This window comes from Saccopteryx bilineata, chromosome 6 (genome assembly GCF_036850765.1).
Source record: "Saccopteryx bilineata isolate mSacBil1 chromosome 6, mSacBil1_pri_phased_curated, whole genome shotgun sequence".
NCBI classification, from domain to species: Eukaryota; Metazoa; Chordata; class Mammalia; order Chiroptera; family Emballonuridae; genus Saccopteryx; species Saccopteryx bilineata.
This window is the reverse complement of record NC_089495.1, coordinates 39,586,731-39,658,819: the sequence shown is the minus strand read 5'-3', so window position 1 is coordinate 39,658,819 and position 72,089 is coordinate 39,586,731. Positions and strand designations below refer to the sequence as shown.

Sequence of the window (72,089 nt, the reverse complement as noted above, 5' to 3'; positions counted from 1 at the left end):
TTTTCTTACATGCTTGTTTTCCACCAACCTGCCCACACTGATTAGACTTAGTCATTCAAACAGGAATGATGTCCTTGTCATATAGCAGGTTCAAATTAAGTACTTGTTGAACAGCTAATTGACTACGTACGAGGCAGAAGGGAGAAGGAAGAGGCTGTGAAGAGTGGAGAGAATGTAAAGAAGAAGAGGAAAAAGGAGCTCTGATTGGTTAATGCTCTAATGTGGAAATAAGGATATATATATATATATATGCAAAACCAGGGCCACTGTTGGTTGGTGAGGACAGAGGAGGTGAAGAGAGAAAGCATGTGCAGCATCCTTGTCATATAACAGGTTTGAATTAACTTCAGAGACAGAAATAACAGAAAATCAAAGAAACTCAAATTGAAATTAGACATTAGAAATTTGACCCTGGGGTGTCATCTGCAACCCAAGGTCAGGAAAGTCTTTGACCTCAGGATCACCTAGGATCCAGGAATTTGAAATCTGTCAAGCTTTCCATGGCTGATCTATTGACTGCTTCAGGATGACTGTGGATAGAAAGGCAAGTGAAACCATCGAGGAGGATGGTTGGGAGAACAGACAGAAGTGAGGGGCTAACAGATACCTTGTCTGATGTACAAGTTCAAGAGGAGTACCTATCGTCACGTGATACTACAATCTAAACTACAGACCCTCAATGACAGACAACAAAAACCCTTAAATTTGCTCTCTGAGGGTTTTGCTTTGAGTTTGTGAGTGAGTGGGTGACTTCTCATCTACACTGGGCTCTCCTATGTGTTTGGGACAACCGGACTGACTAGTGTCTGCTCCGTGTGGTCTCCTGTCAGCCAGCAGACTAGCTTAGGCTTGCTTCATGGTGAAGGCAGGATTCCAGGAAAGCAAGCAAAAGCTGCAAGTCTTCTGAGGACTGGATTTGGGACTGGTACCTGTCACTTCCTCCACATCCTATTGGCCACAGCAAGTCACAGCCCAGACAGACTTTATTTCTTGATGAGAGGAACATCAGAGTAACATCCCAAGGGACTGGACACAGGGCAGGTTTAGAGGAGGCAGTAGGTAGGACCATTTTTGCTATCAGTTTACTATAGGAAGCTTAAGGGAGAAGAAGGGAATAAAGAAGATTGGTTGAGTGGCCAGGAAGGGGACTTTGCAGTTTAAAGTCTTGGCGATGGATCACTTTCAACTCCTGGTAAGGCCTGATGAGCAAATCTTGAAGTTGCTAGTTGATACTATATTCTGTCATGCAGAATGGCATTTAGTGAATTGGAAAAGAAATCTTCAGCATTTATTATGATTTATTTTAATGCTTGTGACCTATTATAAAATTAATGAACTTTAGGAAGGGCTTGTGTTTGAAACCTGATAAGTGAAAAGTATAGATATTTGCTGAATGAGTCTAATTTTATGATCCATGAGATGATTCACTTAAAAAAAAGTGAGGTTCAGAAAGGTAATACAATTTGCTCAATGTCACACAGGAGAAGAATGTTTTTCTAGTCTTTCTCATCTCCTTTGCAGTTTGTTAATCCATTTTTTTGTAAGTGATAGAAAAAAGAAAATAGTTGAAGTCACAGTAATATTAAGTCACATCATAATTTTTATTTAACCCATCTCCTCCAAGAGGTATTGTGGCTAATGTGATGCATTATATGGTATGGAATAGATTATCCTATCATATAAGAAACTAGATTCTATTCCAATTACTTGACAACATGTCTTAGGAAATCAAATCCTAGAATGTTTTTTAATTATTTTATTTTATACCCTACTTATTTCAGCCTCAGAATTTTCCATGAGTTAATTCCAAATTTATTCAAAAAGAGCTTTTATAAAAGAGGATCCTTGTATTTATGGATTTAAACCATAAATTTTCAGTGTTTCCCTTTATCAAGAAGCAAGTGAGGATTTCATCCCCAAATTGCATGATGGCCCTTTGCTAAGAACAGCCCCAAAACACAGAGGAATGAAGCTGTAGAAGATAGTCCAGAAAAAAAAGGAAGTATCTTGAAGATAAGGCTTCAGCATGAGCATGTGTCATGGAAAAAAACTGGTGAACAAGTAATTTGACTAGAAGCAGCAGCAGCAGAAGTGATCAGCAAGTAATAGCTCAGGAAGGTAAACTGAAATTGGATTTGTGAGCATAACATTATAAGGAAAAACCTGGGATCCTATTCATCCCATCAGGAATCCTATTCTTATGAACTGATTACATAAATGCATATATTGGTTGTTGTATTTAAAACTTTTGTGCCTGTGTGAATATTCATATATATATATGTATGTATTTTTAATTCAAATAAATGGGTAAATATTAATTTCTAATAATAACTGGACCATCCTTTTCTCATTTTCCATTTTCAATTTCTCCCATAGCTCCCAAACATTTAAAGGTAAATTAATATATTGATTATATAGATCTATACTAGTATGGATGGGTGTAACAAATGGTCAGCCATTGCCAACCATGGAAAGGAGTTGTTGGATTCTGCTTCAAGTGTGCTGGGAAGTGACCTGATCTGATTTCTGTGGCAGACATCTCACTCAGTTGTACGGAGAATGGAATGGAATGAGGGGAGGATTGCAACATGGAAGATTATTTAGGAGGCTGTTGTGTAGCCCAAGCAAGAAATAATTATGACATGAACTATGATGGGAGGTGATGAGAGGGTTGAATTAAGGGCAGGGTGTACTTTTAAAGTGAAGACATTGCACTTTGCTAAAGGGTTAAATGAGGGGTATGAGACGGAGAGAAGACACCAAGATGGTTCTTAGCTTCTTGGCCTGCGTGTTTGATGGACAGTGGTGCTATTCACTGAAGTGAGGAAGACTGCTTGGTGGGATGGGCTGTGTTAAATTAAGAGGTCTTTTTTGATCATGTTAATTTCAGGGCATGTGTTAGACATGCAGGTGGAGATGTTTAGTAGATTTGAGTCATTGGCATATGGATGGTAGTTGGGGCCATATGTTTTTGTGAGATCGCCATTCAAACTTCATGTTTTTGGAGGGAGATGATAATGAAGAAGATAGAATATTTGGCAAAAATAGTTGAATGGGGGATTCAGGAGAAAGAGCAGGTCTAGGCAAGAATATGATTTGCTTTTTTGTAGTGCACTCTTTTGAGTTGTTCAGCTGGGAGTTAAGTAAAGTTGAGACTCATGGAAGTTAGAGTTGAGGACTGAATGTAGGAAAGGATATAGAGTTGGGAACTGAAGAAACGAAGGCATATGAGAGCATCCGGGAAGGATGTCAAATGAGGTGAGCAATGGGACAGTTAAGAACACTGATTCATAGGACAGGAAGAAGAAAATGTGCTAATGAGAGAAGTCATGTCACACAAACTCTAATCAAGAGGGAGTCTATTTCTCATGTGTGAGTTAGCATTATTGTCCCTTCTTACTAAGCATGGAAATTCTGGCCACCAAGCAGAACAAAGATAAGCAAAAGGGATCTTGATTTAGTAATTACTCCTAAGGTATTTCTAGGTAAATATGCAGAAAAGGCAAAGGAAAGTCATACCCTGACCACAATGGAGTAGGAGCAGCAGAGAGAGGAAGGAAAGAAACTCCTATCATGAGTTTGCCTAACTTCCCATCCTTAATTCCCTTCTCCAAAAAGGAACTCTTGCATGGTCCTCTGTGACACGTGGGTGACATAGGAGATGCTTCGGGGAAAGACAGCTACTGATTGTGCATGTTTCTTGTCCTGTTTTCATAGCGGTTTTGCAGAGATCTTTCTCAGTGCATGGTATCATTGGTGGCATAAATGATTCATGCCAGGAGGATCCAGACTCCCCGGCAGGGCCAAAGCCCTCAGTACTGCAGTCTCAGAGGAGAAATGCTCAGATAACTGGTGACAGTTCCCTTAGTACCATGTCATGAGTTGATCCCCCATTGCGTTCTGGTTCATTAGCCCTGGTTATTGTGACAATTGGGGAAGTCAGATTTTGAGGAAGAGTGGAAAAATGTGGAGAACTCTTAACTTTTAAGAGTTAGCTCCTCTTTTCAATACGCATATCCCACTCACTCTACGCCTCGCGTTATGTACCTTTGATATCCAAAGTGTGACCCCCAGACCTGCAGCAGCAGCAGCAGCAGCAGCTGGGCGCCTTTCAGACATGCAGAGTGTCAGGCTCCACCCCAGACCTATGGGATCAGAATTGGCATTTAATATCTTCGTGCACATTGATGTTTGAGAAGCACTATTATATATTATTAAATGACAACTTACTTAGGTTTTTCCAAAGAAAAACATTCAAAGAAACTACACAGACTCATTACCTCTCAGTACAGGGCTCTCTTGAGTTATTTTAGGTGTGAATCGAAGAAGCAAGGCAAAACAATGAAGATTGCTGACATCCATCTTAGTGGCTGATATGGCCTTAAAACCTACTTGGGACAGTACTCTCCCACCTCTCACTCGTTTAAGGGTCCCCTTGTGTATAGCCACTATTTTGCAGACCCAGCAGAGGTCTAAGAGATCTCCCCGCTCTCAGTGGCTGATGAGCATGGAATCGAGTGATGTTGCCCTTTTGTCCAAGTCATGCAGGACATGGACCCAGGCTCTGAGTTTCTATCCCAGACCCTTTGATACTGTAGTTACCTGCAGTCTCCATGTGCCAGAGATTGAGAGGAGAAAACTCTTATCATTTTTACCATTTACTAGTATGGAGTGCTCAACTTACGACCACGATTGGTTCCGACAGACCAGTTGTAACACGATTTGGTCGTTAGTTGAGTAGGCTATATGTACAGTACTGTGAAATGATGTTATAAAAATCTTTAAGTCATATTTTATCATAATTTTCTTTCATTATTGTTATATATCATAATTTCCTTTGTTCATTTTATGCCATTTGTTGATCATCTCTACACCATTTTGTTTCTTATTTTTACATTCATCAGGTTTAAGTAAAACACTGAATTACCAGTACAACTGGTTTAATATTTGCAAAGACAATTTCCTCTTGGTAGACATCTTGGGAGGGGTTTGATGAAAAATATCCAAGACACAAAACACAAATTGCTGTACCGAGTCTGGGATAACAGTTGAAATGGTGCACGTGGAGATGGTAGTGCTGCCGGAAGCTGGTCCACACTGTCCTATGCCCAGCTGGGCAATGCTTGTGCTGCCAGATGTGGAGCAGGCATGGCTAGCATTTGTGGTCGTAAAGTCGAATGGTTGTAAGTTGCATAGGTTGTAAGTCGATCAATACCTGTATATGTTTTAGTTCAACCACTTCCACATACTAGTCACAAGTGGGGACTTTACAAATGTCTTAGTCCACGGGCTGTTATAACACAATTATGGTAAACTGGGTGACTAAGAAACAGCAGAAATTGGCCCTGGCCGGTTGGCTCAATGGATATAGCGTTGGCCCGACATATGGCTGTCCCAGGTTTGATCCCCAGTCAGGGCACACATGAAAAGTGACCATCTGCTTCTCTCTCTCTTCCTCTCAGCCAGGGGCTCAACTGATTCGAGCATTGGCCTTAGGCACTGAGGATAGCTCAGCTGATTCGAGCACTGGCTCCAGACAGGTTTTGACAGGTGTATCCTGGTCAGGGTGCATGTGGGAGCCTGTCTCACTGTCTCCCCTCCTCTCACTTAAAACAAACAAACAAACAAACAAACAAACAAACTCCAAAAACCTATTGCTCACAGTTCTGAAGGCTGAAAGTCCAAGGTCAGGATGCCAGCATGGTGAGAGCCTTCCTCTGGTTGCAGGCAGCTGATTTCTCCTTGTATTCTCAGATGGTGGAAGGGGCAAGGGAGTTTCCTTCAGCCTCTTTTATAAGGAGACTAACCCCCTTCATGATCTAATCACCTTCCAAAGGTCCAACTCCCGATACCACCCATCATCTCGGGGTTTCAACAAATGAAGCTTGTGGAGACACAAACATTCAGTCTATCAACAAATAAAGATTAGAAATTATTTTATAGAAGACGACAAAAACTATTGCAATATATATTTTAAATTTACTTACATGTGCACCTTTGTGTAGTTCAGGATTTAAAAACCTCACCTTCCTACCCCATCTTGAATACAAAAAAAAATAATTAAAAGTTTTATTTTCTTCCCCGAGATAATAGTTTACAAAGCAGCATAATGAAACTCTAGAACAACAGAAAGGATGAGGACGTATGAAACCCCCTTTCCACTGAACTTATTCTAGAGCAGGGGTCGGGTACCTATGGCTCGCGAGCCAATGTGGCTCTTTTGATGGCTGCATCTGGCTCGCAGACAAATCTTTAATAATAAAAAATAATAATGTTAAAAATATAAAACATTCTCATGTATTACAATCCATTCATTTCCTACCGCTCATGTTCATGGTTGCAGGTGGCTGAAGCCAATCACAGCTGTCCTCTGGGACAATACCAAATTTTTATTGGATAATGCTAATGTACACGGTTATATGGCTCTCATGGAATTACATTTTAAAATATGTGGCGTTCTTGGCTCACTCAGCCAAAAAGGTTCCCGACCCCTGTTCTAGAGCAATCAAATGAAATTGCCCATCAGCCTTTACAATATGCCAACCATCTGGCCTCTGCATCCTTCCTGAGTCACCAGGTAAATAGCTACAGGTTGCTGTAAGCACTAGGCTTCCTGCACAGGCTGTCTTGATCTGCCGTTCATTGCCCTTAGGTGTAGATATTTACTTCCCGGGTTGAGCATATTTTCAGCCACACCTGGATGCCTCCAGGTAATTAGGAGAAAACTTTTAGTGGCAGGGAAACAACATAGCTTTGAATAATTGGAATGTGGGAAGTATGTGCAGGGGAAAGTTAAGTGGGAGGGAGGGGGTTACTTACCCCCTTAGAATGGAGCAACTTTGCTTCCTATTTGGAAAAGTGTGCAATTGGAAGTAGGTATACATGTTAAAAGGCTCTCGTGACTGCATCCTGCTGTATTTAATTAGGCTTCTAGAGGATGCCAGAAGGGAACTCCATTGCCAGTGACTCCAGAATTCAGCAGAAATCTGGAGGACACACCCAGGGGGCTGCTGTCTTGCAAACGTGGTGTGAAACCAAGGCAGAGTGGGGGGTAAGGGAGAGCATGATTAAACTAGACACGGAGGTACAGTCATCCCCCCCCCCCCCATCCACGGCTTTGTTTTCTGTGGTTTCGGTTACCCACAGTCAACCATGCTCTAAAAGTACTAACCGGATATTTCCAGAAGTAAACAATTCATAAGTTTTAATTTGTGAGTCTTTCTGAGAATATGAGGAAATCTTGTGCCCTCCTGCTCTGTCTTGCCTGAGACATGAATGACCCTTTGTCTAGCATATCCATGCTACCCTACCCATTAGCCACTTAGTTAGTAGTCATCTCAGTTATCAGATTGACTGTCATGTATCACATGGCTTATGTTCAAATAACCCTTGTTTACTTAATAATTGCCCCAAAGTGCAAGAGTAAGGATGTTGGCAATTTGGTTATGCCAAAGAGAGCAGTAAAGAGTAAGTGGAAAAGTAAGTCCAGTACAATAAGATATTTTGAGAGGAAGAGAGAGAGACCACATTCACATAACTTTTATTGCACTATATTGTTATAATTGTTCTATTTTAATATTAGCTATTATTGTTAATCTTTTACTGTGTCTAATTTATAAATTACACTTCATCATAAGTGTGTATGTACAGGAAACAACATGGTACACACAGGGTTCGGTACTATCTGCGTTTCAGACCTCCCCTGTTGGTCTTGGACTACATTCCTTGAGAATAAGGGAGACTATGGTATTATTTTATTTATTTATTTATTTTTATTTTATTTTATTTATTCATTTTTTTTAGAGAGGAGAGCGAGAAGGGGGGAGGAGCGGAAAGCATCAACTCCCATATGTGCCTTGACCAGGCAAGCCCAGGGTTTCAAACCGGCAACCTCAGCATTTCCAGGTCAACGCTTTATCCACTGTGCCACCACAGGTCAGGCTATGGTATTATTTTAATTTTGTATTTCCACGATCCAAATTAGACCCCTTCCCTTCAAATGGAGTCTTCAAAAGTCAGCTGGCTAACTTTTAGTAGCCACAGAGGAGATGATGAGGAAGGGAACACACAGGGCTCTGTGAAGTACCACACACTGGCCTTGATGTTCACGGGCCTCTGTGCACTTATGGGCGCAGTGGTGCTGCCCTTGGAGGGAGGGCTGGCCCTGGCTACTGGCCCGATGTCTTCGGTTCAGGCCAAGCAGATGAAAGCAGGAAATGATGACTGCAGGCCAAGAGCTTAATGTTTTCAAAAAATGGACCGGAGGGAAGGAGGGCGAGTTTGCTTTGAGAGCAATAAACAAAATCCTGGCTGCTGGCCAGGGAGGACAGCCTGACATCCAGCAGATCCTCGAAAGCTCAGGCCACTGATGGGGCCTCCTCAGGGCTGGGAAGGGGGCGGCAGCCAGGGCTGCAGGGCTGGGGGCAGCAGGCACCCCCTCCTTCTCAAGCCTCCATGGAGTGGACACGGCAGAAAGGATGAGCCAGGACGGTTTCAGTGCTTGGGAATAAACCCAACCTAGGCTAGGCTTTCTTAAAAGCAGCAGGATGGAGGAGCAGAGCCAGGCGGCATCGTCCCGAGCTCTTGCTAGCAGGTGCTCCTGGCTGGCCGCGGAGCTAGTTCATGTAAAGGCAGAGTTTCCATTACCATCCAGGCCATGGCTATGGGGTTCTTTATGAGGACCTGGCTTTGTCCTTTCCAGAGGCTTTCCTCTGTCTGTTGTAAATCATCCGAGAGATGTGTAAATCACATCTATGAGAATAAAGGAGCTTGGCAAAGACAGACTCTGGTGTTCGTCTATTGTAAAGTCCTGTCCTCTTGCTTTTTAGGGGAAACCTGCTCACCCACAACCAGCATGACAGTTATAAACCAAATCTCTAATCTCACAAAGTCCCGTGGGCATGACGGTTCCTGGGCACCCTGGCATCTTGTACGGTGCAGTGAGGCGTCATGTAAAGACTCATCAGGAGTGATGGCTCTTTTCAAAAACCTAATATCTGGTTATTTTAACAGAATATGCCAATTTGCCCTCCTCATCATATCAGTAGATACCCATCATCGTGTGAAAACAGGGACCACGACTTTTGTGTTTTGCTTTCTTTTAGACAGCATGCACATTTAAAAGCAGACATTCCTGATAATGACAATAACTAAGATCTGAGGTACCAATAATTATCCCAGTGGATAAAGAAAAGCTGGAGCCTAGTAATTTTTGATTACACTGATTCATAAAATTATCGGAAAAGCGGGGTGGTGGATTCATTAGCATCAAGACCTTGTTAGCATCGGGCCCAACTCATTTTAACTGGATTTCATCCAAGGCCTCCATGTGATTAGCTAGCTATGAAATAGCACATGTGTTATCCTGCAGCAGAGACCAGCCTGGTCACCGCAGGACACTTGGGCCAAAGACAACAGCTTATCAGTACCTGCCCACGTGCCACGGCCGTGCACACTGGCCCTGAGAACCTTGGCTCCTACACACTGCCCTTTAGCATATCCATATAAAGAGGGTCATTACACTGTCAGCTGTGGTCTCTGCAGCAGCCTCAGGTCTCTAAGGAAATCAAGTACTTTGTTGGAACAGCAGAGCTAAGGCAGTTTCCCCAGCAGAAACCTGGTTCCCAGCACTTTACTATTGCCTGAAACCTCACTTACAGCCCTTCCGATATGTGTAGACATCACACGTTCCCTCTGCTAGAATACACACAGTTTATGCTAATGTCCAGCCTACATATGTCCTGCCCTTTCTCATGGAATATATTTGCCCCCCAAATGAATAACCCTTCAAAGCCAAGGGAAGTTTCTGTTTGTCTCTTTAATGCGGTCCTTCCTTTCAGTTCACCCATTCTCTGTAATAGGCACTAAAGCAAAGCTAGTAATAGTCATATTTAAATGGTACAACTTTGATAGATTATTTTCATAATTAAATGTCATTTAAACATGAGAGTTAAAGAGTGCAGTGTAAAGAGTAGAATGGCACAGGAGAAACTAAGTCTTTGGCCCCCCCTTGTTTTTCCAGTTGGTCAAGTATGATCCTGCCCCAGGGCCTTTTTACATGCTGGTCCCTACCCTAGGCCTTTGATGCTCTTCTGAATATCTAAGGAGAAGGCCCAACAGCAGGGCTCTGCTCAAGTTCTAGACCTTCTTGGAGAAGCCTTCTCTGACCACCTCTACACAAAATAGTGCTCATGCCATTCACCCTGGCTCTAGCTTTCTCTATGTTATTTCCTGTTTGACTTCTCTTCATCTCATATTTTATATTTCTTTACTTGTTTATCACCAGAAGGACATTGAGTGAGTGTAGGGTCTAAGGTTTCTTTACCATGCTATCTCCAGTGCCCAGAAGAGAACCAGACATGGAGGAGGAATACAAACATTTGTTGAAGAATGAATAATAGAGAATAAGTGTTTAAATATGTGTTTCAAATATGCAGGCATATGTTATGACTTGCCTTGTCAATTACCTGAAGGCAATCATCTTCCCAGTTAGACAGGGATAGTTGTGCTTTTTTGTGTCTTCTGAGGAGGGGGATAGCCCGAGAGAATTTTCTGCAAGGCCTCGCATTTCCTGCCACAAATGAATGTTAAGTGAACTTTCTTGTTCACTCTGGGCAGCTGAGTGAGGGACCAGAGCTAAGAAACATCCTACCGCAATTGAGGTTCATGTATAATCATAGTCAATTTAAATTTGTACTTTTCCCTGGGAAAGCTAAGGTGTTGTCACGATATAAGGTTATGCAATTTTTAATAGACAGTTCCATGTGTCTATTTCCTATTCAACATTGCCTAGGTCAAAGTAAGTGCACATTAGTTAAACCACCACCCTGCTATGTTGAATGCTTTCAGCACTCGTCTGCAAGCCCCCGGCCTTCAGACTAAATCCTTCCTTCAGCACAGAGTCATGCCATTTTTAAATCCCTTGAAAGAAAAAGAAACCTAATAAAAGATAGATATTTTTAAAATCAAAGCACGTGAATAAGTTAACACAAAAGCAGCAGCTGCTTGTAAAATCAGAGCGATATACGTGGTATGTCAGAGGTTGCTTTTGCATACCCAATTGTCATTCCCTGTCCTCCTGAGACTAAGAGTCTCATTGAGTTTTGTAGTGCAATGTTCCCAGTTCAAGTCTGTTTCATAGCTCCTGTTGCATCTTTTATATGTGTCTAAAGTCCAGCCTATAAAAGTTGAGCAGAAGCTTCATTTATAAAGTATCTGACTAGGGCCCTGGCCGGTTTGGCTCAGCAGTAGAGCGTTGGCCCAGTGTGTGGATGTCCTAGGTTTGATTCCTGGTCAAGACACACAGGAGGAGCAACCATCTGCTTCTCTACCCCTCCCGCTCCTTTTTCTCTCACTCTCTTTCTCCCTCTCTCTTCCCCTCCAGTAGCCATGGCTCTATTGGTTCAAGCACCGTGGCCACAGGAACTGAGGATGGGAGCCTCTACCTTGGTTGCAAGCATGGCCCCAGAAGAGGGTGGTGGGGGTGGATCATGATCCAGGTGCATGCAGGAGTCTCTCTCTGTCTCCCCTCCTCTCACTTGGAAAATAAATAAATAAATAAATAAATAAATAAATAAATAAATAATAAAAAATATATTAGCCGACTAATCCAGAAAGGGCATCGTTTTGTGTTGCTTTCCATTCATCTTTTTTTGTTGGTAAAGTAAATGTAATGGCCGGGGTGGCAGGAACCACCGTGGACCATGAAGCAAACCTGAAGACAAAAGCTGTGCACTGAGGATGGCAAAGCTAGATGACAGAGGAGATCTCGGTCCTGGGAAACCGGATGGGGGCACCATACCCACCTTGGAATGGCCACATTTGCTCTACTGTTGTCTGAGAGAATAAATCTTTATATGTTTAAGCCACTGTTGTTTTGGCTTTCTATTATATGTAGCTAAATTTAATTTCCATACATGTTAGGCATTGGGGGAGCATTGAGATTCAGTATCGGTCACTAACTATGATTTAGAGAATGTATTTTAACTCCCTGACTAATGTTATGTCTTCATAAAGCCAATAAACAAGGTAAAGATTGAGAAATAATGTAAGTATACATTATAATCATTAAATGCAACAATCTCAGAAGGGTACTATTCTAGTAATTTATAAGACAGATGCATTCATTCAAAATATTTAACAAAAATTTGTTGAGTACCTACTATACATTATGCATTGTGTTAGCTCTACCGAAGCACTGCAGGAGGAAACTAGGGCCTAGAACAACAGCTTCGAATTCTGACTCATTCATTGTTCATTAGCTGTGTGACCTTGAACAAGTTATTTAATCTTTCTGAGCTTCAGTGTTCTCAATGACACTTAGGCCAAGGGGGTTTGTGAATGAATGTGAAATGGGAATGTAGATAAATGTCATAGGACAATTGCTTCACAATGATGGTAACAGACTTCTGGTAGCTCCTATTTCTACAGTGTGAGTCATCCCACCAGCAGCCCTCTCATGGAAAAACGTACATAAACAGATGATACAGTGGAAGTTGAAAGGTCTGTTAATAGAGGGGTGAGCAGAGTGCTTTGGAATTCAGAGAACTGAGTAACTCGCTCAGGTAAATTGAACATAGGTTGTGTTTTCATTAAAACTGTTCACCAAATAATTTCTGGGTTCCCTCCTCCTAACAAATGTTAGGATTATCTCCCATCCCCTTTGAATATGTGGCCATTGAATCAGCATTGATGAATAAAAACGTGAGCTAACGCAACACATCTCACTTCTGAGTGTACATTTTAAGAGGCAGTAACAATTTACCAGGTTTCCTACTAACTGTGAAGTGATTGAGGGAGCAAATGATGGTGCTTTCATCAGCCTGGCAGCACCACAAGCCAAAGCCCAGTCCCCCCTCCACTCACTCTGATCGGAGGTGCTGTGCGTGATAAATTAGCCTTTGGAATTTGGGGGTTGCTAGTCACTGCAGCATCACGTAACTTATCCTAATTGATCCAGGTGATATTTAAAGACTGAGTACCCATTTCCAGGTAAAGGAGGAGCTTTTAACCTCTAAGGCAAAGGAATTTTTAATGCAAAGTCACAGATTTGTAAAAAGGGTTAACATTTGGTTATGAGTTCAGTGGAACTGCTAACACTGGGAGGTTGGAGCAGAGAGGCAGAAATTGAGCCTGAGGTTAGGTAATTAGGGGACAGTGTATAGGAGAACTTTAATAAGGCCAATTCCCCCAAAATGATTCAAACTCAAAAACCATTAATCAGACCCTCTAGATTTAATAAATTAAGAGCTCGAAATGAATTAGTAACAAAAAGTCAGAAGAAAATGAAAATGGGGGAAGTAGTCCTAAAAGTCAATGACTTGAGGACCAAAACAACATCGACACAGCACGAATACACACATTAAAAATGTAAGAAACAAAGTAGACGGGGCTGAAACATGAAGAACTGACAGAGAAAACGTCAGCTCATAGTGAATAAGACAGATGAAAACAAAGAAAGATATTAAGACATTTAGGGAGAAGCTAAAAATAAGGATGCAAAGATGCATTAAAGCTCAAGCCCATTAAAATAATCATTGTCACTAAAGTAGAAAACTCAATAAATTAAAAATAAAAAATATCCAAAGGTATAAAACAAGTACATTATTTTGACAGAAAGATCTGTATCTGCAGATAGAGAGTTCACAAGATTGCCGAGAGTACTGGAAATAAAATACTCGACATACCCTGGTTAAGTTACTGAACTTCAAAGGATAAAGGCAGAACTTACCAAGAATCTAAACAGAAAGAAAAAAAATCACTGAGAGTAAGATGTCAGGTTAGATAATATTTCTATACACTGATATTCAATGCCAGAAGGCAGTGGGGAAATGTATGTCAAGTTCTTGAGAAAAGAACATATGACCTAAGGATTGTCTACCCAACAAATCTGCAGCTCATCTATAAAGGCAACAGGCAAATATTCTCATACATGAGAAAACACAGGCAATATAGCGTATATAAAGGTCTCTTAAAAAAAGTTTTGAGTTTTCTCTAAAAAGTTTGTTTGCTTTTAATAAAGAAATCCAGACAGTGAATAAATGGATCAAAAAGTAAGCATGTTCAAAGGATCAGTGACAGGAAATGAATCCCTTCAAGTTGAGGTTTAATATTTGAAAATCATACTGATTAGGTTAGAGAACAAATGTAACTTTTTAACCTTGACAATGCAAAAATAATGTAACTAACAAACATAAGGAGGAAAAAGAGGAAAGAGGCAGTGAGAGGAAATGATAATCTGAATGGCCTCAGATTTTAAAGAACTGAAAGAATGATGCGTCACATTTAAATATGTATTTTTAAGAATGCTCCCAACTTCTAATATTTTCCATTAGCTTTTCTTGAGAGCTCTTTTATGAAATAATATCTTGTGGTATTATTGAAACACTCGTTTCAAGTTCACCAGTTCTTTTCCGTTTCACTGTGTTCTTTCGTCAACGAGCTGGGTGCAATCCTGCACTTGAGTACGGCTTGGGTACAGACGCACAGTCGGACGGAGTAGAACATGTGCGCGAGGGTCACGAAGATCGGCCGAAGGAAGTCGGCAGAAGCTACAGCAGAGAGGGCTTTGTGTCTACCAGGCTAAGGAATTTTGACTTTTCCTATAAGGCAATGGGGGTGGAGGAGGGCTGGAAAATACAGGGGTGGGCAAAAGTAGGTTTACAGTTATAAGTACATGGAACAGGTATTTCTTTTTTGTATTCTTTCTTAATTATGGTACTTTTTTAAAATTTTATTTATTTATTTATTTTTTACAGAGACAGAGAGAGAGAGAGTCAGAGAGAGAGATAGACAGGGACAGACAGACAGGAACAGAGAGAGATGAGAAGCATCAATCATTAGTTTTTCATTGCGTGGTGCAACACCTTAGTTGTTCATTGATTACTTTCTTATATGTGCCTTGACTGTGGGCCTTCAGCAGACCGAGTAACCCCTTGCTGGAGCCAGCAACCTTGGGTTCAAGCTGGTGGGTTTTTGCTCAAACCAGATGAGCCTGCGCTCAAGCTGGTGACCTTGGGGTCTCGAACCTGGGTCTTCCACATTCCAGTCCGACACTCTATCCACTGCGCCACCACCTGGTCAGGCTAATTATGGTACTTTTTTATTACGACTATAAACCTACTTTTGCTTCCCCCCGTATTTAACCAAGGGATTTTTAACCCAAAGGGAGACATGTTCACACATGCATTTCAGAAAGATTACTCCAACACTTGGCTGAGCCGTGTTTTATAATCCCTTGAAGTGACATGACGTAGAGATGCTCTATCAGCATGCTTTTACAAAGCCAGACGATCGTCAGGATTAACCTAAAATCCTAATCTTTCCTGCAAGTTTTTAGAGCTTTCTTTCAGATTCTTAAACACTATGTCGGCACAACTTTCATTACAAAGTAAACGGGGTATAAGACACTGTAATAAGTCCCTTTTTCCTGCTTAAATCCAATGCTAAGTAGTGTGCTAATCCTCAGAGACACCAGAACAAAAAACAGGACCAGGACATAAGGGCCTTCAGGCTCTGCCCCGCGCAAGGCCAGCGTGCCGTTGACAGGCGCGCCAAAGGGAGCCGAAGCCCTGTTTCTGGAGCTGCGGACGTGGAGGCCCGGCGGGAGGCTGGCTGAGTTCTGTTGGCCAGCTTGCCACTCTCCAATCCCTTCAAAGATGGCTACAAAGTCCTGTCTTTTAAGGTCTCCGAGGCATGTAATCTAAAATTAATTTGACATCAGTATTGGTATTTAATAATTCTCGTTATTATAAAATTATTTTTTGTGGAAATAAACACAATTTCCTCACTGCCTCCTGTCCCTTTTTCTGGTTATATCTTCGTTTGAGAAGATCAGCAGACACATCATTTTCTGTTCAGAACCTCTCATGTAATGGATGTTGAGAAGTCACTCAGCTGCCTCTTTTCTAACCTAAATAGTCCTTGCTCTTTCAGGCACCTTCAAAGGTCCAATTTTTCATCCCTTGTATCTTAATCTTTTATAAGAGTAGCTTCCGGTGTTGCACAGGATCCAGTAACAAGATCACACGTAAGAAACGTCAGAGTAGAATTATGACCAGGGTCTTAAAAATAAAAAATCTGTATTTATTTATAAGCCAGCATCATTTACATGTTTTTTGTTTGTTTGTTTGTTTGTTTTTCTTTTCTTCGAAGCTGGAAACGGGAAGAGACAGTCAGACAGACTCCCGCATGCGCCCGACCGGGATCCACCCGGCACGCCCACCAGGGGAGACGCTCTGCCCACCAGGGGGCGATGCTCTGCCCCTCCAGGGCGTCGCTCTGCAGCGACGACCAGAGCCACTCTAGCGCCTGGGGCAGAGGCCAAGGAGCCATCCCCAGCGCCCGGGCCATCTTTGCTCCAATGGAGCCTTGGCTGCGGGAGGGGAAGAGAGAGACAGAGAGGAAGGAGGGGGGGGGGGTGGAGAAGCAAATGGGCGCTTCTCCTATGTGCCCTGGCCGTGAATCGAACCCGGGTCCCCTGCACACCAGGCCGACGCTCTACCGCTGAGCCAACCAGCCAGGGCTCACTTACATGTTTTTGATAATGCTGAATTCTTTTATTCTACTTGTGCTTTATTAGAAATCCCACTTTTCAAAATCACTAGAGATTGGGAATACGGGCACCGTAAGTGGAGAGAACACGTCTGAGGAATAATTGCATTTGGAAAGAGTTTTGATCACATGCTCCTTCTCTGCTGCCATGGCAGACACTGTTGGCTGCCTCCCGTCAGGACACCAGCTCTTCCTGGTGCACGTTCCCAACACCCAACTTTGGTTCAGTGGCTAGCAGCCTAGTCCTTCGTGGGATGCTGATGGCTTCCCAGCCCAGAGTGTGAGTTTTTGTTGTAAGTCAGCCATAGCACAGTCTCCTTTCCTGGGGGCCAATATCAGCATGGGCATGGGTACTAGTTCCTTCCGGTCAATGGAAATAGACAGCTGGGTGAAGTGGATGGTTTGGGGACTGTTTGCATCACTCCAATAAGGTACCAGAGGAAGAAAGACTGTCTTTATTGGATATTCTTATGCAAAGTTATGCTGTTTGCTATCACCCTCTTATCAACATGAGGGGACAGGGCTGAAAGGTAAAAGCCAAGATCTTGAGGATGCCTGAGAGAGTAGAAAGATGAAAAGGCCCTGGGCCCCTGATGATGTCACTTAGCTGTCTTATTACTCATCTAGCCCCAACTTCTTGTTAGATGAGATAATAAATTCCTTTACTGTTGAGTGGTTTTCCGAGTTTGGTCCCAGATCAGCAGCATCAGCATCACCTGAGAAAGCGTGAAGAAATGGAAATTCTTGGGCCCCACCCAGGCCAGCTGAAAAAAATGGTCTGGAGAGGGCCCAGAGAGCTGGTCTCAAAGGCACTCCAGGGAATTCTGGGAAGCCCTCAAATTTCAGAACCACTGATTTTAAGCTACTGAATTGGGTTTCCTACTATTTGCAGCTAAACATCCTAACTGATACAAGTACTTGTATTTTATGTATCTTTTCTTAAAAACTTTATCAATTAATTTGATGTTTCTGTTTTTTATACTGAAGTCGTTCAAGAATTTACAATGTTGTGGACAGGATGTCTGCAGAGATGGGAACACATTGTATATTCTCTAGTAAGAGTTTGAGACCACCCAGGTAGGTTGGTCAAGGGTTGAGATTGGGTTGTTAAGGTGAAAAGGAATTTTGGTAAAAACTGAGAGCTTTTAGAATTCCTAGGCAAAAGGAAGAAATTCTGATACAGAGGGGGAATAAACCTTAAAGGTACAGCTCCAATCAGAGGAACCAGTGCCCAAAAAGAGCAGATTTTTTTTCTACTTGCAGTGGCAAAGGCCATGAGCAACTTGAGGGCTAAAGTGGAGTCAAGAAAAGTGGTTTCAGCATGAAATCAAAGAGCTTCTAAGGAAACCACCAAATTGCTACATGGGGTCCTTTGGAGCTATGGGGTGAAACAGGCTCAAGAGACAAGAACAGAAATGCAGCTGGAAGATGCAAAATTTAACAGGAGACCTTAAAGGGATGTTGAGTGTTTTCAAACTGTCAACCACATGAAATTACATAGTTCTACTATATTGACACCATTGCCAAAACACACTACTGGCGCTAGGATAAAGACACTGCTCATTTTAAAAGAAGCAATTATGTTCTTTGTCCTTCAACTGGTGGCTATAAGTAATGCTGGCTTCTCTCAAATACTAGATGCACAATTGAATAAACAAGTCTGCCCAGTTCAGCTTGGAAACTTGCTAAGTGATCTTTAACTTGGGTCTATGGCTTCCAGTAGGACGAGCTGTGATCCTGCAGGTTAGTTCAAAGTTATTGGACTCCTGAATCTAATCATAGCATCATGAAAATATAACAGTACCATAAAGCCATCTGTATCTTCCAAGTTAACCACTGAGATCATCAATGGGTCAGAAATCAAACTTCCAAAATCAATGCAGTGAGATCTTTTATCTTTCATCTCATTGTTGTGTAACACTTAGGTTTTTCCCCAAAAGTTCATGAATTGGTTTTGAGTATTTCCAGGACTTACAACCTTTCCATACAACTCCTCACCTTTTTATTTATAATTGGATCTTTTGGATACATTTGCCGATTCTGCCTGAAAGACTCCTGTAGAATGACTTCCATAATTCGCCCTTTCATCATTAAAAAGATTAGATCTAATCTTGCAACTCATGTCTTCTCCTGTGCCTAACAGGAGCCCTCAGAACAATCTCCAGCCACAAGCAGGCTGCCACTGTCCCCCACAAGTTCCCAAACACTACGGAGTGCATGCCAGTCTTATGAATTGTCACTATTTTAAAATCATCTTCCAAATTTCCCTTTTCATTTGTTCAGAAAAGGTTACACCCATGTTGTTACACTACTCTAATTTTAGGATAGAAATGAGGTATAAAGAATTATTTCTAACAAGGAGATAGAATTGTCCCTGGTAAAAGTCAATAGTTATGTTCGTATTTTCTGCCTCCTACATTGCACCTCCTGGCTATGTCTATATTTCTACAGTGTGTCCGTAAAGTCATGGTGCACTTTTGATCGGTCACAGGAAAGCAACAAAAGACGATAGAAATGTGAAATCTGCACCAAATAAAAGGAAAGCTCTCCCAGTTTCATATCTATTCAGTGCAGTTCGATGTGGGCTCACGGACAGATTTTTTTAGGGCTCCTAAGGTAGCTATCCCGTGTAGCCTCTACAGGCTCGTCACTGACTGATGGCCTACCAGAACGGGGTTTCTCCACCAAACTGCCGGTTTCCTTCAACTGCTTATCCCACCGAGTAATGTTATTCCTATGTGGTGGCGCTTCGTTATAAACGCGCCAATATTCACGTTGCACTTTGGTCACGGATTTGAATTTAGCGAGCCACAGAACACACTGAACTTTCCTCTGTACCGTCCACATCTCAACTGGCATGGCCGTGGGCTGCTCCGCTGTATACACGGTGTTATGTCATCATCTGCGCATGCGCACATGCTGCCACATCATCCTACAGAAACTGGGAGGGTTTTCCTTTTATTTGGTGCAGATTTCACATTTCTATCGTCTTTTGTTGCTTTCCTGTGACCGGTCAAAAGTGCACCATGACTTGACAGACACACTGTACATCTTGATTGATGCACTGGTTTAATCCATTTGTGCGCATGTCCGGAGGCTGCATGGCAGCGTGCACAGGTGCAAACTCTGGGGCTGCAAGACTGGGTTTGACTCCTGGTTCTGCTGCTTATGAGCGGTGTGTCCTCCAACAAGTCATTTAACCTCCTTGTGCCCCCATCTCTTCATCTGTAAATGGTGATGACGGTTCCTAACACCAGAGATTGTTGTGAGCAATAAAGGATTTAATATTTGTACAGCATTTAAAACAGCATCCAGCCCTGGCCGGTTGGCTCAGCGGTAGAGCGTCGGCCTAGTGTGCGGAGGACCCGGGTTCGATTCCTGGCCAGGGCACACAGGAGAAGCGCCCATTTGCTTCTCCACCCCTCTGCCGCGCTTTCCTCTCTGTCTCTCTCTTCCCCTCCCGCAGCCAAGGCTCCATTGGAGCAAAGACGGCCCGGGCGCTGGGGATGGCTCTGTGGCCTCTACCTCAGGCGCTAGAGTGGTTCTGGTCGCAACATGGCGACGTCCAGGATGGGCAGAGCATTGCCCCCTGGTGGGCAGAGCGTCGCCCCTGGTGGGCGTGCCGGGTGGATCCCGGTCAGGCGCATGCGGGAGTCTGTCTGACTGTCTCTCCCCGTTTCCAGCTTCAGAAAAATGAAAAATAAATAAATAAAAAAAATAAAATAAAACAGCATCCAACATCTTGCACGTATCCTGGTTTGTAAAGTAGAAAGTCTTTTGTTTTCCAGGGGTTGTCAAACTTTTTATAAAAACCGCCCACTTTGCAGTGCTGGTCAACCTAGTCCCTACCGCCCAGTAGTGGGCGTTTCAGCTTTCATGGTGGGCGGTAGCAGAGCAACCAAAGGGCGCTGAGATCTGCCCACCAGGAAAGCTGGACCAGATCAGGTTGACCAGCACTGCAAAAGTGGGCGGTTTTTATAAAAAGTTTGACAACCCCTGGTTCGCTTCCCAAAAATTTTGTAATTTGGGGATTATGTTCTGGTTTTCAGAACATTTTACAATTGAGAGGTATCAAAGTTTTTTAGGAGATGAATGTTTACTCATTTACTCCAAAACACCGGGAGTAAAGCGGCTTTATGTTAAATTCAGAATCTATGTAGAAAAAAAATATATCCTTAAGGCTTTATTCATTTCATAAATAATGTATTTTATTTTATTGCATATGGCTATTAAGAAGAGCATCCATGATCAATACAGACTAAATACAATGCACTATTCTAGTTCCATTTATTCTCGTCTCCAGCAGCATCACATCGACCCTTATATACAGCGTGTACAGTGGAAGACAGAGCAAGATTAGGTGAGTCTTTTGTCATATCACAATAGCAAGAAATATATTTAACATCTTGATATCCAGAAACAATACGTACCCAAAAAGAAAACACTGTTTAATAACTGTTAAAGTTTATATAGCAAAAAATATTTTAAATTTAAGGTAAGTCAGGCAAAATGTACAAAGACCCAATATACATTGTGAAGTTTTAGCAAACATAACATTTATACATTTTGGTTCCATTCTGTAAACTAAATTAAAAATGTAAATATTGCATATGCCTTTTTTTTTTGAAATGTACAGGATAGAAGAAAATTTAGTATAGTATCGACTTTTTATTTTGCTTGTTTTTAGTTGCAGTAAGAACATGAACCATTTGTATAGTGCCATGACTACTCTAAGTATAGAGAACTACTTAAATACGCGTCATACACTGTATTCAGCGGGGTCCATATTCAGTCCTCCTGTACCTAGGGGGAATCCCATAGCAAATACCACCCATCCATTCCTAGTCCCAAAACTAAATCAAAATTTTAGGGCATTTTATACATTTTTATAAAGTATATATATTATACATTGAAAATGACCTTCAAACTAATATTGTATGGTCTATGAACTGTTGTGATGTATAATTTTAGAAAAGTAAAACTTTAAAAAAAATGTTCAGGGCGATCACTTTACATTCAACTTTGTCTTGCAATACAATCCTCTGTTCTAAAAGTTCAGTGTGGAAGCAGGAAGACTTTTGCATTGCCATTCAATATATTTTTAAGACATTGAATTTTTTGGTCTTCCTTTAAAAAAGCCTCATTTTTATTAATGCATTATTCTATAGCGATATATATCTATATATTTATATACTTTCTTTTTCTCCAAAATTAAAAAAAACAACAAAAAACGTTCCGACCTCCAATGAACTAGTGTAACCTCTACAGGGCTATCAGAGAAGACAGGCACTGGGGATGCACCCATGGGAGAAAAAGATCTACAGCCCTCCATCATGTGTCAAGAGAGCAGCAAGGTGACATGACATTCTGCTGGTCAAGGGCAGCAGTTTCAGGTGACGCCTGTGATAATCGCAACACTGATATTTTCAGAACACTGAAAACAAGAGTCATCTTGTCAGGATTTTTTTTCAACGAGTGACATGTACGGTGAGATTGTTTTTCTTCTTTCTTCTTTTTCTATGATAACATAGGGGCCAAAATGCCTCTTTTATCAATTTCTCCCCCACATCCCTGTTGTGTTGTTATTCAGGGCAGCCTCATTGGCCCATTTGATAGTATCATAGCCAAGATTATAAACACATTTTTTTAAAAATCTGCTAAACTGGTGACCACCTTGAATTGCTAGCATGCCTACGTGAGTTTTTGGTTAAAGAAATGCAAGCTCAAGATTAAGGACAGCAGAGACATATGAGCTTGTAAATAGGCTCAAAGGCTTTTGCAATCTGAAGTACCTACATAAACATCTACATAGAGAAGATTAAACAATTCCGTTAAAGGTAAAAAGAGATATTCACCCCCTCCCCAAACCCTTCCCCCCACCCCACTACCCAATACAGTTGATGATTTTCAAAAGTAGGTTGCTTCAGTTACATATAATTATTATTTATTAATCCATTCACAAAGTCCAATCTCAAACGTGATTTCCATTGAGAAATGTCAGTCCCACACTGGGCTCTGTTTGTGAGTAAACACGCAGGAACCTGGGTTGGAGTCCAACAAGCAGCTGTGTACTGGAACCAGTTAGGTAAGGCTGATGACCACACTTGCACCGCACTCAGCAGAGACACACTGGAGGTCCTGCCGGCCCCCAACCACGCAAATCCGGCTTTACCTGGAACTGAGGTAGGACTGTGAGAGTTTTGAGTGTATGCCAGTAAATACCAGATTTTACCACTTTAATGGGTATTGGTAGCATCTCCTAGCATGCTGAGGGACATATCTGCTTTGCCAAAATGAAAGTAGAAGAAATTAAGACACTGGCCACAATTTAAAAGGCCAATGAAAACACCCAATTTTCTTGAGAATAACCTCTTCAGTGAATTGTGTTAAAACAAAACACAAACACAATCAGCACAAGGATGGATGCCCCCATGGGGACAGGTGAGCGAGGCGGCTGTGCGTGCCTTGTTGGCTGCATGTTAATACAATCACAGACGTTTCAAAATGAAGTAATCGCTCAGACCCAAAGGAAAAATAGTAAACAGCTTCAAATTAAAAAAAAAAATGCTGAGACTCTTCCTTTAATTTGATTCTCCGATGTGTGATGTCGTGGTGATAAAGCCAGGCAGATCTTCACTCTGAAAAAGACAAGGAAGAGTCAGTAGTGATTGTCAGGAGAACAGAGCAATCTTTAGGTGCCGCCTTTCCGATCTGTGTGACTTTTATCAAATGATGCCCTTTGGGGAGCAAACGTTTCATTCTCTCTTCTATTCAATAGAAACAAGTGTGATGCGTAGTCTCCCATTCAGCTTCCCAGGAAGTAGAACTATCAGGTGTAGAGTGAGTTGTGAGGTCCATACAGGGACATTCATATTTTCAACTTAAGGAAACTAGTCACACGTGCTTTTGTGACTCATTCCACTGAACAAGAGATAGAGGCATAATTCTCCCCTTTAAAGACAGGAGCCGCGCGGCCTGGCAACGCCCCCTCAAACTGCCCAGATCTTGATTCTTTGAGGGGGAAAGAAACCCCCTGCCTTCCTGACAGGGCTGCTGAGAAGATGAGAAAACATGACACATGTTCAAGGAATTGTACACTACACCAATTGTGCAAAGAAAGTGGAAGAAGTAACGGGTCCACACTTCTGCCCTCAGAAAACCCTTCCAATTTAATAATCTAACTTCTCCTAAAATACCCAAGATTTCAAAAGCTCCTGCAATGACACACTCGGTTACATACCCTCCTCCATCTACCCGACTTCCTCACACTCCAGGTTAAGTTATTTACTCTCATGCTGAGCGTGGTGGGGACAGAGCATTGGGACCCCTACCCGGCTCTAATTGCTACCACACTGTCTGGTATACTTCTTTGTGAATCTCGTTCTCTTCTGTTCCTTTTGAGTTCAGAGGATCGATCCCAGCAAGAGAGAAATTTCCAGGGTGTACTCCACCTGGGAGTGAGTGTGAAACCACTCAGGCTCTTCACGCCAGGGAGGTCCCTGGCACAAGCACGAAGCACTGACTGCAGTGTGTGTGAGGCCAAAGAAAAGCCTGTAAAGACATGGTGCTGTCAACGTGCAACGGAACTATTGGATCTTTTCATGACTTTTTAAAATCTCCCCACAATGTGACATTTTGAGGCCATGCTAAGTATATTATTATTATTATTAGGCGAGAGAGAGGATGGAAGGACAGACAGGGACAGACAGACAGGAAGGGGGAGAGATGAAAAGCATCAATTCTTTGTGCGGCACCTTAGTTGTTCATTGATCAAGCCTGCAATCTTGGGCTTAAGCCAGAGACCTTGGGGTCATGTCTATGATCCCACGCCCAAGCTGGGGACCCTGCACTCAGGCTGGTGAGCCCACGCTCAAGCCAGATGAGTCTGCACTCAAGCTGGAAACCTCAGGGTTTTGAATCTGGTTCCTCATCATCCCAAGCCGACACTCTATCCACTGTGCCACTGCCTGGTCCGGCCTAAATGTATTATTTTTAAAAAGCCTTAATTAGGTCCTTCAAAAGACTTAGTAAGTAAACTGTTCTGCAAATGAAATCTCAGGGAAAACAGGGCCCAAAATGTTTTCCAAAGGAAAGCTGTATACTGCAGCTATTTCATTCATTATCATTGTGGTTCCAGTTAGTCTAAGAGACTGCGTGGGACTCTGCACATTGCTCGTGTCTCTTAAAAAGCAGTCAATTGCCAAAAGCCACCTGGATTTGCCTCCAACCCTAAAATGACTGATTCTGTCACTCAGGCCTTGATTGTGAGACCAATCCCACCACCATCGCAGAGTAGGTAATCCAGACATCATGGACCCGCTTACAGAAAGATTTCTATTCGTAGTTTATTTTATTTTTACACTAATGATGAGCTAAATGTGACTACACTGTCTCCTGTTATCTCTACACTCATTATCTTGGAAACAGCTAAACAAGTTAAGTTCTTTAATTCCCCAAACTTAAACACAGTCATATACATGGTAGGTTAATTATTGCTACAAATTTACTTTCCATTTTCCTCTTAGAAAGTCCCAGGGCCAGGGCCATTTTCACATCATCTGCAAATATGCTTTACAGCTATGAAACAAGTCCCTATCATTAGATGTTTGAGCTCTCATCAATTTGAACATTTATTTTCTGAAGTACAATTATCAAGACCATAACTTATGTACATTAGCATTATGAAAGAAAAGAGCTGATGAAGGCAAGGAAATCATTCATTCATGCATTTATTCAAGCAAAGCCTTTTAAGATGTAAAAAAAGAATTCTGCTTTGGTGCAGGGCCTCACTGAGGCGCATGGGATATTGAGGAGTGAGACTTCCCACCAGAATGGGAGCCCTGACAGCTCTCCTCTCGGGAGGGCATGCAAACAGCCCTTTGGAACACGTGCAGCACTCCTTCAAAGAAGAAAGCTACCCCAAAGGCACAACGGAAGTGAGGGCTGTCAGCCACCCAGTGATGACATTTACATGTTGGGACAGTAAGGAACTCAATTCCCCAAGAGGACGAGCGGCCCCAGGTCTCTGTGGAGAGGAAGGGCAGGGACAGAACCCTTCCTGTGGGCCAGGGACAGCCACTGACAACCCAGTGTGCACACACAGGCAGTATCCCAGGGGGAGAAACCTGTTCATGGCACATGGGACACAAGCCAGCTTAGGCCACAGGGACCAGAAAGAGGACGCTCACTAAGTTCAGAGACAGCTTCTTGGGTGTGAAGTGTTCAGTGCTTCAAACACAATTTTAAATATAAAGATGTGCACAACAGCAAACACAGCATGGATGCCACCTGCCTCCTTTTACATCACGGAACAACTGCTTTCCCTGGGTGCCTCGTGGCAACACAAAGGGACAGCGCAGAGACCCTCCTGACCTGTGGCGCTTGAACTCGCAGCACCTGGCAGCCTGTCACTGAAACCCCCGTGGCGCCCCACCGACTCCTTGGAATGCCCCCCTACACGGAGTACCCACACCAAGCACTGGAAGAGCTTGCCACCGAAAACAATCCTTGCTGAGATGCAGAAGAAGGAAAACGAGGGAAGAGCTGTGAAGGCCTTCAACTGGATTGAGATGACTAGGACTTGATGAGCAAAAGGATTCTGACAACATCTCTGGAAGGTAAGTACTCGCTGAGCACGCACAGAGGAGAAAAACAAAGGGGTGGCGTCGGTTTTAGAAACCTAAGTACAATTTTTTAAATGTCACTGAAAAAAAGCGGCAGACAGAAGATATGTGCCTCAGCTGAGGTCTAAAACGCCCTTCACAATGAGTCTGACGTAGATCTCCGGTGCGCGTGCCAGCAGGGGCTCTGAATGAGGACCACAAGGAGGGGACTAGCCTAAGGGGAAGGTGGCGTGGAAGTGACTCAGGAAAGATGCGTGGACTAAAGTAATTATTAGCATGTACTGTCGCTCAGGCTCTTGCACTCAGACAGGGCATCCAGACATCACCCCAGGTCTGGAACCTGGAAACCCCTCCCTGAGTGTCACTGCCCCATCCTCAGGAGGAAGGGGGAAGGGGCAGCAATGCAAGCACACTTTTGCCTTTTCTTTCTTAAATGAGAAGTGGAGAGGCAGAGAGACAGACTCTTGCATGCACCTAGACCAGGATCCACCTGGCAAGTGCCCTATGTATGGGGCAATGCTCTGCCCATCTGGGGCTGTTGCTCCATTGCTCAGCAACCGAGCTATTTTAGCGCATGAGGCGAGGCCATGGAGCCATTCTCAACACCTGGGGCCAACTTTCTCCAACTGAGCCATGTTGTGGGAGGGGAAGAGAGAGAGAGAGAGAAAAAAAAGAAAGAGGGGGAGGGGTAGAGAAGCAGATGGTTGCTTCTCCTGTGTGTCCTGACCAGGAATGGAATCTGGGACATCCACACACTGGGCTGATGCTCTACTGCTGAGCCCACCAGTCAGGGCCCACTTTTGCCTTTTTAATTACTTTTAAAGTAAGTTTAATTATTCCTTTCCTTGGAAATTTATCTCGTTCACCCAGACTAGGAAAAAGATGTCTTCTAAGATCACTGACCTGACATATTCAATCTTTAAGTATTTATGCTTCCTAATGATGAGATTCAGCCAAATTTTATTTATTTTATTATCTATAGTAACTCTAGTAAAAACAAAGAAAAAATGATTACTTTTAGGATCACTCCTCACTGAATATTCATTAAGATGGGAGACATTCTTTCAACATGTTAGGTGCAGCAGCAAAACAAAAAAGAAATACAGCAGGAAACACATGTCGCTCATGAATGCAATTACAGAACAACCTACACTGATGCTGCTCCTAGAGGTGATACAGCTAAAAATAAAGTTATCGACATTCATTGCAACCATCATATAATAATACACTGTACTACTCTGTAGCTTAGACATTGATTTGTAAAGAATCCCATTCGCAGAAGCATTGATCTGGCATTACTTGATTTAAAACAAAACTTTCAGCAAAAAGATTTAAGTTGTTTCATGAGGCAGGTCTTGTGGGCTATCGATTCCCCATATTTTATGTTTCTGTTCTGTCACATATAATACATGATATTCATAGGAGGATACACTCCCATGTGCCAGTTATCATTGTTCCCTGGAGACTAGTGATAATTCCACCCTTTGTGCACTCCGTTTAAAGAGCAACCAGAATGCAAATGACAAGAGTGAAGGTGGGGTCCGGTAAAGACCAAGCGTCACTCTGCTCTACTTTACAAAAAAAGAAGGAAGAAAAAAAAAAGAAGGAAGGCAAGAAGAGAGAAAGGGAAGGAGGTAGGGAGGGAGGGAGGGAAGGAAGGAAGGAAGATCACTGAAAAACATTGTCATTAAAACAAGTGGGAAAGCCCTCTTCCCCCAGACAGCACAAGCGTCCAAACACGAACATGCCATACCACCTGTGTGCTGGCTCCCCGATGCCAATCCCATTAGTGGGATGATACAGTGAAACATCAGGTCTAGAATGCAGACCTCCATGCAGGGCCCCAGCTGGAGTTCATGTAGAGCTCCATCCATAGCCCCATGAAGGGCGCCACAGAGATGCAGAGAGAGCCCACATACAGTCGCACGTAAAGCTCCCGTGGGCCCCTGTGCAGCTCAGTACAGTTTCCTATGCAGCCTGATGCAGGCAGAGTCCCGTGCAGGGCTCCATGGGGCAGCAGACCACGGCCCCACAGCCCTCAGGTAAGCAACACTGGACCAAACAGAGTGCAAAAACATTTAGTAGGTAACACTTCCAGGCATATCTGAATTAAGAGTACTATACACACATTGGTTTATGACAAAATGAAGTAATATACTTAAAATATAATTTTTTGAAGCAACCATGATGAATAAACTCTCCAGTGAGCCTAAACATGACCTTCATGCCCACCTAGACCTTTTGGGTTAAATATAGAATTACAGGGAAAAAATAAACTTTTCAGTTACATGAGAAATTTCTAGAAAAATAAACCTGGTAATTCAGTATCTTCTTTACTGAAAGCAAAAGACTCTTAGAATATGCAAGCAAGGAAAAAAAAGTTAAGGTTGGGTGTGATAACAAACAGGCCAGAGATTCTAAGAAAAACGGTTACTGGAACTTTTCTATTAAATTAGAAAAAAAAATCACTTGAAAAGAAAATATAGAAGAACAAGTTCCCCAGGACAAATGGGAACAGTATATTATTTCATCAACCCTACCTGTGAAAGATTTAAAACTTTTTTTATAAGAGCTCATCACTTCCACTGACAATTAAAAATCATTTCATTCTGAATGCTTGTTATTAAGAATGCTTCCTAGCATTAAGTTGTAACTAGATGTTAATGACACGATCTGAAACAGAATGAGGCAAGGAGAAAATCTCATTTTCATATAAGGCTGGGGTTAATAAGGTGTCTCTCCTCCTTTAGCTTCTGTTTAATCCTTCGCATAAGACTGTCTTAATCACCAAAGGCTAGAGTAACCAGGCCTCTGGGACTGTTAACTACAGCCTCCAAATTTCCTCTACATGGTCAAATTTTCACTCAGAGCCACCCGTATTAATTTTATAGTGCATAGCTTCAGCCAACTTTATATCAGAATACTTAAGGATTCATTTCTTTTCCCGTGCTTATTACTAAAAAGCCTGATGTGGACTTCCTATATGCTACTCTTCTCTGGCAGGGTTTCCCCCCATAACTGCGGCAGCAGTGTCCAATGCCATAGGAGAAATACTGTTGATTAGCACAAACACCCAAGAGGCAAAAATGCCCCCTGAATTGCTGATGGACCCTTCCCTTAAATTACAAAATGGTAGACCTTTCTAGGCAAATTCCAGGTGAGAGAGAATCAGTGACTTGCCCAAAGTCTCGCTCGCAGCTGGTCAGCAGACAAGGGGAGCCCTTAATTTCTCCCAGAACCTCTCTCACTACTCCCCTTGGTGCCATCATTGTCAATTTCCGCCATTGGGAAACGGGTGGAACTGGGGAGGAGAGGGCAGGTCTGGAATTTTCACTTCCCATTGTTTAAACATTTACACGGTACCATTAGCTCTTTATAAAACCCTCTCCAATGACACAAAACACTGCACAGACAATGAATTTCTGTTTTGTGCAGCCATCTCCCCTGCTAGTCAAGGAGTTGGACCATGCCTGTCCTCAGCATCTGGTACAATGTTTGTCTGGTCCTTATAAAGCTTTGTTTAGTTAAACGGAAATAAAAACTGACGTGGTTTAACACCACTTATCATAGGCAGAAAGGTCGGGGGGAAAATCTTCTAAAGAACAAAACTTTAGAACTGTCTGAGGCCCAACTTCCATGAGAGTGGCATTCTAAGACAGAGGTCAGCAAAGTACAGCCAAATCTGGCCCAGTGCCTGTTTCTGCAAATAAAGTTTTATTGGAACACAGCCACACTCAGTCATTTGCATATGACTGCATTCTCACTTTAATAGCAGAATTGAGTAGTTGTGACAGAGACATAAGGAAGACAATGAGGAGAAAGAAGGGCGAATTTGTGAAAATAATACTGTATATTTTCATTTGTATGTTATACCTGGAGACTAATTGATATTCCCTTTGAAAACTATCTGCAAGCCTACCTACTTTAGAAATGCAATACAGTCTACTAAAAACCATGTCATCCAGTTAGAGACCCTACTGAAAATGAGGAAGCACACCATGAAACCATTTCTGAAGCCAGAACACTTTGGGAATTAATTGCCCTTACTTAGGATTCTTCTATGTGGTTTCTCACGGAGAACACAAAAGTACTAAATAATTCTGATTATTACTAAATGTATCCCACACTACTACTCTCTCAACTTTAACAGAGGTAAAGTTATTTACATCATATTAGATCTGAAATTCAAAAGGGCTCAAATCTTTTCTTCTTCTTAGGACATTTGAAAATGTGAATATAAAAATTATGCTTCTGCCCTATAAACCAGTGAGACTATTTGGACAACGTGAGAATAAACTGACTTAAAATTGCAAATATCCTATGTACAGTGTAATTCTTTCCTCAAATTTAACACATTATATTTGTGACTTTATTTTTTTTTTATTTTATTTATTCATTTTAGAGAGGAGAGAGAGGGGGAGAGAGAGAGAGAGAGAGAGACAGAGAGAGAGGAGAGAGAGACAGGGGGGAGGAGCTGGAAGCATCAACTCCCATATGTGCCTTGACCAGGCAAGCCCAGGGTTTCGAACCGGCGACCTCAGCATTTCCAGGTTGATGCTTTATCCACTGCGCCACCACAGTCAGGCAAAAGGATGAGTCTTTTTTTTTTTTTTAATTTTTTTTTATTCATTTTTTTTAGAGAGGAGAGGGAGAGACAGGGAGAGATAGGAGAGACAGAGAGAGGAGGGGGGGAGGAGGAGGTAAAAGCATCAACTCCCATATGTGCCTTGACCAGGCAAGCCCAGGGTTTCGAACCGGCGACCTCAGCATTTCTAGGTCGATGCTTTATCCACTGCGCCACCACAGGTCAGGTGACTTTATAGTGATGTAAAAAAAATGTATTTTATTTACACTATAAAAATGTTTATATTGCTTACATCTGAAGTTCTCAAACTTAAATGCTTTTCCTATGAAATTAAGGTAGTGTACAATAACAATTTATTCAAAATATATCAATCCCCAATAGCTTGTTGTTACATATCATTACAAATGAACCTATCTTTCTTTCAAATGTTTAAGTATTTAAGAGTTGCTATTGCTTGTTTTGTGATTCAATTCCTTTTTTGTTTTTTGCCATTCAAATTGAAATAAGCATTTTCCGAAGTCTGAAATTATGGCCAATACAATTCAAACACCCTCTGTAATATCAGTGAAAGAAACATACTTATGAGTATACTGAAAAAGGTATATCCGTGGGATTTTAAACTATAATCTGGTTTTCAAATTTAACAAGAACGCAGGAATTTGAAAACATATTAAAAATAGGTATAGTGAAGTGCTTGTCCTTTCATCGTAGGAATAAAAAAGATTAATGAAAAAAAGGAAAATTGTGTAACCCACTGCCGCTCCCTATTTCCCACCCCACTGAGCCAGGGAGAGGCAGCAACCCTCTTTCCAGACACTGTCCTGAGCTTCCACTGGACACAAATGCAGTGGCCAGAGCAGCTTCTGCTTTTAAACTGTAGGTCAATTCCCTCCCAGTCTACAGTCTATTCATCTGCATAATATAGGATGTCAGCTTTGTCCCTTGGGAGCAAGACTGTGTTTAATTAAAAAGTCCTGGTGCAAATGGGCACCCTTTAAGATCTCTCAGTAAGGTCAAGGCTGAAGGTCAATCCCTCGTCAGGAATTGAAGTGCACACTCTCTTTGTCCCGGCACAGATCAGAGTACTCATTGTGCCATCAGCCACCACAGAAGCATTCCTGGGAGCTCAGGAATGACTCAGGGCAAGCTGTTCCCACACCTTAAAACCGCATGCCAGTCTCACAGTGCAAGAAGACGTGGGCGTGGAAAGCCAGTGGCCCCACCAGAGTTAGGGTCCTGGGGCCCAGGAGCCGCCACACCAACCTGTTCTCTTTTATGAAGTAGGGACATTGTTCTCCTGCCCTGAATTTTTCACTGGGTCATTGTGAAATTTCCAAGTGAGATTTTAGGTATAAAACTTATAAATAAATAATACAAATAGTACATACATATTTTTTCACATGCTGCAAAGCACATGCTACTGGCATGACTTGCATCTTGTGGTTGGATCCTTTTGCTTTCTTCGTGCACCTTTAAATGATGTACACATGTAACCACATGTTTTGTTTTGAACTACAAAGACTTCTTAAGCCCTGGCAGCCGTCTGCTGCCAAGGAGAGCCTGCTCCTCCCACCCAGTTCTGCGGCTGATTCGTGGAGCCACAGCCACGGCATCTCTGAGTGCTTTTGCCATCACAGCTTTTTCTTCATTCAAAATTATATCCATGAATGACATCACAAACAATTGCAAATTCAACAGCACATAAACAACTGATGAATACACCAAAACAATGGCAAATAGCTCCCGGAATAAAATGAATAAACTTGTTTTAATGGGCGAGAAGCAGAACAGAAGTAGAATTGTTTGTCTCGGGTAACTCTAGGCCATGCAAAGCTAATACTATAGTTCTCCAATGCCACACAGAATGCCTCGCCTAGCTGTTTTCTTCATGCCCCCTGGACGGGACAAAACGGCCGCCCAGACAGGGGCCCCATGCGTCCCTGGGCAGGCAGCTGCGTCATAAGAGAATAAATACATAAACTCCTCTTCACATCGCCTACTCCCGGTGAGCAGGTTTGGTCATCAACTAGGTGGGCTCTGATTAGTCGGGGTCACAGAGCACTGCTTTTCTGTTTTCTCTGGCTTATATACAATGATGCACCAAAATAGAGACTGACATTTAAATTCCTTTGGTGCAGATAAGAGACATAAATGACCCAAACCATTTATTAATTGTGCATTTTCCTCACAGACAGGCTAAAAGGAGAGTAGTGCACTAGTGTCTCTCAGCTCCAACTCGCTCCATTAGTGCCTTCTTAAGGTGGGATTTCCATGAAATATATGGACCAATAAGCAATCTATCATTTTAGTTTACAAATCAGCTGAAGAATCAAATCAAGTTGTTGCAGAGCCTGAATTTAGCAGCCCTTACAGGGAAGCAGACCATTCGGAATACCCTGGGAGTCAGAGAGAGTTAGGAGGGGTCACACATGTTAACAATATGGCTTCAAGACATGTCCAGGGTTTGTTCCCAGCACTAGTTACCTAGAATCACTGAGCTAGAAGGCACAGAACCAGGGAGCAACAGGTTTCCCAGAACAGTGTCCCCTACAGGTGGGGAAAGGCTCTCCAGCCCAGCCCCCGCAGGCCACTGTTAGCTCTCTCCATATTAGGGTTTTCTTAAAAAAATAAATAATAATAATAATAATAATAATAATAACAACAACAAGAATCTGCCCTCCAAGGAGGTTCTGAGGATTAAACACCATTTAAAAATGTTTTATAAATTATAAGGTGCTTGACAAGTATGTTTGTATAATCAAGTATGCAATTTTATGACTAAACACTTGCACTTTGATTTCGTTGTTTATCTTGTAAAAATTTCTGGCTGCCTTCCCCACTTCAATTGCATCTCAGTATTTTCAAGCCACTAGAAAACTTTTAGGATTTTTTTCATATCTTATGTACTAGCTTTGAGGAAGAAACTGAAGAGTAGACATATACCTCACTATAAAAAGACACTATGACAAAATAACATTCTATTCCAGTAGAACATTTTAAAATGCTCTACATTATTGTTCCAAAGAGAATACAGTTCTCTTTACACTGTTTATAATACAGAATGAACTAACATCGTTACAGTGGCTGATCAAGCTCTCCCTGCCCCCTTGTTATCTCCTTCACTATTACTCTCATATATCTCCCTCTTTGTCAGCCACATGGGTTTACTGCTTATTCTGGAAAATATTAGTACCTTCCGCCCCAGGGCCTTTGCATGGCCACTCATTACACGGTTTACTGCTTATCCTGGAACATATTAGTATCTTCTGCCCCAAGGCCTTTGCATGGCTACTCATTACACAGGTTTACTTCTTATACTGTAACATAGTGGTATCTTCTGTTCCACGGCCTTTGAATGGATACTCATTCCTTTTGCCTATATGGATTCTCCCTCTAAATAGCAACAAGACTTGCTTCTTCATCACCTTTCAGTTGTCACTTTCGCTCCTTTCCCCATTTTATTTTCTACAGCACTTATTACCACCTCCGATACTTCATACTCAGAACACATTTCAAAATTAAGTAATTCCAAAGTTTCAAAGGTAGATGTGAAGACCTGGTACCTTCTGTTTATTTCATTTTTAGCTTGGAAAGCACACCTCTTTTTTCTAGCCTGTACTTTAATATAGTTCAAATGAGTGAAATATCTTGAAAAGCATTTAGTATGTAATAACTGGTCTCTCTGTAATGAAAATTTAACAATTGGTTTAAATTTGAAAGGTGAAAGACACTCGAATCCTTTCTGCCTCTGGCCCTCCGGCCTCAGGGCCAACTCTTCGGGTCCTAAGCAGCCCGTAAGTGAAGTTCCTGTCGTTTTTTTTTTATTGTTGTTGTTGTTTCTTTTTTTTCTGGAAAGAACAGATAAAAGATGGTAAAAGGCAAGAACGACAGGAAACTCACCTGGAACTGACTCCATCAGCCTGATGGGTTGGAAATACAGAGCTGCCCAGCCCAAGGGGACTGCCCTCCTCTGACTACAGTGGACACTGTGGTGGAGGGCAGGGGTTCGAGCAGCGACAGGTTTTCAGAGCAGGAGGCATTATGAGTGGAGGGGGCTGCTGGTGGCCAGGAGGCCTCCCCTGCACAGCAGGAGAAGGGGGCTTTCCTGGATAGATCATGGGTGTCTGTAAAAAGGACGGGATACACACTTTTAAAAACTACTTCAGGGCCACCTGCACATTGCTATAGATGTTTCTTAAGAAGACACAATCCTATTTGGAAATTATCAGGATGATTAAAAATTAAGCAATTTTGAAGCATAAAATTTAAAAAAGAACTCAGATAATACTAAATGGCTGTGGACTGTTCATGAGAAAAATCTTATCTAAAGTCTAAATGTTTACTTTTTGTGAAAAGGCACAGTGTGTACCAGCAGCAGTATTAAACCCATTTTCAATGAGAGCTTTCTCACATGTGCAGCTATGAATGTATAAGAAAAGAAGCGATGAGTTCACAGGGAGAATTCATATCACACGGATTAAAGAGAGAGTAGCTTTTTAAAGCAATAGTTAAGGGTGAGCAGAGAAGAAATCAGAAGGCACTGGAAAGGGAGACCAATAGTATCTGGACTACTACCGTTGCCAGCAGAGACTGGGCACAAAGAGAAACACTGGAAGCGTTATGAGGCACGGCTGCCAAGAGCTTAAGGCAGGCTGTCACCTAGGAGCTAGGACCCCAGCAAAGTCAATCTTAAAGTTTCTCAGAGAAGAAAACTGATGTGAGAATTCAGCTTCTTCGAATGCACCCAAAGTTTGTGTATAGGGAGGGGGCTAAATGTTTGAGTAGTTCCTTCAGAATCTTCCAGCAAGGGCACCCACAGCCCCAGCAGGGACATCCCATTTTTTATCGTCGGCCAAGAATGCCTGAAGAGTGGGCACCTGGCAAAGGGCTCACAGGCTGCCCAGAAAACAGCGTGAGTGGGGTGCCGTCCAAGTTGACTACAAAGGCACCGAGTGGACACAGGCTTGTTTCAGATTTTCCCCGTATCTCCCAGAACATCTACTCCCGGGGTGGTACACAATGAATTCTCAATAAATTGACCGGCATCAACATTAAGCATCTTCCAGCTTTAGGAAATGGCTGAAGACCCCGTGACTTCAGAACGTTCCAAGTGAACTGCAGGGACTCCGGAGTTGTGAAGATGAATGCTTATCACCCAGAGTTATTCTAGGAACTTAATTAAATGCTCCATGCTGGGGAAACTTGGATATTTTACTGCAGTGGTTATTTCATTTGAAACTAAGACTACTAATAAACCAGTATTACTGATAAGCTAAACTGCAAATAATAATAAGAAGTAAAACAGAATTAAGGTGAGTCAGTTCGATGGCATCTTTAACATTTTGATATGACCTTAAATACCAAAATGTCATTTGGAGGCTACATGAACTTTAAACTGTAAAAGAAAAAGCTCATTTCAAAAAATTTCCAAAATAAATAAAATCTAAAGAATGTTTAAAAGTTCATTAATGTTTGTACGTTTGCCAGGCTTTCATACCTAATATATCCACACCATTCATTAAAATTTTAATTTTGTTTATTCAACTAGTTCAACTTAAGTTTTCTGAAACCGACTATACAATAAATTTATACTCCTAGATTTCTAGTGTTGGGCAGATAAAATGTATTATGCTCACTTTGTTAAAGTGGCGCTGCCCACGTGGAGGCCGTTGCCCAGGTGATATTAATGTGTGTCTCTCTGGGCAGGCAGAATCCTTATAGCCTGGGGCTTGGTTTTGGGATTAAGCCTTTGCCACCCTTTTTGATGTGGGGCGGTACAATCCAATCATGCCTCAGAGAAGTGACTTTGTATTAGAGACTTCCCTATTTTGTATATTGGATTAAAGGTTGTGAAGCTACACTATAAAATGGGGGCAGAAGAGCCCAGGCCAGTTGGCTCAGCGGTAGAGCGTTGGCCTAGCGTGCGGAGGACCCGGGTTCGATTCCCGGCCAGGGCACACAGGAGAAGCGCCCATTTGCTTCTCCACCCCTCCGCCGCGCTTTCCTCTCTGTCTCTCTCGTCCCCTCCCGCAGCCAAGGCTCCATTGGAGCAAAGATGGCCCGGGCGCTGGGGATGGCTCTGAGGCCTCTGCCCCAGGCGCTAGAGTGGCTCTGGTCGCAACATGGCGACGCCCAGGATGGGCAGAGCATCGCCCCCTGGTGGGCAGAGCGTCGCCCCTGGTGGGCGTGCCGGGTGGATCCCGGTCGGGCGCATGAGGGAGTCTGTCTGACTGTCTCTCCCTGTTTCCAGCTTCAGAAAAATGGAAAAAATAAAAAATAAAAAAAAAATAAAATGGGGGCAGAACGAGAGTTTGCTCTCTTGGTTCCTGAGATTATCATTAGAGGAGAGAGCAGAACAGAGCAGAAGGAGGCCACATGGAGTAGGCCAGGAGAAGCAGCCAAGATGGTGGAGTGTTGAGTGAGAGGCCAGTTTGTGCAGTTTCTATCTGGGATAAGGAAGGAGATGGGGAACTGAGGAGAATAAGGCTGCTGCTGTGATGGTGGCCCTGGCCTTAGATGCTGGCTTTACATTTGACGTAGTCTGTGGCAGGATTCGATACAGATCGGCAAGGAGCCTTTGAGCGGTGGAGTAGAGGCCTGGCTAGTGTTAGGGTTCCCCATGGCTGTCCTTTTGGGGATCGTAGGCTGGCTGACTTTTACAGCCATGTGTGAGGAAACTGAGAGCTCTGTGGAAGAGGCTGCCCGGGACCTGCAAACCAAGTAGTGGAAGGAGATGGAGCAAACGCAGGAGAAACCGATGCTGACCCTGGAGCTGGAGGAAATGCTGGAGGAGGAGGCCAACCAGGTGTTCGAGATTCGCCTGGAAATGGAGCAAACGCTGGAGGAGGATTCAGAGGTTCGTGAGTTGCAGCTTGCCCTGGATGTTGCGGAGAGCCAGCAGCGGCAGGAGGCCGGGGCTGAGGCTGAGGCCAGGGCTGAGGCTGAGGCTGAGGCTGAGGCCGGGCCCGGAGCTGCAAGGTCTGCGGAGCAGAAGGCTGCGGCAGCCTGGGGCTCGAGACCAGCAGCAGGAGCTGGTGTTTTCAGTTCCTCTTTGGAGGATGAGGAGAATCGGACTAGAGTTGCAATCTGCAGTCTCCAGAAGATGGAAGCCCAGCTGGAAGGAGCACCTAGTATGGCCCTGGTAGGTCTGCGATTTTGGGATATAGGGTTGGACGCTGTCATGCTCTCTGGAGCAGAGATGGAAATGCTGACTGCCATTGCCACGTGCTCCTCTTTGGGACAGTGTAAGACCTGCGAGGACGGCAGGGATGAGGGGGGTGGCTGATGCCCTATGTGCGTGGACTGATTTCCTGGACTACGACCGGAGTGGGCATTGGATCCTTTGTTGGATGGACTTACGGATTACGGATTTTGGACAATGTAAAATACCCTGATGGGGTTAGGGGTTGGCTTTGCTGGAAGCACTCCCCTGCCCCAGGAAGCTTTTCCCATGGCTAGAAAGAAGGCTGAGAACATTTTGCGCTTTGGGCAAAGTGCTCAAGAGACTGGTGAAGTGTACCTTTGTAATTGTTGAAACTGTATGATTTTTGCTGTTGTAATTTGTGTAAAGTTCTAATTTCCTTGCACAGGGATGCCGGTGGTATAGATTGTGGGTAGTAAAGTGAGCATAGGGGTGGATTGTTGGGCAGATAAAATGTATTATGCTCACTTTGTTAAAGTGGCGCTGCCCACGTGGAGGCCGTTGCCCAGGTGATATTAATGTGTGTCTCTCTGGGCAGGCAGAATCCTTATAGCCTGGGGCTTGGTTTTGGGATTAAGCCTTTGCCACCCTTTTTGATGTGGGGCGGTACAATCCAATCATGCCTCAGAGAAGTGACTTTGTATTAGAGACTTCCCTATTTTGTATATTGGATTAAAGGTTGTGAAGCTACACTATAAAATGGGGGCAGAACGAGAGTTTGCTCTCTTGGTTCCTGAGATTATCATTAGAGGAGAGAGCAGAACAGAGCAGAAGGAGGCCACATGGAGTAGGCCAGGAGAAGCAGCCAAGATGGTAGAGTGTTGAGTGAGAGGCCAGTTTGTACAGAGTTTCTATCTGGGATAAGGAAGGAGATGGGGAACTGAGGAGAATAAGGCTGGTGAGCTAGAAACCTTTGATTCTAGGAAACTCGGATAAGTCAGTGGCTTTGTGAGCACTGAATGTGAGTGGGTTTTGGAGCCCAGTGTATGTTTTTAACTTGCCCGCCGGGTACAAGCTAGCATTAAAGACTATGGCCCACCAGTTTGTGGCTCCGTTGTTTCTTTACCGACTGTCCGAATCCAATGTGAACCTGCATGGGCCAGGAGGCAGCTGTGATAGTGGCCCTGGCTGTGCTTCCTGGCTTTACACTAGTATCCCAATGAAGGAAAAGATTAGATCTTGCAGTTTTGCAACTAATATATTTTGCTAAAACACACCTGTATATTTTCAGTTGAAATGTACATTTATTAGACATCTATTTGGTGAAGTAATAAAAGTTCCTTGTAAAGGTTTCACCAAAATTATCTGATATATATAGAACTGGAGGAGCATATAAATAGCTTATGGGTTTGTTTTGTTTTACTTGTATATGAAAAGTGTTATTTTAAGTCACTTTTATTGGAAACCATACAAAAAATTACCAACTATTATATAAGAATAAAACAGAAGCATAACTTTGCCACAGATCACTTTAGTAATTTATTATTTTTTAATAAATTAGGCTGTGGTGTAAGGAACTGCACACTAACTTCTTCCTTTCTAGGAAATCCTGTTGTCTTATAAGTTGAACTCCACAATGCCCACAGTATCCCAGAGTGCTAGCACCTCCATTTCTGATCTTCAAACCAAATCAATCTGCTCCACACACTCTAATCCATGCCACGTTTAATCCTGCTTATTGTCCAGAGTTTCTAAAGTATTATTTGCATCGTTTTAAAATATAGTAAGAACATCCTGGCTTATTTCCAAACTTCTCCCTCTTCCCCACAATTTTCCCCAATTCATCCATCTATCAAGGGGCCCTAGAAGCTCTGAACAAAGCAAGGAGAGCAGGAGGCCCGCCAGATGTGAACTGGGTTCTAGAAGAGCAAAAGCTGGGGGGCGGGACTTCCATGCTAGGTTTGGGGGTGGCCTCTACCACAGACTTGGGAATTCACAGGCATCAAATGGTCACTTATCCCAATCCCTATTTTTGGTGACCCCTCGCCACCAGCACAGGGCACTGCAGCCAGAGCTCAGGTCCCAGGTCCTCAGAGGAAGGCAAGATTTCATAGGAAGAATCTAAATTTTGTCCAGGGGAAAGCCCACTAGGTTTATTTATGAAGATTCTCTGTATAGCACATTAGAATCTTTATCCTGTCAGCCTTTCAGCCTTTCCACCTAACCTGGAAAGTAATCAACAGATACAATACCGTAAGGGTATTCTGAACTTTCCTTTCACCTTAACCTGAAAAGCGTTTTATCACTCCATTAATCCCTGACAGAAAAAAAAAAACCCTTCTCCTATTGTGTTTATCCTCTGCAGCAGACAGTCTCGAATCCCATGCCTGCTGTCAACAGAGATGCTGGGTAGATTACTCGTGCACATTGCATATAATGGCAGGCGCATGGCCCTGAGGCTGCCATCTGCTAGGAAGGAAGTCCTCTCTCCTAGGATGCTGCAGAGACTGACAGCGAATGTAAACAAAATTCTGAGTCACCCACACAAGCACGAGGCCAAAGATTCCTGATTACTTTTCCGAAAAGATATGGACAGTTTATAAATTTCTGTTTGCTTAGATCTTCCCTATTCTTTTGAATATGGGGTTATGATCACACCAGTAGAAAGGTAGCACCTTCTGAAAAACCATTTCTCTTCATATAGAAGTTCAGTTAAATGTTTTTCTCAGGAAAAAAAAAAAGGATCATAAAAAAGGGCACTGGTGAAAGCATCCACTCCTCAGAACACCTAGCAACAACTGATGAGTTACTTATGGGTTCTTAGGCAAATTCTAAATTGATTAGTTTTCAAATAAACTCATCATTAAATAGGTTAATGACTCATTTCTTAGGAAACTGTTAGTGGACTTATTCATAATGAGGACTATATGATATTCTACTTATAGAATAAATGCATCTTAAGGACACTCAAGCAGCAAATGAAATACCAACCGACCCCTTAGGTACCAGATATGCGGTCCAGGGTGAAACCACGTACAAAGAGCAAGGACTTAAGTTTTCCCAAATGGCGGCCTTTTGATTTGAATTATCCCAAGAATTTTCTTTCTTCTCTCCTTCCTTCCTTTTTTTTTTTAACAAGTAAGCTCATGATCCTGAGTCTTTACCAAACTTCATTCTTCTGCCTCGTCAGAAACACTGCTCACATAGTTAGAAACAGCCTTATTTCCCTGATTTACAACATGCTCCTCATGTAAGTGCCTCTGCATTCTCTATTTCTGCTCGCTTGCATTCCCGGTCTATGCACGAAAGAATTTACTAAAACATTCCAAAGTAAAAAGACGGATATCACTTTCCCAAATACTAAATTGTTCTATAGGGGACAAGCCATATCCTTGAAGAAAGTTATTCATCAGTACACAAAAGACCCGCAAAAGAAGAGAATTCCCTATTCCTTCTTGGAAATATTTACAAACATCTCTACCAACTAATTAAATCAGTGACCTTGGAAAAGGCTGCCGACCTCCCTCGGGCTTTGTTTTCACAACCTTAAAATAAGTTACATTATACCAATGGCTCCTAACCCTTTTCATTCAAAACGACCTTGTATTTTTTTCCCTATCACCACACTGTGTGGAGTTTTAATGTATTGGGGCAGGGGTATCTTACCAAGTATAATATATAGTTCACTTTACTGAAACAAAAATAGGGGAAGGAATATAAGTCTTCTACTTTGCAGACCACTCGAAGTCCAGAAAGCAAGACTGGAAACCCCCAAAACAGATGACCAACCAACCACTTGACCCTAAAATCTACTGACAAAATGAGAGCTTTGAAAGTAATATGAAGTCCTAAGCTCTTCAAACTGGCAGGTACAAAAACTGGTAAAAAACAGGGGAATGCCTAGTCTAGAGCCTGGCCTGTGGTGGCGCAGTGGATAAACCTTCGGCCTGGAACGCTAAGGTTGCCGGTTCGAAACCCTGGGCTGCCCTGGCCAGGGCACATACAACAAGCGAGCAATGCACAACTAACATGAAGCACCTATGAGTTGATACCATTCCATGCTCCCCTTTCTCTCCTGTCTCTGTAAAATCAATAAATAAAAATTTTTTTTGTTTTTTTTTTAAAAAAAGAGTACTGGCTAGAAATGGGAAGAGGGAACCAGGTGGATCCACAGGAAGACGCTGGTAGAACAGCATCTTTGTATGCTTAAGCCCAACATTACTCATTTGGCTAGAGAATCCTGGACAAGTCACTGGACCTTTCAAAGCTGCAGGTTCCTTATTAAAAGAAAATGGGGATCCAAGTGGCCCTGCCTATGTCATAAGATTTTTGGAGTATTAGATGTTACTATACGTGAAAATGTCTTAACACTACGAAGTGAATCAAAAACACTTTCTGCATTTTAAGTAATTCTTTTGATCCAAAGGAAAGAGGGGCTTGCACTACCTTTCAATAATGATCAGAATAACAGGTACCTTCTTATAATCTTCAATTTCAGTAGTATTCTTTCAAAATCATTCATTGACCACAAAATTTTGGGACTGTTATTTATATTCACAATTTGGAGGCAAAAGATAGACTGATTTAAATAACACTATAAAAATTTTTAATTGATTGTTAGAGGGAGAGGGAGAGAAGGAGGAAGAGAGGGAGAGAGGGAAAGAGAGGGGGAGAGGGAGAGAGAAAGAGAGAGAGAAAAACATCAATCTGTTGCTTCACTTAGTTATGCATTAATTGGTTGATTACTATATGTTCCCTGACCAGGGATCAAACACATAACTTTGGTGTATTGGGACCATGCTCTAACCAACTAAGCTACTAGGCTAGGGCATAAGTAACTACTTTTAAATTCACATGGACAATTAAAAAAAAAGAAGAAGATAAATTCATATAGAGATGGCCCTATGCCACTACTTTTAAATGTGCATAGAAAAAGCACTATGTCACATTCAGTATTACAGATAATCTATTAATATTATGCAAATACATACGTCATTGTCTATATAAACATATGAATTTTTGGGTAACTATAAAATCACACAATATAATGAACTCTATCATAATACCTATTTTTACACATTGAAAAGTTGAAATGTCATACACCATAATTATTCACTGATGTATATTGTTTTGATGCCACATGGATAGATTAAAGTAACTAAAATTATAATTACACTTAAGATTATAAAGTTTTAACATAATTAAAGAGCACATCATTATTTAGTATTTGAGTTTCAATTATAAAAAAATCCACAAAAAGCCTCTTGGAGTGGAACTACAGAACTACACACACAGCACCCTAAAATATTTATTTCTAAAAAATGTGATACTCTAAAATCAATACTTAAAAACACAGTATTTAAAATGTGCTATGCATGTGGTCATTACCTTTAAAGTGTATTATGGATCACAATAGTTGATCAAATATTCCAAATTTCAGTAATAGCACAATAAGTAAGAAATATTTTACAACTCTTGTTTCTGTGTACAAATACTACATCCAGCATACAAAAACTGGGCCAATTCTGAAGATACATTTGCCCGATCAAATTTTATAAAGTCTCTGGACATGTAAAAGTGACTTGCTGCAAATTTAATATTTAAAGTCTTTGGACATGTAAAAGTGACTTTCTGTAAATTTAATATTTTTCTAGCCCAACAGAAATCAGACTCCGTATTCGACTATTTTATCATGTTTAAACAGGCAGTCCAGAAATTTTAACCAAATTCTATTTCAGCAAAATTCAATGAATTCAGTCCTAACACAATGCAGAAAAGTGTATTATATTAGTTGTACCCACAAAGCAATATACAACATGAACTCCAATTCACTCTAGTCAACTTTCTTCTGTGCCTTTTATTTTAGTGCACAGTTAATATTTTAAGTGTCTGTAGCTATCTAGAAAAAGACCAAATAATCAGTAGCAATTTTCAACGTCAGCATCTTCTCCGCCTTGAGTGATGACTTCAACAGTTCACAAAAAATCTACCACTGAACTCTGTCTACAATAATGGACCTTGAACGATTCAAAATAACCACTGCAATCTCAAAGAACACATTCAAATGAACAAAATTAACATAGAAAGAGTGTCCCCATGTTAATTTGGATAGCACTGTTTTCACAAAACCTGCCACTGACAAACAGCATGAACTGATTACTAGGAAGAGTTGGAATTTTTTGTTTCATTTGTTCATTAAAATGCCAACATGAAAATGCTTTGCTCAACCTGTATAGAAAACATTCTGCTCACAATTCACAGTCAAGTCTGCAGAGCATTCACCACTGGAGCGGCTTCAGCGAAGACCTGGCTTTGGGGCAAGGCACAGCGCTTTGCTTCCCTGAGTGTTTCCCCCACTTTACTTGGCAGTGCAGATAAAGGAGTAAAGTTACATTTTCCCTTAAGTTTCTAAGGTGAAATGGGAACACTTGATTCTGTGCTACCCAAAAAAACAAAACAAAAAAACCTCTCCACTTGCCAAATCTGATACCAAAAGTTAACTAGCTCTTGGAACTATGCTTCTACAGAAAATGCGTTAGTGGGAATTTTAACAGAAAACCCATTATACCAGAGCTGTTACTAAAACTCCTGCAAGCTCTCCTCTTCAGAAAGAGAGTCACTTTAATACTAATAGTTCTAAAGAATATTAGACATTAATTACCTATTAAAGTTCCTTTTTGGGGTTGAGGGGATCTGTGGGAGAACAGAAGAACCAGACAGTAGTGGTTTTCCTACTGTTTTTGACAACCAAACAAATCAAAACAGGGCAAATGACAACCCTAATTAAATCAACCCCAAAGAGTGAACCTCCAAGGTTGGATAATGGATGACTTAAGTACTGAAAGTTTAAGGGTGTGTTTTCCTTTTAATGCATCCAGCATCAAGAGCCAACACTGTCAATTTAAATAAATGTATATTCTAATTATACATTTTCATCTTGACCATGTCTCTTAATATGCAAACAAATCAAAAAAGATTATCAAATGTATAGTCTTAGTATAGTTTCAAGATTAGGATGCTATTTTCCTTAACTGTTCTCTCACTATGTAATTTAAAACACTTCTTTCTTACAATTGATAATTACCAATGGAAAAAAAAAATCTCAAGTTAAATAAAGAGGGAAAAAACAATGGTTTCTGGAGTCAGAGGTGAAATTAACAATCAAGCAGGAAAGGCAAACATTTCCTAAGGTATTGGATGGTTTCATTCTCAGACACTTATGTGTCTTTCCTGAATATTCTCACAGTTTCAAGGTAATAAGTACCAATATCATCATTGGATGTATTAGCATATTTCTTTGGAAGAGCTTAACCACTCTCAATGTTTACTATCTCCTGGACTTCCCAATGGAAAAAAGAGACTCATAATTATCCCATTTTACAGACAGAGAAAGTGAGAAAGAGGGATTAAATGGCTTCCCTCTTAGTCACACAATGACTTATTAAGATCAGCAACTAGAAACCTGGTTTCCTGATTTCTGTTTTAGTGTTCCACATACTATGTATGCTTCCTTCTGCGAAGTACTATGTTTGTAAAAGTTTCTCTTTCAATAAAGGAACTAGAACAAATCATGTGACTTTCATTCATGAAAGCCTCTGTGTGTTTTCATTAGCACCTTAGTTCCTGGGAATATGGAAGGAGCAACGCACATTACTATCTTATTATGACAAGCACTGGCCAGCTAAAGCAGAAAAACACACACAAAAGAGAAAATAAAGGGTACTGGTTTGTCAAGCCATCTCACCGGAGTTCTAAAAGTGTTCAAGTTCTTTGCTTTAAAACTTCAACAAGCAACACTTTTAAACATAAGGCATGATTGCATTGTTTCTGTAGAAACAATCTCTTATGTTATATCTTTTGCCATGGAATATGAAAAAATCATCCCTTTTATAAAAAAAAGTTTAAATACAGATGCATTCAGTGGCAATTCTTATCTAATCTGCCTTGTACACACAGAAAAACCAATTTTAGAATAAAAATTCCACTAAAAAGAACATTAAAATAACAGTCTATGGTATATACCAATCTATAATCAAAACCCAAAAAAATATACAAAAGTTAATTTTATAACAGCAGTTTTAAAGCAGAGTAAATTCAGTAGCATACTTTTACTTCCCCAACAAAAATACCCTAGCAGATTGGTTTGCTTTTTCCACATACACACACACAAAACACATGGTAAATAACCTTCCCTGGTTCCCAAATGAGATGCATACCTTAAAGTTAACTTTTTATTTTCTCTGGACTAATGTATCTATATTATTCACATATACTTAACATGTACTAACCTTTGATTGGCTTTAACATTGAAACCCCATACCCATTCCCAATTCTATCTGACACAACTATCAAACGTTGCTGGAACCTTCGTCTTTATCAGTACTTATGCAAATACCAGCACTACCCAAATGACACCAAATTATTCAGTTTCAGCATAACCGATGCAGTTTTTCCATGCGGAACCAGAGAAGCTCGATGTGGAAACAAACGTATGCCACTTCTGAGAGCCAGGGCAGTGAACACAATCACCCAGTAAGTTCTTTTTCTATTTCATCTTCAAAGAAATGCTTTGCAAGCCTTCCTTCTAGAAATCAGTCTCTCAGAGGACACGAATCGCCTGTGAACTTTTTGTTTATGAGCACCCTGAACAAATGTCTACGAGCACACACGAGTTCAAAGTGGATGTTCACTTAATTTCTAAATGCTCTCTTGGCTTCACAAACCACAATTTAGCTTCCACATTAAGATGACACCCTCCTCTTTTCCTCTTCTACTGTTCTTGTGTTCAAATGAGTTTACTAGAAACCATTTAAGCATGTGGTCCTTTTTTTAAAATGTGGTTTGGCACAATGGATCCACTGCAGTTATCAATTTTGCTTAAAAAGAGCCCTTTTCATTCTTAAAAGGGTGTTTACCATCATGCTCACAAAGATTTTGGAAAAATAGTAACCAAAATGATCTCCTGTCTTTGTTCAGTCACCATGAAACATACAAACTGCTGTTTTGATTTCAGAATCCTGAATCCTATAGGTTGAAAGGAATTTTATACTGGTGGGAAATCTTAAACACGACAAGCTAAATCAAGTCTCTAACTAAAACTTATCTCTTGCAGTTTAAAATTTTCCCTAGTCTGAAAAGGGCATTATATCATACATGAATCACATTTCTGAATGTATCTACACTATCAGAAAAGCCTCGAATCCTTTTAGGCCTGTAGACACACACTCCAGTTCACTCCTCCTGTTACTGCGAGAACCCACTCCTGGGGCCCTCCTGAATCCAGTCCAGGTTTTTACTGCCTACTCCACCGAAAGCAGTAAAAGGTGTTATGTTCTCAGGCTATTTTTCTGATTAGAATCAGATTTCAGCAAAATGTACTTTCATGTTCACTGTGGCATATACCCATTTGGGCATACCAAATAAATTTGTAATACATTTGTGTGTGTATGCCCCCCCCCACACACACACACTCAGTTTTAGTTATGCTGATGTGTTTATATGATCTATGTCTGGAAAGGCCGCTAATCCTTAACTCCCTGATACACTAGCAATTTTTCAGACAAACCTGTAGTGCTTATTTTGACTCCAAGTAAAGTGACCTTCAGCTGAGAGTCATCGTTTATGGGACACATTCTGACAACTTCCAGATGATTTAACTGGATGTTGAAACACCACACTCCTGATAATTCTGTGACTCTTGTCATCTTTTATTCTATGGTTTTAATAAAACCATAAATAGCTTTTATTCTATTACATTACAATAACAAGGTATTTACCCTACGGCTACACTTTTAAATTCCGTGGATATTATTAAACATGCCGCATTTAGACAGCATTAAACTGGTCTGTTTACTTTAAGAACAAAAAGCATATGGATCCCCAAGCCACCTTGATCATAACCTTGTTGGAGACCCTGCACACTGTTAACCTTAGGCCAGCATCTAGGATAGCATCCCCTACTATGCATTCTGTGGTTCCCACAAAGCCTCTATCGTACTGGGAACTGTGCACGAACAGCTACAAAATTAAAGAAGAAACACTCTTGAATGGACCATCTCACCCCTTTTATTTCTCTCTCTTCCCCCTCCCCTCATCATTCAAAGTTTGAGACAGAGAGAATGCACCATGCACCGCCAGCTGCAAAGCAAGCAGTCTCTCTCTCCTCATGGTGAGTTGATGAGAATGTGAAGAACAACATGGGGCACCATCCTATCCAACTGTTCTTGAAAAGCCTCGTGTTGTTGTCTTCACTCGTTTTCTCTAAAGCACTGATTCTAAATCCTGGCTGCATGTTATCACCTGGGCTACTGAAAAACGTTCGTGCCAAGGTTCTGCTCGGGCTCTGCCCACTGGATGCTTTACTTAAATGTGTCTGGAGTGAGGTCCAACAGGTAAATTCTCTAACCTCCCGGGGTAGGTCTAACCTAGTTCTCAGAGGATGGTCCTCCAACCAGCAGCATCAGCACAACCTGAAGACTTTTTACAATGCAATCTGGGCCACACCCCAGATCTACTGCATCAGATTCTCTGGGGCTTTACACAGCCCAGCCAGCCAGGTTTCAGCAGGCTCTGCAGGTGACTCCCAGGTATGCTATGGACGCTCATTTCCTAAGTGACTTTCAGGCCTGTTTTTACAAACTTTAAGGCTCAGCCAGAATCAACTGGGCCTTGGCTCTAGGAAAACAAAGAGAAAAGTGAAGGTTACAAGCCTGGGAACAGTCAGAACTTCAGGCTGTTACTAGCAGAACTTTCCCAGCTCTCAGATCAAGACTGCGTTGGCCACCTCTTTGAGGTGGTGACCTGGGGAACATGTCCACTGTTAACAGATGGGAAGAGGACTGTGGGAAGGAAGAAATGTTGGGCCAAAAAAGCAAATAGTAGTCTACTGAATAGGAAGATTCACATTCAACTCAAAGATGTTTGACTGCTCTTGGCAAGGTCTTTGGAGAAAAGGGAGAACACAGGAGCTAAAAGTAAAACAAACCAAGAAATTGGGTGCAATATTTCGGCATTTAGGTCAAGGTACCAAAAATGGGAAGAGGAATGAATCTACAGATGCCCCCCCCCCCACTTTCCCACCCTTCCACCAGCCAGAGGGCGAAGGGCCTCACCTTTCACAATGGTGGCCTCCTTCAGGTGATGAGACAAGAAGTCAATGCTGGCATAGGTGTTGGAGGGCAGGGCTCCAGGACCTGGCCCCCCACACACCCCTCCGGTGCTGCTGGTCCCCACAGTGCTGATGAGACCCCCGAGGCTACGGGTTCGGCCCCAGGTGCTCTTATCACTTGGTTGCTGATGTGAGTGTTGCTGCGGGGATGGGGACAGCCTTGGCTCATCCCTCACATCAATGGCAATGTAGTTGAGGCCATTTTGGAAGCCGGCAGAGGTCTCCCTGCGCATCGGAGAGCCGCTACCCCCAGGGCAGCCAATCAGACCCCCAGATTGACTCGGTGTCCATGGCCGAGCCTGCTGGGGGAGCGGCGGCTGCAACTGGCGGGAGGACGTAGTTAGCTCGTCGCCCCCACCACCGATACCTCCTTCGCTGCTTTTCCTGAGAGAGACATTTTCCACTGAGGCCGAGTTGTGGCGCTTCGGGTTGTGGGCGAAGGACGGAGACACGGGAGTCACAGTGGTGGTTGAGGAAAAGGTCTCAGAGCTGTGGCGGCGGCGGCCACCCTGGGGGTCTGCACGGATGACCTTGGCACCCCGGTGGGGGTCTGGGGACTGGCCAGCCTGCAGAAAGGCCTCGACCCCAGACACCTGATCCATGAGACTCAGCCTCTTCATGCCAGACGTGGGGCTGGTCATGCGGGCACCTTCCGGCTTTGAGGGGGCCACGATGGGTTGTGGCGGGGTGGCAGCCACGCCAAAGGCCATCTCGGTGTAGTCACCATTATCCCCAGTCCCCGAGGATGAAGAGGAGGCAGCGCTGGGGCCCTGGGATGTGGATGGAGGAGGCAGGCGGTACAGCTCCCCTGGGGGTGGTGGGGGAGGTGGCTGAGGCTGTGAAGAGTTGGAGGAAGAGGAGGGGGCGGCAGGTCGCGGGGGCAGTGGCGGGTACCGGGAGGAGGCCTCAGGGGACAGGAGGGCATCCAAAGATGCATCCCTGCTCTGGGTACCAGGCTTGGGTGACTTGGGTGAACTGAAGTCGAGGTTCATGTAGTCAGAGAGCGGGGATCGCTGCCGACTGTCGCTGCTCGTGCCTGGGGTGCCAGAGCCCAAGGATGAGGCTGGGCTGCTGGCAGACAGCAGCGAGGAGGACGAAGCCGCCGAAGCCAGCAGCGGCTGGGCGGGCGGTGATAAGCGGGCTCCCGCCTCGCCGAAGTCAATATTGATGTATTCGCCAGGACTCTTGGGCTCTGGCGGCAGAGGGTACTCATGCATGCTAGGCAGGGTCTGAATCCCTTCCAGGGACAGGCGCGTAGGCCTTACTGCCCGGCCACGCTGATTGAGGAAGCCCTCTGGGCGGCCACTGCCGCTGCCACTTAGCCTCCCTGGCGAAGGCACTACGGAGTGAGGAGACTGGGTGTGGCCGCCCCCACCAACCCCAGCTACGAAAACACTGGCGGACTTCGTAGTCCCCACACTGGCCTGAGGCTCCAGCCTCTCCTCTTCCAGGATGCGCCCCACCGGGGAGCTCATGAGCACATACTGGTCATGGTCCCCATTACAGGAATAGGGAGCCTTGTATGAGCGGGGCAAGGAGCTGTAGCAGAAGCCAGGGACGCCCCTGAGCACCTCTCCACCGCCATGCAAGGCTGCAGAGAAGAAGTCGGGTGGGGTTCCCGAGGTGCCCGCGTCACTGGGGGACATATTGAGGTAGTCCCCGTTGGGAAGCAGCTTGCTGTCCGTGTTCTCCATGGGCAGCTTGGGGCCACACCACATGCGCATGTATCCACTGTCCTCGACAGAGATTTCGGTGGGGGAGTTGGCCTTGTAGCTGGCCCCATTCACTGGAAAGGACCTGCTTGAAGCATTGGCGGGTGCTGACACTGCAGGTCCCGTGGGGGGCAAGGCTGCAGCAGCAGCTCGTGGCTGCAAGATCTGCTTGGGGGCAGACACGCTGGTAGGACTCATGGGCATGTAGTCGTCACTCCTACAGCTGCCGCTGCCACCGCCACCGCCACCACCCAGGAGGGCCGCACCAGGGGTCATGGGCATGTAACCATCGTCTGTGCCCAGGTTACTGCTGGAGCTCCTATGGGACCCAATCTCAATGTCGCAGTAGTCCTCAGGATAAGGGTGGTAGGCCACTCTGGGAGAAGATGTGGGGCAGGATGGGCAGAGGCGACCCGAGCTGCCAGAGAAGGAGGCCCGCATCAGGGTGTATTCATCCAGGGATGCAGAGGAGGGCTGGGGCACTTGGCGCTGCCGGGCAGGCGTGGTCAGGGAGTAAGTCCTCTTCCTCAGCCCTCGGTCCAAGTCCTGAGCTCCATCCCCTGAGACTCGACGGTGGTAAGGTCGGCCACAGTGGCTCAGGGGCCTGTCCATGGTCATGTACCCGTATAGCTCGCTCCCACTCCCGTCCCTGGCCGGGGGTGTCTCAGCGATGGACTCAGGCGTGTTGCTTCTGTGGCTGCAGAAGGCTCTCAGGTCCCCAGGGCTGGAGCCATACTCATCCAGGGACATGAAGCCGGGATCGCTAGGGGAACCAGAGGCTGAGGCGCTGCCACTGGAAGGCCGCTGGCCCGCGTGGTAGTGCAAGGGATGCTGCAGGTGTGGGTGCGGGCCCGGAGGCAGCGGGTAGGAGCCGGAGCCATGCCCGCTGCTAGACGACAGGCTGCCTGGGCTGGTGGCTGCAGGGGGCGAGTGCGCCACGGGCATGGACATAGAGCGGCTGTGTTGCAGGGCGCCCCCTGCCGGCGCCAGCGTCACCTTGCTCGCGCGGCTGCCGCAGCCGCCGCTCAGAGTGTGCGAGCGGCTCAGGGGCGCGCGCACCGGCCCGGGGCTCAGAGGGCTCCCTGCCACCGACACTGGCCTGCCGCCCGCTGCCCCAGTCCCTGCTGCCGCGCCGCCATCGCCCTCGCTGGCCGTGCGCACCCGGCATGAGCTGCATTTGGAGGCCGGCGGGGTGGCAGCCAGGCTGTCGGTGCGTGAGCGGCGCACCAGGCCCGTCTGGCTGGGGGGCAGGTTGACGAGGTGATGGTGGCGGCGAGCGCCTGGGACGCTGATGGGGTGTGTGGCCGACGAGCCCGACGACTGGCTTTTGCTGCGCGGCCGGAATTCAAAGAGCTCCTTGAGTGCCTTCATGGCCTCCAGGATGGTCTCATGGATGTTCTGGGCCACCACCGAGTCGTCGGCCTGCATCCACAGCTCGCCAGGGCCGGTGACAGCCGAGCGCCCCACCTCGATGAAGAAGAAGCTGTCCGAGTGGCCACAACGGCGGATGTTCATGAGCTGCAGTGTCACCGACGGCTGCTCACAGTTCAGCTTCACAAAGCCAATGGTGCGCGCGGACAGGCACAGGCGGTATACGCCTGTCAGGTTCTTGCTCTGGCCCAGGCCCTTGGGCTTCAGGTTTACCTGCCACACCTCGCGGTAGGCGGTCGTGGAGGGCGCCACCAGCCCGTAGTTTTCATCGGCGCCGGCCGAGCCGCCCAAGGCGCCGGGCAAGGAGGCACTGCAGGAGCCGGCGGTGACGGCGGCTGAGTCGCCCGCACTAGCGCGGCCCTCACTGACCAGGTCGGTGAGCGCGCGGTACCAACCCTCCTGCTCCTGCTCGTTCTCGGCCGCCACGGCGAAGTACTCGTCCTTGGTGTAGAGGGCGATCAGGTACTTGTGCTTGGCGTCGGCGCGCTTGTTGATGTTCAGACAGCAATCCAGGGAGATGACCCGCTTCGGGGCGCCCGCCTTGCTCCGCCACTTCTTCTCGCTCTCGTAGTACTCGAGCCGCGGCGGCTGCGGCGCCCGACCACCGCCCGCCGTCGCCTCCTCGCCGCTCGCGCCGGGCCCGCGCAGCACGAAGAAGCGCTTGTGGCCGTGTTTCTGCTTGCGCAGGTAGCCGCACTTGCGCACGCTGTTGTTGTTGTTGTTGTTGTTGTTATTGAGGTTGGGGCCGTCGCCGCCCGCCGGCCCGTGGGGTCCGTGCAGGGGCGGGCTCGCCATCGCGGGCACTTCAGGCCGCGCTGCCCAGCCCGGCGCCAAGGGGCTCAGGGGGTAGCAGAGGGGGCGCGGGTGCGGGCAGCTCCCTCCACCCCTGCTCGCCCTCTCGAGCCCGCGCCCCTTGGGCCAAGGAGGTGGGGAACGTTCGGGGAGGCCCGCGGGGGCCGGCACTCGGCAGCGGCGCAGAGCCCACTGAGCTCCGGGGCCCCAGGGGATGCCCGGCGCCGGCGGTGGCCGCCCCCTGGCCCGGCTGCCGGCGGCCGCTGCCTCCCAGGCTCTCAGGCGGCGCCTGGGGACTCGCTGGCTGGTCGGAGAGTCGGGGTCCCCGAGCCGAGGGGCCGAGCCTAAGGCTCGCGGGGCCGCAGCAGTCCCGCCGCCGCACCGCGCTCGGTAGTGCCGGGGTGCGCCTGAGCACTCGGGGTCCGCGTCGCTGCCGGGGCTGCTAGTGCTGCTGCTGCTGCTGCTGCCAACGGCGACCCGGGCTTGTCGCGGTCCCCGCCGCACAGTGAGTAACACATCGCGCACCGAGTGACTGAACTAAGAAGAGCAAAACAACATGTGACTCGGCGTTACGCAGGCACACACGGAGCGGCCGCCCCGCCCCGTCGCCCGCATTGGCGCCGAGCGCCCCGACGGACGGCGCGCGCGGCCAATGAGGACAAGGCACCGGGGGAGAAGCTCGCGCACCCCCGCCCCGCCCCCCTTTCTCCCGGGGCTGTGTTTCCCGCCGTCCCCTCCCTCTCCCGCGGAGGCCGGGGCCCGGACGGGGTGGGGGCCGGCCCGAGCCTCATTAATCAGAGGCTCGTTGTGGATGCCGGCGGAGGAGATGCCACCCAGGGCGGGAAAAGGGGCGCGCAGAAGGGGCGGCGGCCAGCGGCCGCGGGGAGGGCCTTTCCCTCTTGCCTTTGACTCAATTAATTGGGCTTGTAGCTTCCGCGGGTGTGGGGTCGGGGGAAGAGATACTGCAGGGGGCGGGGGCCAGCGGCGATCGAGGCCCCAGACCGCCTGGTGCTGGGATTAGGGAACGGGGCGGTAGCCCCACTTTCCGGCCCCTCATCGCTCTGCCACCACAGCACTCGCGGGGGGCTAGAAGGGGTGATGAACTCGGCTGCCCTCTCGTAATCCCCTTCCACCAACACACACACTGAAGCGAGCGGATCCGGCGCCCAGGCTTAGGGTGGGCGCGCGCCGCCCGTAGCGGCGGGTTTGCGCCTGGGTGGTTCCCTGGTGCCCCGCCGGCGGCTTGTTTACGAGCATCACATTAGTCACCGGTGAGCTCTAGATCGATAGTAGCTTCGTACCCCTTCCTGGAAGGATAGCGGGGCTGCGGGAGGGGGCGCGGCTACCCCAACTCCGGGCCACGCTGGTCGCGGGTGGCTCCCAGGGTCCTACCCGCCCGGGGGTGTCCTTCCTCCGCCCCCGGGTCGTGGGCTTTTTCAGCACCCCGGGCGTCATCAGCACCATTTACTTGTCAGGGTCTCAAGAAGTTGAAATCGTTTGTTAGGGATGTAATAGGAGAAAGAGGAGGAGGACGACAGGCGTAGAAAAATGCAGTTTCTATAGTGCCGGGAAGAGGGCGGGCTCCAGCGAGAAAACAGCCTCGGGAGTCGGGTCCCCGCGGCGGGGGGCACCCCTCCCACCAGGCCCTGCGCACCCAGCGCCCGGGCGCAGGAGATGGGCGGCTCCAGACCTGTGCGTCCTTACCAGGCAGCGACTGCTCCGTTGAAGATGTCCTTGAATAAGTACTTCGCATTTTTACATCTGCGTGGCTTTTGTGACTTTCATACTCGATTACAAATAAGGACCTGTACAATGGCTTCTCCTAAATGACATAAGTGAGGGCTTCTGGTGAAGGTGGGAGTTCCTGGGTGAGATCCTAGCGGGTTCTGGGTCTTGCAGAAACTAAGAAAAGCTAACAAAACAAACCCTTGTCTTAAAAAAAAAAAATTGTGTGTCTTCATGAAATAATTTGAAACAATAATGTTAGCTATTCTTTATTAAGCCCTGGAAGTTTGCCTTTGAATGTCCTCTGTGGTATATGTCTTTATTTTATTAAATGCAATGAAATCTTGAAAATAACTGAAGATTGTAATTTATGAAAGGTTGATATATTTTAACATATTTGTAAGAATGTAACTTAAAGATTCTGCTAATTAATATTATATGCCAGGAGAACCCTACTTTCACAAAGATTATAGCGTTTTTATTTTTATTTTTTACCATGTATACAGTTACGGGTAGCGTACATTTGGGAAGAATAATCAGTGAGGCAAATATAATAGAATTTGCTCAAACAAGTATATTTGAAGTTGCACCTCCATTTTAAACCAAGCTTTTAAAAATACCTCTAGGAATGCCGTTTGTGTGTGTGTGTGTGTGTGTGTGTGTGTGTATGCATTTGTGTATATATGTGTGTATCTATAGGTATGTTAATGTATGGGAATGTATATGTGTATCTGTCCATGTGTGATCGTGTGTGTGTGTGTGGGGGGAACCACCTTTATGGACATTGTACTGTGGTTTTTTTATTCTTTTTAGATCCTGTTGCTCTTTCTATGTTAACAAATGTTGCCTAGCAATATGTCTACTCAGATGAAGGGATTATGAGAGCTTAAAAAAATGCGATTCAGTTTTGTTGGCTTCATGATGATATGCCTGCCTATACTTTCAGTACCATTAACTGACAGTGATCATGGCACAACCTCTTTTCAGCCTCAGGCAATAATGACTTCTTCTGAAAAAGTATCTTTTGTAATTGTTTCATGTTTTTCATTTTGATTTTGACTTTAATACAAAAATTAGATTGAATATTATATTTATTGAATATTTACTTGCTGTGTCCATCAAGTTGTTAACAGTGTCATCTTGGGATTGTTTTTTTTACCTTAGTTCTGTTCTAACGTAAAATGCCAGTATTTAGGTTAAGATGTCAGAAGCTCTAAGTTGGCAGTTTGCACTTTCCTCAGGTACTGCCCCAGTCACCAGTTAGGGGCAGAAAAGGGAAGGGTGAAGAATTACCACCTGCATCAGCGGCATTCTCACACAAGATCACAAACCTACAGCAAAACTGCAAACTGATTGTCATTCTGAAGTCTTAGAACCTCTAAATACAATTTCTATTTTCAGTAAGAAGTCGATTCATTAAACTGTAATTAGAAATATCCCAGTCTTTCTCGTCAACGAAGGAACTTGTTGTCTTTCTCCCTTTCTATTGCCAAATAAGCTATTTATTTCTTTAAAGATTGTTCGACACCTTGTGATTCTCCAACTGTTCTCCCATACTTTTCAGCAAAAGTCAGCTAACAACATCTGCCAACGTGCTCTCCACGCAGGGCTGGGTACTGCTTGTGTGGCCTGTTGCCAGCCAACAGCGTGGATGAAATTTTTTCTCATGGTCCAAGATCTTTCATTGGAAGGAAGTTCTCTTTCCTTTCATGGATAACAAAATGGCCATAGCTCTTAGCCAGGAGTACTTTGTTTTGTTTTGTTAGTTTTGCACAAAATTGTATGCAATAACTCTTTTATTAAAACAAAAAGTCCTTTTTGGAATAGTTTAACTACCTTTCACAAAATAGTACATTGTATTAAAATGTAGGTGTAAAAATGTATCAAAATGCATATTACTACTAATAGTAAGCATCATTTATACTCTTTTGCATTTCATATAAGAAAGGCATGTGTAGGAGAAGAAAAGTAGATATATCAGTGCTTAAGGTTTTTTTCTTTGTAATTCATAACCCTGTAGCTATTTGACAGTATTTTCTATGTAAAGGAACTCCACCTAAAGACTGACTAAGGAGATTATTAAGGGAAATACTATATGACCAGTTAAAATAACTTTAAATAAAAATGTATTTTAAAAGGTATAGATTTTAACTTCAGAGATTTATGTCAGAGGATATATTTGTCTTTTGAAAGAATGGCAACATTTCATCACATTTTGCTTTATAAATAATGTATTTGAGTAGCTCATTTAATATACTTCCCTTTCTCTGATGAATGAATCATTCAGAGACAGACTTTTCCTCATCTAGGATTCAGAAGACTTCCTACATTGTAGTGGTTAGTTTTTTTTCCCCCCACAAATATATTTGCTAATATGCTTCAACTGAAATTTCACAAGAATTTTGTAACTTGTTAATTCTGAGTAACAGAATGCTTTATATGAGAGAATGTAACTGTTGTTTGGGTCATTTATTATCTATGTATGACATTCCAAATGTCTAAAAAAATTAGGGTTTGTTAATAGATTGTATCAGTTTCTTGGAAATTGTAAAGACTTTCTACTTTAGTATTAATTTTGGTCAATAAAAATACTAATACATTTCAAATAGTCTCTTAAATATTCATTTAGGGAGGAAGGAATTTCTAAAATAATGGAATATTTTAGGTGCATATACGGTAGAGCAAACTACTATAACTTGCAATAAAAATTTTTCTGTAAAGTCTAAATGGAATTAATACTGTTTTTAAAGAATACTAATTCTGTAGGCACAAACTAACCCAATATTCAAAAAACATTTTCATTTTCAGTATAATTATGTTGAAGAAATTTAAACAGCCAATTACAAAGTGACTGCAGTTAGTAACTTAAAATTCTCACTAATTCTCCCCTAGATTTTGTTGTGTTTGAATTTTGAAAACGTATATCTACATTTAAAAATAATTTCCCAAAGCCTTCCCATGTTTGAAATGAAATTTTACATTATTGACTATGTGACATTACTGAATTATACAAAACAAAAGGGTTCCTTCTTGGAACATTCCTCTTCCTTGGAATGCTGGCCCTATAATCGCTCATGATTTGCATGGATAAATTGATGTCTTGTATAGTGCTTGCTGTTAGTATTCTAGCTACTGGGTTAAAACATTTGTTTGTTGTTGTTGTTTTCTATCAGAGCAGAATGCAATTGTCTGCCTCCCAATCTGTAGATGACAGAGAAAGAGTCTCTAAAATGACACAGCTCTATTTTCCAGGAGAGGGAGGGGGGCTGAGCAGTGAGGATGGCTGGTGGTGTCCTTGAACAGAGAGCAAATGTTAGGAAGGGGAAAGATCAGTCCCTGCTCATTGATCTCACTGTTTGTTCTAGGAGCAAGCTTTCACCCTGTTTTTCTAAAACTGCTCAGAAGGTAAATAGGACATGAGCCACCCTTTTCACCAGATGCTCTAGTGTTTTGTGGAACTGAATTATAGTCAGAAATCTTCCACTTTTCTGCAGTTCACGTGCTGTTTCCAGGCTTGCCTTTGAGTCTGTTTTTGAGTTGTTTTGAAATCTAACCCAAAGATAACGAAGGAAATGTGACCGCTCTTGTGAATGCTGCCACCAACTGGCAATGTTTCTTCCCAAGGCAGAGCCCGGCTCTCCTGCAAGTTGTCACAGCCAGAGTTGTGGCTGCTTTGGTAAAAACTTGGTTACAACCTAATATAATTTTCTTTCTTTTTCCTTTTTTTTTTTTTTTTTTTTTGCACAAATCTTTAAACAAGTTGATAGAAACAATTTGAGATAAAACAAAAAAGCATTGGCAGTGAGTCACTAAGGGCAGTGTCAGGTGACAAATGAGGCATAGATACATTAGTAAGTTTAAGAACTTATTTTTTACAATTGGGTTAAGTATCAAGGTAATATGTTGAAATTTTCTAATACATTTTATATCTTAATTTGCATATTTACTTACCAAGAACAACAGTTGTATAAAAATGTATATTAATGTTTGTCTAAGATTTTAGAAAACTAGCCAACAACAAAAAAACAAACAAGAATCTAAACTTAGGATTGTTTTGGAATGTTTGCTATAGCAAACCTAAGAGTTACAATCAAGATTTGCTTGTCTTGCAGGTAAACAGTTTATTATATTTCTCCACTAAATTGGTCTATCAGTCTCATTTTTTTTTTAGAATAAACCAAAGTCCCCTTAAGAAGTATTGAAAAACAAAATTTGAAAAAGGTATGGATGTGAAATAAAATATATTTTTAAAACTATAAACAATAGACACATTTTAAACTATAATTAACAAAGAGCAGTTAATATATCAACTGTATCTATCTTTTATGATTAAATATTTGAACTTATGTACTCATGACTTATTTATCAACTCTAAATGTATGAATTCCATCTTCTTAATTGCTTGTGTCTCAGTCTTTAGGCAATGCAAATGATAGAGATATTCAGGTTAGTGATGGTATTTAGACCCACATTACCCAAATAGCTCAGAAGATCATGTATTTGTTATCAAACATGTTTTTTCAGGGACCCTTACCTGGTGGTAGGAAAACAAAAGCTTGCCTACAAAATAGCAATAATAATAATAGCAATAACTAGTGAGAGTAGTTTACTTATGGAAGTTAAGGCATTTGATTCTTAACAGTCTATGGGATAAATAAAGAAATTGTATTTTTCTCCCATAATGCCAGTATTATAAACACATGATTCTAACACAACTGAGAATAGAACCTCGATTTTTTTAATTCCCCTACTGTGTAATCTTTACTAACTTGTCGTGTGAGTCCACATACAATGTTTAGGAAGCATGATTAACTATTTCCATATGCATTATAATTTTTGTCCTGTTTAGAACACTTATAATACAAATGATACTAACTAAACTAAAGTAACTTGAAGAAATATGGATTAGTGAGGTTCACAAGATAACAAATAAAGCAACAACTTGTGAAATTCAAGTAGATGCCACCTTTTGCCATTTCTGAGGACTGTTAATGGAGATTTCAGTTTAGATAAACACATTCTAAGAATTACTACTGGAAGTGTAAACATCAGCCTGTGCATTTTGAAGTTTGTTAGTTCTTTACTAAGATGTCAGCCTATTTGCTAAAAGAGAAAAAGTAAGAATTACATTAAAATTTTCTTATAAATTACATTTTATACTGTCTTTTTAGGTAGTAAATAATAAGAATTGCAAAGTCATGTTTTCCATTTTATTAAAAAGCACACAGAAAATAAAATACATGAATATTTTGAGATGTGGTATTTATCTGTTTTTTATTTTGGTAAATGTGTACCTGATTTTAAAACTTCTACAAACTAAATTGTATTCCAATTTTGAAATAATACCCATATCCCTCACAGTATAAATTAAAAAGGAAATTAATAACGCAGTTTGTCATTGAGCTTCATTACTTTTTGGTTATAGAATAATAAAAAAAGTAGGATTATCATATATTATGCAGATGAATTTTTTGTCTTTCTCAATTCAAAATTCAAAAACCTGGAAACATTAAATTACTGACCCTGTGTTAAGTATATATTTGTTAAGTATCAGATTTATTTTAGGTATTATCTAGAACAGGTCTTTGTCCCTTGCATTTTCTATCTAAATATTGATAATGCACCATTTTTCTGAAATTATTTATGTTTGAACAATTTCTTTTTCTTGTACCTTTTGTTACAATATTGTCACATATAATTTGGAAACAAAAATCGTTATGTGTTATTAGGACCAACATCTGGCATTTTTCTTGAATTTCTTAATGCTTGATTTTAATTCCTAGCGTTGTTATGTTAGCCTTTTCTTACCAATAATACAGGGTAGATACAATGATTTTCATCTTTGAGCCTAGAAAGTTTCACAGAGTATCTTATAGTACACCATTAGTACGTATTCAGAAAAATATTAGGAAAAGATGATGTGAAAATTTAGTACTACAGAAAGAAGAACCGAATTTCATTTTGGTTAAATAGAACTAAGTTTTAATTAAAATTTTGTTTGCAGTTAGAAGAGAGGGGATAACATAAAAGATAAAGTGTGACAACTTTGAAATTAACTTTGCTTTAAATGTGTTTTTGTTTTATTGATGTTAGGTGTGGAGCAGCTAAGGTTTTCATTGATCTGCAGATGATCCTGAGGACTCTTTTCAGTACTGCAGCTTCCCGTGCTCCTTGGCACAGCCACGTGCTGTTAGACATGCTCAGTGAGCCCCACAGAAGCACCACCACAGTTCTTCAATTATTCAGCGCCCAGTTAGCGTCCATTTCTCATGATATTAATGTCCCTGTCATTCATTTCAAAAAGTTCTTTAAATATAATGAAACTATTTGCTGTTCTGTCTCAATGCTGTTTCCTATTTTTTCCCCTTTAACTTCTTAAACAAGTTTACATTTCTCTCTTCTAAATGGTGTTTGCATTCTAACTCATTTCATAGGAGGGGGGAATACTTTTTAGTCTCTCCAAGTTTGTTTTCTGGATGCTATTCCTAGCCATGATTGGATTACAATTTCAAACATACTAATGCATAATTACAACATTTTAGTGATAATAATAACCAAGTGCCCCTTTTATAAATAAGACACATTCATTTATGAACTATTAAGGGTGCTTAAACTCAGTGTGTGCTTTCAAAGTTATCAGGTGAATATTTCGCAGGGAATGAAATTGTAAATAAAGTCTCTAAATTTCATTTTATTGGAATTAGTTTTAATTAGTCAAACATCGGTAAGTCTATTTAGTCTATTTTTAGGTTAATTTTTTTAAAGCTGACGTTTTACACTACTGATCCTGCTTAGGTCTAGAATACAAGGAATTATCTGCTTAGAATGGAATAATAGTGAGTAGATAGTTCCCAATAATGTGGTATGGTAGTAAAGTCATACTAAGTTCAAGATATATCTGCACAGGGGCTATGCTAATCTTCTCTGTATCATTCCAATTTTAGTATATGTGCTGAAAACAAAACAAATAGGCAGCCAACTAAATGGGAGATATTTGCAAGCAATAGCCCTGATAAGGGGTTAATATCCAAAATATATAAAGAACTCACAGAGCTCAGTAATAAACAAGCAAATAATCCAATTAAGAAATGAGGACAGTACTTGAATAGACAGACACTTCTCACAAGAGGATATACAAATAGCCAACAGATATATGAAAAGATGCTCATCTTCATTAGCTATTTGAGAAATGCAAATCAAAACTATAAAGAGGTACCAACTCATACCTGTTAGATTGGCTATTATCAACAAGACAGGTAACAAGTGTTGAAGAGGCTGTGGAGATAAAGAAACCCTCATTCACTGCTGGTGGGAATGCAAATTAGTACAAGCATTATGGAAGAAAATATGGTGGTTCCTTAAAAAATTGAGAATAGAACTACCATATGATACAGCAATCCCTCTACTGGCTATCTACCTCAAAAACTCAAAAATATCGGTACATAAAGACACATGCATCCCCATGTTCATCACAGCATATTCACAGAGGTCAAGACATGGAAACAACCAAAGTGTCCCTCAATAGAGGATTGGATAAAGAAGATGTGGTACATATATACAATGGAATAGTACTCAGCCATAAGAAATGATGACAATGTGCCATTTATGACAACATGGATGGACCCTGAGAACATTATACTGAGTGAAATAAGTAAATCAGAAAAAGCTAAGAACTGTATGATTTCACACATAGATGGGACATAAAACTGAGACTCATGGACATAGATAAAAGTGAAGTGGTTACCAGGGGGAAGGGGATATGCGAGAGAGGGAAGGGGGAGGTGTTGGGAGGAAGGGTGTAAAGAGAGACAAATACAAGGTGACAGAAAATGATTTGACTTTGGGTGATGGGTATACCACATAATCAACAGTTCAAATAAAATTCAAAAACAGTTTCTAAATAAAATTTAAAAATTAAAAGCAAAACTATATATTTGATTCTATTAAATTTATCAATATGTTTCAAGCATCTACTTTATATTAAACAGTGTGTGTGGTCCTATAGACACCAAAATGCAAACCTACAACAGCCCATGGCTGTGCCAGCCGATGGGGAAGCCTTCCTTGGGTTTCTCCAGTTCCCATATCTACTCACTGTTCTGCCATTCTAAGCAGATCTGACCTCTCAGATCCTGTCGTGCCCTCAGGAAGCTCACAGTCCAGTGGGAAGAAAGGCACCTCTAGGCAAAGAGCCAAATCAAAGTGCTAAATGTGTTAAGTTCAGAAATAGGTCCAATTACATATGGGAGATTAGTGTATTATGAATTTAACATTATATTTCATTGGGGAAAAGATAGATGATGGGGTTGGCATACTGCAAAATATATCTGAAGACACATTAAAATTGGATATCTATCTTCCACTAACATGTCAGATGAATCAAAGATTTAAATATAAAACCTGAAACCATAAAATTGAGGAGAAAATGAAAGAACTATTGATAAATGTGACTTTTTGAAATTCTGTGGGTAAAAATACAGTAAAAACAAAGTCAAAATGCAGCTAGCAAGCTGGGCAGAAATTGCAGACAATATCACAGATGAAGTATTAGTATGTATGTATGTATGTATGTATGTATGTATGTATGTGTATATGTAGTACTTAAAAGGTTTGCAGTGGAATGGACACTTGAAAGAACCTTCTGGAAGTGTTTCAGACATGAAGAAGGAAAGTAGGATATACCTTTTAGGTATATCTGTGTTGTTGAAAATTGTTAGATAGAGAAAGATAATACCATATGATTTTTCTTACAAGTAGAATCTAAAAAACAAAGTAAAAGGAAACAAACTCATAAATACAGAGAAAAAAATGATGGTCATCAGATGGAGGGGAGGCTGGGGGAACGGGTGAAAAAGGTGAAAGGGATTATGTACAGACTGGCAGTTATGAAAATAGTCACAGGGATGTGACGTACAGCAAAGGAAATATAATCAATACTATTGTAATAACTATGTATGGTGTCAGATGGGTACTAGATTTATTGGGGTGAACACTTTGTAAATTATGTAAATGCCTAGTCACTATGTTGTATGCCTGAAACTAATATAATATTGAATGTCAACTGCAATTATGAGCTAAAAATTTTTTTAAATTAAATGTAAAAAAGAAAGGATAACCCAGTGGGAGCAGGTAGCTGGCTTGAGAAGCAGAGGCAGATTTAACGGGGGGCACACTGGGCATGCGCCCTAGGAGCCAGCTTCTCAAGGGCCTCACAAAACCCCAACATTATACTTTTTTCTACTGACACCAAGTTTGTTTTCATATGTGCAATCTTAACATTAATAGTACATACTATTTTTTACTTATTTAAAAATATGGTTGACATGTGTTTTTATTTTCCCTGTTTCTCTCTCTCTCTTTTTTTAAGGGACCCAATATTTTCTTCTGCGCCTGGGGCCTCAACCAACCTTAATCCGCCTCTGTTGAGAAGACTTCCGCTATGAGCAAAAGTATGATGCATGGCAGGTTGAGCTTTACTACCTTAAGATCTCCTGTAAGATTTTAATAAAGAGACAAAAATATATAACAATGGATGAAGGATCTAAACACAAAGTTGACAATAATGAAAATAAATGCAAGAAAATATAAAACATAAAAGTTTGCTTAACCTCTCTCATAAGATAACTGCAAATTAAAGCCACAGAGGGCTACAATTATTCACCCATCAGATTGGCAGAGATCAGGAAGGTTGATAATGCAGTGTGCTCTCCAGAATGTTGGGAAAGGTTCCCACCCAGAGTTGCTGGTGGTACCGACTAAAACAGCAGCTATGCAGGGCAGATTGACTATATCTGTCAAAATGACAGATGCTCAAGTTCCTTGACCCACAATTTAACTTCTAAGAATTACTTGTGCATATGTGAGATGATTTCTTTACAAAGGTATTTAGTATATTATTGTTTAGAATAAAAACTCACACATGTGTGGGAAATAATATGTAGCGAATTATCTTTATTACAGTCTTGTTTAGAATAGCAAAAATTAGGAAACAACTCGAATACCAACAATTGGAACTGGTCAAATTATATATATGTAATATATATAATAATGTTACATGCATCTGTATCTATTTATCTTTCTATCTATCTATGTGTGTATATATATATATATTCATACAAGAATACGGTGCAACTGTAACATGAACGAGGCAGCTCTATTTATGTTGACTTATAATATTTGAGGATAGTGTAAGGTGGGAATATAAGTCACAAATCAGCGTGTACAGTAGAGTGCTATGCTTTTACAAAAGAAGAAATGTGCATGTGTGTGCACAGACACTCTGGAAGCATCTTCATGGAGCTGGCGATCCTGCAGACCTGGAAGGGACAAGGCATTAGAGATGGGGGAAAAATCACATTTCACCAATTTACTTTTTCGATTTTCTGAATTTTGCAAAGCAAAAATCTCTTAACAATTCAAAGTGTACAAAGAATTCGTTTTAATCGTTAAGAGCTCAGTAGACCTCAGTGAGGGTCTGAGTGTGAGGGAGGTAGGGAAGAATCAGGAATGGAAGTCTTGCCCAAGAACTGTGTGGACAGCGGCAAGCCCCTCTGCCCCAGGGAGACCGGCCAAGGAGCGAGGGCCGAGAAGGAGAATTGAGAGTGTGATTCTAGACACCAGAGGTCTGATGCCAGCATCGCAATCCAAGCAATCCAAGACAAGATGTCAGGTAGACTATCGGAGAGGTTCCGATGGAAGATACCGGTTTGGGAGTCAGGGCCATTCAGCTGCATTTGAGTTTGTGGACTTAGCCCAAGATAGAGAAGACCACCCAGAACTGCCCAGACAACGCTAACATTTAAAGTCAGGGTCAGAAAGAGGAGCCCAGAGAGAACACCCTGGAAGAAGCAGCCCTTCAAGCAGGCGAAGCTATCAGATGAGGAATCGCGGGAGTGAGCAGAGGAGAGCGGGCAGAGGGGTCATGGGCCATGGATAGTGGTGCTGAGTGAGGTGGTTCTGGCAATGTGGAAGCTGCTGTTAATAAAGACATGCTTAGTTTCCTCATGTGAGGGGGCCAGGGGGCTCTCCAGATGACATTTCCTGAGTGAAGCACTTTCATTGTGGGTTCAGATTCATGGGCTGGCAGGAAAAGTGGAAACCAAGAAAGCACTGATTTCCAAGGGAAGCTGGTGTGGGGGACAGCCAAGGGCACTTGCTGTCCTTGGGGTGGAACTGGATTTCGGGTAGGTCTCAGGTTTACAGTGGAATGAGCACTTAAAAGAACCTACTGGGCATATTTGGAAGATAAAGGAGGGAAATGGGCTGGTTGAGAAGTAAAGACCAGTTAGGATAACCCTGTGGCAACAGGCGGATGGCTGGAGGGGCTTCTGCTGTAGACAGAGTGTGATGCCTGGCAGGTTGAGTTTATAACAGATGCTAATTAAGCTGTAGCCAGAAAGTAAGGCGCGGGGGTGGGGGTGGGGTTAGTGGGGGCACTCAGATCCACTTTCTCTGTGTTGCCTGTTTTAGCCTGCCTGGTAGGTGCAGCAAAGCTGTCATGGGTGAGGAGAGGAACTCCATCCATGGGGTTCTTCGTGTGGGGTAGGGAGAAGCAGAGGTCCACATGTGTCTGAGGTCGTCCTGTACGAGTGAGCGCCCCCAGGAATCTCACACCCAGCTGTCGGGGGCCTCTATCCTGTCTGGATAGTGGGTCTCCATTGTTCCTCTATCTCATGGTCTCCTTGTAAAGCTAGGACCCCCATTACTGACTTACCCCCAAAGTGAATAGCATCTTGCCCTTTCTCTTCAGCTTTTGCATTTTTTTGGAATATGGTTAAAATCTCCCTTTCCTTGACTCTCAAGCTTGTTGTTAGAACTTGTTTGTAATAACACCTGATAGTGGATGCAACTTGTTTATATTCAGAAATTTCCTTTAAATGCCTTCAGGTCAAGAATTTCCAGAGATTGCTCCATTAGAAGAGTGGTAGATACCAGCAAACACAGGGGACCAAGTATTGATGACATTTTAAATATTCATGAAAACTAATGCCCTATTTCATTCTGTCTTCATTCCTATAGCCTGTCCTTTCTTCACTGCACATCCACAAAATGGTTCTCATGTTGGCAGGTTGAGCCTGCCCTGGACATTTGTTGATTTACTCTTCACTCCTGATACTGTGTCTTAAAGAACCTACCACATAGAAGATGCTCAATACATATTTGTCAGGAGTTCTGTACATTTTAAAATTATACTTGTATACTTTTTCCTCTAATTAAATATCTTTTGTGGTTTTAGAAAATTAATATATCAAGCCATGAAAAGATATGAAAGAACCTTAAACACATATAAGTGAAAAAAGCCTTTCTGAGAAGGCTACATACTGCATGATTTCAACTATATGACATTCTGGAAAAGACAAACTATGGAAATGATAAAAAAAAATACAAAAACAATCAGTGGTTGTTGGGGTAGAAAGATAGATGACCAGGCAGAGCTCAGAGGATTTTTAGGGTAGTGGAAATACTCTATAAGATGAGATGATGGTTCTATGTCATTATACATTTGTCCAAACCCATGGAATGTAAACCACCAAGAGTGAATCCTAAGGTAAAAGATGGACTTCTCTGATGTGTCAACGTAGGTTCATTCTTGGCAAATAATGTGCCATTCTGATGAGTGATGTTAATAACGGGAGAGGCTATGCCTATGGGGGACATCTTCATACCTTCCTCTCAATTTTGTTGTGAACATAAAACTGCTCTACAAAAATAAAGTCTTAAAATGTAAAAAAACCACAAAAAACAAAAACCTACCATGAGACAGTACTAAATGTCACTCTATTTTATATTTTATCTATATTTAGCTATTTTATATACTGCAAATTTTACTAAAAAAAAAAAAAAAAAGAAATCTCCCATGAATAAAGCACATCACCTGTCCAGAGTAGGTTTAAGTAAAACCATGTTTTTCCTACTGTAATAAACAAACCAAAACATAATATTTATTCCAAAAGATGTTCTTCTTTCAAACAGAAGCAAGGGAAGGAGAGTAGAAATGAAGGGTAGAGAAAATTAGGAAAAACCGGCAAGGCCAGGATAAACATGAAAAGCTTCGACATTCCAAAATTACAGAGAAAAGCCATGTAGTACCTGGAATCACACTAGAGTTTTTTTTTAAAATAATGTTTCTGATAAATTAACAAGACTTCTTTCCTAAGGTGGTTTTGTGCAAGAAGGTGCTGTGCTGAGCACTCTGAATCACCTGGGATGCACTTGAAAAGAAGGCATTATTATGATCATGCATGAAAAGTGTCTGAGTGAAAGCTGTAATTTGATTGCCCAAAGAGGCTTTTAAACTCCAACCACATAATTATGTCATAACAAACATACATTTCTCTTTCCAATTGATTTTGTACGCTATCTCGCAGCACATCTCGCAGCACATGCGCGGTGTCATGGGTGGTTTTACAACCCACCGTATAACTTCAGCGTCTTAACATACACTTGAAGAGACTGCCAGTGATACCTGTCACAATGTAAAAGACCACATATGTATTCTGAGCATGGAAGAAATAACTGCTCATTGTAGAAAAATTTTAGACTATTAAAAAGTGAATAGAAAAAAAAGTAAAATTAGTAATAATTTTAAAATTAGTTATAAAATTAAAGTTATATCAATATAAATAAAAATTAGTTACAATTTTATATCACCCAGAGACAATCATTATTAGCACGGTAAGGATTTTTTGGCCATCTCTTTATATGCATATATATTATTGTGCAAAATGGAAACTACACTGCATATGCAGATACTGTATTAGTCTGTTTTTATGTTTTTAAATGTCATCAATTTCTTGGCCCTGGCCGGTTGGCTCAGCAGTAGAGCGTCAGCCCAGTGTGTGGAAGTCCTGGGTTCGATTCCTGGATCAGAGCACAAGAAACACCCATCTGCTTCTCCATGCTTTCCCCTCTCCTTTTTCTCTCTCTCTTTCCCTCCCACCGCCAAGGCTCATTGAAGCAAAGTTATCCCTGGGCACTGAGGATGGCTCCATGGCTTCCATCACAGGCACTAGAATGGCTTCTATTGCAGCAGAGCAATACCCAAGAAGGGCTGAGCATCGCCCCCTGGTGGGCATGCCGGGTGGATTCCCATTGGACTCAGGAGAGAGTCTGTCTGCCTCCCCTTTGCATCTCACTTCGGAAAAATACAAAAAAAAATAGTCATCAATTTCTTAAAACATAATTTTGCATGTCTACACACCCATTTCTCCATGTAATTGTATCATGATTAATTTAACCACTCTCTCATACTTGCCCATTTTTGTTACTTTTTAACTAAAAAATTAAACTGAACTGACTAAATGTTAGAGGGGTGAGCAAAGTAGGTTGACAGTTGTGAACACAAAAAACAAGGAGTTTATTCTTGTATTATTATTTATCAATTATTGTATTATTTGCCATACCAACTACTGTAAACCTATTTTTGTTCACTGTTGTATTTTGTTGTGTTCTGTATTTTGGTAAGTAGGTCACCATACATTGTTATGAAAACTGAAAACTCACTAGTTGTTCTTGCTATGGTTCTCACTCCCAATCCCAGTCCATCCAAAATATCTTACAAACCTGTTCACTCCTTTCTAACATCACCCACCCCTGTGTCAACACCTTGTCTTAATATTTTTGAATTCTTTATTGGTCAAGTAATATATACCAAGGACTTGCTATCTCTTTTAATTTCACACTCTAAGAGGCAGATATCATTTCTTCTCTTCCAATCTTTCTCTTACATATTTAATAGAGTTTTGTTTTGTTTATTGTTTTACATTATGCAACATAGTTATATTTAACATTTATGTCAATTATAAATAATAATTTGAAATTAATATATTCATCTTCAAGCCTAAAGAATAGAATATGCCCAGTATTTTGAAGTTGATTGGACTTATCACTATCTTAAAATTTGTTTTATTATTCTTTGAGTGTATTTATGACTTTATCACATATGTATATAAACAAAATAATATATTTCTGCATTATGTTTATATTTAAGCATTATATAAGCATTATCATACTATGTTTTTTTTTACTAAGCATTATATATTCTTATTGAGATATAACTCACATACCATAAAGAGTTATATAATTCAGTGGTTTTAGCATATTCACAAAGTTTTAAAATCATTACTACTCTCTAAATCTGGAACATTTTTATTATAACAAAAAGAAACCTTATACCTATTAGTAACTCACTCCTGATTCCCCTTGACCACTAATCCACTTTGTGTCTCTATTCATGTAGCTTCAATTCATTCATTTAAACTATAATGACTAAATAACAATTTTTTACTTCTGCCAATGGAAATATAAGGTACTGTATTTGGAGTAATTTAATTTTTATTTTAACCTCACTTGTTATAAAAGTGTATGTTTAACAATTAATATTTAACAATTAAAGTACTATTTGACACATACTTGTATATATATTCTTTTTGTTTGTTTTAATTCTACTTAGAAAATTTACTTAACAAAGTACATATCATATATATTCTTATGCACATTGTTTTGGCCACAGGAATGGATTAGCTGGTCTTAACTCTGCCCATCTTTAATGCATATTTTTAAAGTGAGTATACAAATTGAAAATTCCACCAGAAGGGTATCATCGACTTTAAAATGCTCCTGTTTGTATGTGTGTACAGTAGGATCTCATTGTGGTTTTAATTTTCATTTCCTGTGGTTACTAAAGAAGGCGAGCATATTTTCAGGCTCGTTCTTCATGGATTTATTGGCCATTTGTGGTTTTTCTCCTTTGAAGTGACCATTAAGTTTTTCCGCATTTCTCACTGATTTGTAGGAATTGTTTATATATTCTACATATTGATACTTAATAAAAATGTATTTTTCTTAGTTTGTCCTCATTTTCTTCATGTCTTTTGAATGAGCAGGAATTTTAAATTTTAATGGATTCAAATCTATCAAACTTCACTTTTGGGTTTTTCTACTTTTTTTTTTTTTTGCTTTTATTAAAATTTTTTTTCCAACCCCTAAAGTCACAGACATTCATATCTATATTTCCTTCCTTACTTTCTTTCTTTTTCTTTTACTTTTTCTTTTTGACTTTAAATCACCACATTAAATGTTTGTGTATGGTGTACAATAAGGGCTCAGTGTCACTTTTTCTTCTTTCTGAAGCATCGGTCAAGTGTTTGGCTTTTCTCCACAGGTATGAATTAACACCTCTCTGATATGCAAACCTCCATGTTTGTACTAGTAAATACTGGGTTGGAGCATCTTGAATTCTCATAATCATAATTCTTGTAAGTTTTAGAATCAGCTTGACAAGTTTAATAAACCACTTTGTTGAAATTAGTTTGGGAAGATTGGACATCTTTATATTGAGTTCCTCTACCCATTAATATGGTACATTTCCCAATCTATTTAAGAGATTTAAAACTCTCTTTTAATAAAGTTTTATCATTTTCCCTACAGAGATCTTTAACATATTTTATTAGATTTATTCTCAGCACCTTATATATTTTGTTGCTATTGTATTATAAATAACAGCTGGAATAAAAAATTATATTTACTCTTTGTTGCTTGATTATAAAAATCAACTTGATTTTAATTTATCTTATATCTAGCAATTTTATTAAACCTTGTTATTAATATGAGTAATTTAAAGATGTTTGAAGGGAATGTTATCATAGATAGTATACAAACAATGGAATTTTAATGTTTCCCTTTCAAACTCTTATTTCATTATTTTACTTATTTTACTGAACTGTCTAGAGCCCCCAGTTCAGCGTGTAAGGATAACCTTGTATTAATGATTTTTAAAAAAGGAATGTTTTAAATTCTACCATTTGGTACAATGTTTGCTCTAAGATTTTGGTAGATTCAGTTTTTCTGCTGATGGTTTTAAGCTGAAGGGATGTGAATGTTTATCAAATATTTTCAGCACCTACTGAGATAGCGTTTAGATGTTCTAGTTTAATTTAGTAGTATGGCAAACTGTATTGATTGGTTTTCAAATGATAAATCAAATTTGCATTTCTAGAATAAATCTAACCTGGTCAGTTTTTAACTTTAGGTTCCCATAAAAACAGATCTTAAGATAAGTACTCAGTGTCTGAGAAGTCCCACATCTGACTTGGTGATTGTGTGAATCATTGTGTGTTTGTTTATTTGCAATTTTAGGGTCTAGATGTTTAAGTTACTTTCTCTCTCTTTGAAGGGCAGATTCATTTTTGTGTCTGTCCTCTCACTGAGCAGAGCTCTTGGATTTACTAGCTGCATGGGAAGAGCCAATCAGACTCTCCTCTTTCAAGATTCCTAGGTATTTTCTTTTGCTTCTTTGTGGATTTTAAACCCAAAACACAGAATTTTGGAAAATTGACAGGCACCGCCAACGAATCGTTTATTT

The 72,089-nt window shown here is 42.1% G+C and overlaps 1 protein-coding gene, 1 long non-coding RNA gene and 1 other non-coding gene across 3 annotated transcripts; 1 reads left to right on the top strand and 2 right to left on the bottom strand.

Moving 5' to 3' along the window:
• Nucleotides 1-21,215: 21,215 nt before the first annotated feature.
• On the bottom strand, nt 21,216-53,541 carry IRS2 (insulin receptor substrate 2). Its single transcript, XM_066237957.1, has 2 exons — nt 49,012-53,541; nt 21,216-23,189 (listed from the first exon to the last, which is right to left on the bottom strand). The coding sequence occupies exons 1-2, from the start codon at nt 53,003-53,005 to the stop codon at nt 23,185-23,187; spliced, it is 3,999 nt and encodes a 1,332-aa protein (XP_066094054.1). The 5' UTR covers nt 53,006-53,541; the 3' UTR covers nt 21,216-23,184.
• A 745-nt stretch (nt 53,542-54,286) lies between these two features.
• LOC136308263 (uncharacterized) lies at nt 54,287-61,028 on the top strand. Its single transcript, XR_010726083.1, has 3 exons — nt 54,287-54,856; nt 58,899-58,948; nt 60,821-61,028. It is a non-coding gene; the product is annotated as an uncharacterized lncRNA (long non-coding RNA).
• Nucleotides 61,029-61,580: 552 nt separating this feature from the next.
• Nucleotides 61,581-61,692, bottom strand: LOC136309763 (U6 spliceosomal RNA). The gene has a single exon (XR_010726410.1). It is a non-coding gene; the product is annotated as a U6 spliceosomal RNA (small nuclear RNA).
• Nucleotides 61,693-72,089: the final 10,397 nt, after the last annotated feature.

Bases quoted from the DNA above. Each gene is read 5' to 3' on its own strand.
- IRS2 (XM_066237957.1), bottom strand. From the start codon at position 53,005: ATGGCGAGCCCGCCCCTGCACGGACCCCACGGGCCGGCGGGCGGCGAC.